The 72,089-nt window shown below is 40.4% G+C and overlaps 1 protein-coding gene across 1 annotated transcript; it reads right to left on the bottom strand.

The window, feature by feature from the left end:
- Positions 1-15,102: 15,102 nt before the first annotated feature.
- LOC114668429 (tripartite motif-containing protein 5-like) lies at positions 15,103-47,603 on the bottom strand. The gene is made up of 7 exons (XM_051925581.1): positions 46,797-47,603; positions 35,733-35,828; positions 35,000-35,233; positions 34,739-34,898; positions 33,985-34,044; positions 15,627-15,977; positions 15,103-15,544 (listed from the first exon to the last, which is right to left on the bottom strand). Exons 1-7 carry the CDS (start codon positions 47,382-47,384, stop codon positions 15,156-15,158), a joined length of 1,878 nt encoding a protein of 625 aa, XP_051781541.1. The 5' UTR covers positions 47,385-47,603; the 3' UTR covers positions 15,103-15,155.
- Positions 47,604-72,089: the final 24,486 nt, after the last annotated feature.

The following is a 72,089-nucleotide window of genomic DNA, read 5'->3' as shown; positions in this document are numbered from 1 at the left end:
CTCACATTTTGTAGTGCTTCTGAAACACATTTCTAACAGCTAAAAGCACATTATACACTGTATGGTCAGAAGATTGTGGACATCTGAGCATCACACCTACAATATTTGAGTTTGTCAGTCACCCCATTCCAAAACCTCTGGGAGTATGGGGTACCAGACCCCCTGATAAGGGCTGTTCAATCCCTGTACAACCGGTGTCAGAGCTTGGTCCGCATTGCCGGCAGTAAGTCGAACCCTTTCCCAGTGAGAGTTGGACTCCGCCAGGGCTGCCCTTTGTCACCGATTCTGTTCATAACTTTTATGGACAGAATTTCTAGGTGCAGCCAGGGTGTTGAGGGGGTCTGGTTTGGTGGACTCAGGATTGGGTCACTGCTTTTTGCAGATGATGTTGTCCTGTTGCTTCATCAGGCCGTGATCTTCAGCTCTCTCTGGATCGGTTCACAGCTGAGTGTGAAGCGGCTGGGATGGGAATCAGCACCTCCAAATCCGAGACCATGGTCCTCAGCCGGAAAAGGGTGGAGTGCCCTCTCAGGGTTGGGAGCGAGATCCTGCCCCAAGTGGAGGAGTTCAAGTATCTCGGGGTCTTGTTCATGAGTGAGGGAAGAATGGAGCGTAGATCGACAGGCGGATCGGTGCGGCGTCCGCAGTGATGCGGGCTCTGCATCGGTCTGTCGTGGTGAAAAAGGAGCTGAGCCGTAAGGCAAAGCTCTCAATTTACCAGTCGATCTATATTCCTACCCTAACCTATGGTCACGAGCTATGGGTAGTGACCGAAAGAACGAGATCGCGAATATAAGCGGCTGAAATGAGTTTCCTCCGCAGGGTGTCTGGGCACTCCCTTAAAAATAGGGTGAGAAGCTCAGTCATCCGGGAGGGTCTCAGAGTAGAGCATCGAGAGGAGTCAGATGAGGTGGCTCGGGCATCTGATCAGGATGCGTCCTGGACGCCTCCCTGGTGAGGTGTTCCGGGCACGTCTAACCGGGAGGAGGCCCCGGGGAAGACCCAGGACACGCTGGAGAGACTATGTCTCCCAGCTGGCCTGGGCACCTTGGGATTCTCCCGGAAGAGCTAGAAGAAGTGGCCGGGGAGAGGGAAGTCTGGGTATCTCGGCTCAAGCTGCTGCCCCCGCGACCCGACCTCGGATAAGCGGAAGAGGATGAATGGATGGATGGATCCTGCATGGGACATCAAGTGTCATCCCGTCCATTGGATCACCACTAAAACTGGACCCAACAGGATTTAATTAAGAATTCAACAGGATTTCTTAAATTATAGCACCTTTTTATGTATTGGGCATAACCTATTCCTTAAATAATTACATTTTTTTACTATCAAAACTGATTTTCTAATTTAAAATTTGAAGCTGAAAATTACCAGATTGATTATATTTTGGTATAAATGTAGTTTCCATAACAAATTCCTCAGATTGTATTTCTGAAGATGTGTCTTCCTCTGAAGCCTGCACTTCCCACATTTGCAAATTATCATAGCCATAACTGCTATGGAGTGATATGTGGCATGGTGGTCAATGTGGCTGTAGTCATAGCATCACTCCTACAGACACTGTTAAGAAGCTCCCTTCACTGCAGTGTCTTTGTCCTAAGTGCCTAAATGTACAATCCTTCGAGAATCCAACCTACAGATGCATCCTCCTCCTTGCACATCACATTTCCAGTTCAGACAAGGCATGTTGTTATTTAATTGTATGTTACCCACTGTAGCCTACATTTTAACCTACATTAGTTGACTGTCATTAATAAAAGTAGACAATATTCAGTGTAAATTGATCAGGGTGATATTTCCATCTATTTGGTCTGATGATTACAATTTATTTAAAAATTTATAAATGATACATTCTAAGGACAATGTGCAATTTAGCACATCTAAATAAATAACCCTTTCAGATTCATATTTAGAAGTTTCTTTCATTCTGTTCTTTGCTGTTTAAAAGCCTAATCTGTACACATTTTCAGTTTAATTAAAGACTTCTCTGCTGGTAACGGCTTCAAAGTTCACTCATGTGTATCACACAGTTAAGCACAACCTGAGCTCCAGAAGTGCTGATTGTGCACAAAAGCTGAACCAGGATTTGATGTTTCTGTTGTTTAATATTTAATTGTTTGTGGAATTATTAGTGTTTTTCGTATGTTGTCTTGCAACATAACAGTCCAAAATCTCCATATTGGTTTTCCCCAATATTATAGCAACCCTCGTGTGTGTTTGGTGGTTATTTGACATTGCTTCTTTTACACAAAACTGCTTAATAAACTAATTGAAATAATTTAATATTCAAAACTGTTATTTATTATTAGAAAATACAGTATTCACTTAGTTATTTGTAATTCATAGGATAAATTGTGATTGATTTGCAGCTGATTTTGATTAAAAAGTTTAATTGTTTGATTAATAACAATTCAATTTTAATTGAACAACAGCCCTCCTCATTTTATCAAAGATGATGGTTTCTTGCTATGGATCTTCAGGGGGCTCTGATGGGACTGAAATTACATTTGTGGTGAAGCAGTCCAATAACAGGCATAACAACAGTGAGGAGTGAACTTCATGAATATATCAGAGCTGGAGAGGAGAAAAGTCTTAAGTCATAACTGGTGAGCCTATAGCTGGACATATGGGCCCCATGAAATCAACATTAACATTGAGTATAAACAGCTGGATAAAAAATGGGAAGAAGGAGCAAGACAAAAAAGATGGGAGAAAAGATCCAATCCACAATCCTAACAACATGACTTCATTAAAACCACTAACAAGGCCTGAACAAAGTTTATCACCTCCTTGGAAGTTTCAGACTTTAAGGCTGACCATATGACTTTGATTTACAGGACATCCTTTTAAAACATTAAACAAGTAAAAATGACAAACCAGCACATAGTCTTCATGACATAAGAGGTCATTTTCACAGAAGTCCATCACATAAGAAGTTAAACAGCCACCTCCACTGTCTGCTCTTATCGTATTCTAATTCATGTTAATTAAATGAGATGAATGTGATGGTGCCCTAGCTCTGGATACAGCTGGGTTACATTTATTCAATTGATTCATGGCTTCAGAAAATATTGTCTCAAAGCTGGAAAGATTTACGAAAATCAAGATGTTTCACTTAATTCCAAATTATGCTCTAAAATTCTTAATTGTTATATAGCAAGTCTGTCCCTCACCATCCACTGGGTAGCTTTGTATCAGTCTTATTTATACCTTTCACATTGAAAGTCTACATTAGGACCTGGAAGCTAATGAACTGTCAGTCCAGTGCTTTTTAAAGTCTTATCCAGCAGGTGGCAGTAGTTATTCCTGTCACAATTATAAGCCTTGTGTCTGCCATTACATACTGGGCTTAATACCTCAGTGGAGAATTCTTACATTTCTCTGACCCATCTTCAGTAAACTTGTGATAAACTAGAAAAATAATTCACAGTTGTTTCTGAGTTGTGCCAAATGGTGCATGGAAAGGTTAAGACTATCCTTGGTGATTCACAAATGTGTGTCATAGTCAGTTGTGGCTAAGAACTTGAAGCTTCTCTGTATGGATGCAATGAACATTACTAGCCCACATCTCTAGAGTGTTGCTCATGTCTCAGAATTTTAAAACACTCAGTCCAATCCTATCAGCCCCAAGTGATGAGTATCTACAGGTCACTGAACTGTAGGCCTTACAGCTGTCCTCAACAGCAGTGAAGATCAGATAAACAAGGCAGTGACTTTAATGTTTAACATGGCAGCAGGCAAAATGAACAATGCACACTGCCTCCCAGTGGCCACTTCAGTGTCATTGCTTTCTGGACATTTTTGGTAATTTTCTTTTGTTAGGTCACTTACGACCAGTGAAGTAAGAAGGAGACTGGACACATTTCACTGGATTTAATGACCATCTCTCTTCCTGGTGTCTTATGCAAGAGGTTGAGACGAGTCTTCAGTCATGGTGAAGCTTATGATGGAACTTCGGTGGGGAGGATGAGGAGTAAATATATGCGAAGGTTCTCTCTCCTCACATTCTGGAAATAATGAAGCTGCTGTTTTGCTTGACGGTTAGCATCAGGTGTCCAATTCCATGTGGAGCTTCAAAACATCAAGTTGACTGGGGAAGAGCTGGACAGGTCAGAAATGTAGGATTGCTACATGGTGAAGTGTAGAGGACTTACAAGTCGGTTGTCTCTTTTATACTCTATGACATATATGTCACACACAGTAGGCAGGGTGTTAAGATTTTTTCAATTTGAAAATGAAAAACTTGGAATCACCTGTAAAATTGAATAAAAAAGGAGAGGTGAGATATGATGCAATTACAGAGGTTCTCTCTTCTCACACTGTGTACCCTTCACAGACACCCGACTCCCATCACTCTGAAACTGTGATGAAGACTGGTAAGTGAGATTCACAGGAGAGCTAGCAGGTGATAACATCTCATGTGCGTGTGTGCTTTTTTTGGACATTAATATCCCAGGTTACAGGAACACACTATTAGCTCAGCTGTCCACTCTGTGGCAGGTCAGGTCAGCAATAAGTGGATTGTCTGAGTGCATGAGGGGACTGCTGTGTGGTGCTTGTAGTGTCAACCTGTTACTCTCACTTGTGTGTCTTCTGACCTTTATCACTTGATTATTCTGTAGAACAACAACAACAACATTTATTTATATAGCACATTTTCATATAAATGATGTAGCTGAAAGTGCTTTACAAGATGTAGAAAGAACATTTTAAAAATATATAAAAATACAATTAGGCACTTACTAGTTAACAAAGAATAAAGTAAAGTCTGATTGCCCGGAGGACTGAAAAAACAAACAAAAAAAAAAGAACTCTAGAGGGCTGGAGAAAAAAACAAAATCTACAGGGATTCCAAGGTCACCCAGCCCCCACTGGGCAAATTATTCTTTAACTCTTTTTTGTTTAATGTGTTCTTTTTATTGCCACATGGAAACAGTCTGAAATAAAAAAGTTTGTTCTGCTTGATATGTATAGATAAATAAATGTGAATCTTCCAAATTTGGTGGATGCTGTCTCAGCAGATCTGTCCCAGTAGCACTAGGACTCAAAGGTGGACTATCCCAACAGTACAGTATGACAAACACACGCCACAGACTCTCACAAGTATAGAATTGTGCTCTTCCTATGAAGAAACATACCTAGGATTTCATTCCGCTCTATGCATTGGCCTCATTGCCATAAAATTAGGATTTGAATTTACCTCATTACTCAATTACCATGCATTGCAGGATGTTTTCGGTAGTTTTAAGGTAATTTGCTCCTCGCTCTAGAGTACATTGTCTTCTGCTTTTTAAAATGTTATGACATCATTGGGATTGGTTCTAAAGGGGTGAACCCACCAGCTGGATTGCTTTTGCACTCATATATGACTATCAGTTTGTATGTGACTCCTTTGTGGCTTTGCTTCGGTGGCTGCCCCACCTATGTTCAGTTGTGTTTCGATTTCATTCCTTGCTTTGGACCAAATATTAATAAAAATATAGAGACTATGTGGCAGACAGATGTCTGTTGTCAAGTCCAAGGTGAGCTACAAAGTGTGGTTGAATAACAGACAAGCACAAGTGGAATCCTGACAGTGACAGAGCCACAGCAATTTGTCCTTATGTCACTTTAAAGAATTCCTGCAGGTTGATCTCATTTTCTCCATTAAACCATCATCTGTTAATGTCTTACTGTAATGGCTCATTTCCAAATATATATTCATTTTATTTAAACATCTGAATTTGTAAACTATGACTGACTTTCATAAGATATGGCTGCCATATCTGATGCTGTGTCAACTAAAAAACGATGGTATCTCAAACACTAGAAGTAGAAAAGATGTGTAAAATATTACTTTAAAATAAGAACCTGTACTAAATAAAACAATGAGAAAAAAGGTGCCATCTGTGACAAGATGGACACACTTCCTGAGGCCTGTGGACAATGAAAGGTGTCTCTGACTCCATTATCAACACGGTCCCCAGAAAGAAGGAGACATATAAGTTAAATCAGTCAGATTTAAGGTCCAGCAACACAGAAGAAGTGGAAAGAGTAAAGGGAAACCTCACATTGCACTTAGGTTGTCTGCACTTTACTGTTGACAATATTCTGTACTATTGTCACTTTCAGTCTAGTTGATCCAACAGTCAAAACCCTATGAGCTGTAAGTAAATGGAAGTAATGGGCCTAAATAGGCATTCCTACATCACTGAGTAGGGCTGGGCAATGTGGACTAAAAATCATATCTGAAGTTTTTAGCTGAATGGCGATATACAATATATATATATATATATATATATATATATATATATATATATATATATATACACACACACACTTTTTTTTTTCTTCCCATAAAGTAATAACAAAAAGACAGTTCTGAGTCAAAGCCACATGTCTCAAATGTCACACAGGCACTTTTATTAACATACAGCTTTAGATGTACATGAGAAATGGCTCAAAAATAAACTATCAGCATTTATTAAATCATAATGGTCCTTGAATAAAAAGATTATGTTCTTTTCCTGCATAACAAAAGACTCACAGCTGTGCAATTAAGAAAATGTAAACAGAAAAGATACAGAGCAAAAATAACAGAAGGCCGACTTGCTCTTTAAAAAGTGGGTTTCCTCTGAAGTAGTGTTCTTTCTTTACCAAAGTGCTTCCTCCTGTGTGGTCCTGTGCAAACATTTAGAACTTTGTGCAAATTACAAAACATGTAACAACTGACAAAACAGAACAAGTGACAACTTTCTTACACAGGGAAATGGCCCGGGTGATGCAGGCATCATCCATACCATGTCCTGTAACACACAAAATAAAAACTTTTAAAATCACTTTCATTTTTATGTAAAGACTAGCCAACCCGCAGCGTAACATATGCCGCATAATTATGTATTGATGGGTGAACACTTGCTGAACGACACAGTTGTCCAGATGGGGTGGGTTTGTGGATACCACTGTGAGTGAATGAAAAGGTGGACCTCTGGAGAGAGCAACATACAATTGTCCGTGACTGAAAGCGGGATCGTCTGTGATGATGGAGGCCACGCTGGTGAAAGTTACTTCGTCGGTAGGGATAAGTTTCAGCACTTGTTTATTAAGGTGTAGCGAGTCTTCGTTGTTGACGCTTAATATAGCTTGCGTACTGAGTTGTTCCGGAGTCACAGTTGAGAAACACTTTTTTAATGTCTTTTAAGCACAGGGAAAAAAATTAACATGTGAAACATCCGTAATGTAATAAGCCACCAAGAAAAGTAACATTGCAACAATGCACGCTACGATCCGATCGCTGTAAACGGAAGTGAAAACAAAATCGAGGCCGATGCATTCTTTAACTGCCTTGTAGTGCAATGGTAGTGCTGCTGTTTTGCAGTAAGGAGACTGTGGAAGATTTTGGGTTCGCTTCCCGGTTTCTCCCTGTGTGGATAGCGCTTTGAATACTGAAAACACCGGTATATCAATGTAATGAAGTATTATTATTCTTATGCGTCCAGCGGTCTCTCTCTCGCGCAGCTGTATGCGTGTGTGTGTCGCTCGCTCTCGCTCGCTCGCTGCACGTGTTCCTGCAGGCATACCAGTAAGTGAATGAAAAGATGGAACTCTGGAGAGAGCAACATACAACTGTCCGTGACTGAAAGCTGGTTTTGGCAGATACATGCACATCTTTTTGAAAGTTTGGCCCTGTGCCTTATCAATTGACATCGCAAAGGCAAATCTAACAGGAAATTGTCTTCGTGTTAAAGTAAAAGGCAAATTATCCGCGACAAACAAACTGTTTTACACACTGCATACCAACCCGCGGCGTAGTATACGCCGCATAATCACGCGCTTTTTTAATGTTTTTTAAGCAAAAGGAAAATATGAACATTTGCAAAATCTGTAACGCCGCTTTCAGTAAGTACAGTGCACACGCGTTTAATTTGTCAGCCACTTTTTGCCAGCCGTCTTTTCTGGTTTGGGCTGCTTTTGCAGTGTTACCGCTTGTGCATATTAAATCTTGAAATCCTTCGAGTAACTAATTAACTAACTAACACCCACCCACCCAGCTTGTGAGAAAAAAATGTGCCCGTTCTTTCATCATTTTGTTGCAGCCTATCAAAGACTTGCTGATCATGTTTTCTAGACTCAATATACAGTGGAACCTCGGTTCACGACCATAATTCGCTCCAAACCTCTGGTCATAAACCGATTTGGTCGTGAACCGAAGCAATTTCCCCGATTGGATTGTATGTAAATACAATTAATCCATTCCAGACCGTACGAACTGTATGTAAATATATTTTTTTAAAGATTTTTAAGCACAAATATAGTTAATTATTACACCATAGAATGCACAGTGTAATAGTAAAAACATTGAATAACACTGACACAAACACCCACCCTCCCTCTCTCTCTCTCTCTCTCTGTCTCTCAGCAGCACCCGAGCCTCCCCAGCCCCCCCCTCTCTCTCTTTCTCTCAGCAGCACGTGAGCCCTCTCTCTCTCTGTAACATTACAGCAGTTGTATAAACACTTTTTTTTAAAATGAGTTTTAAGCACAGGGGGAAAAAAAAGGAACATTTTAACAAATCCGAACTTTATTTAAAAGCCAACCAAGATAGTAACATTGCAGGAGTTCACCATTTTTAATCAGGCGACTGACAGTAGTGGAGTCAGGCACAGAGAAGGTCAGCTGCTGAGAAAGCGTCTCGACTGTTGCAGGGCGGTGAAGCAGGTGAGACGGTAATGAAAGACAGGCACAGGGCTTATTGTTTTTTAAAGACTGCTTCCTTCATTGTGTTTTAAACTCAGTTTTAAAGGATTGCGCGGCTCTCTCAGTCACGCTGCCTGCGTGTGTGCCTCTGTTTCCCTGTCGCGCTGCCTGTAGGTGCCTCTGTCTCTCTCTGGCGCTGCCTCTGTGTGAACCAAGGTTCCACTGACGTTGACTAATGAAAAGTCAACGTGGCTCAGAGGTCCATGTGTAGTGTTGCACAGACGAACATAAATGATGCCGTTTTTTCTGAGGCAGGCGTCCGAGGTGGTGGGCGTGGCTCTGCGAGTTGTCATCGTATCCAATGGTCATAGAGTTGGTGGGCATGGCTCCTTCCTACTTGTCGGCGGCTTAGTGAATCCACGCCCCTTCCTGCGTGCTTTCAAGGGTGTCTTGTTTTGGTGTGCGTGCTTTCATGGGTGTCTTCCCCTTCTGGCGGCGACTTTGTGAATTATATATATAGATGCAGATCACTCAAAGGCAAATTAACATTCATCAGTGTTTAGTAGGGATGTATAAGATTCAACTACGTGTGAAAACTGTGTTGTGTAACCTAGAAATAAAGGTATTAAATCATTTTGGTAAATCCACCAGCAAATGAGTGAAACAGATGTTTTTAGACCTTTTCAATCTCAAACACTTTTGAATTTAAAATGCATCCCTGTCTTTTCTTAAGCGGAGTGGTGGATCTGGTGGTAAGGGTTTGATGTCGGTCGCTGGTTTGAATTGCGCAACCACTGGAACACTTCTTTGGGTGTAAGAGTTAAATTTAACTCCTGCTCTATGAATGCACCTGGCATGTGTGAGTATCATATTCTTCTGAGCTTATGCTTAAAAGCTGATTCTGTTATTTTATTATTCACTATGGTAAATGCATTCCTTGTTATTTTATTGGACCCCTTATTAGAAAAATGTCATGTTTCTGGCATAACCTTTCTTCTATAATAATGATTTCTGTTTTTGTACCCAACTGGATCATAATATATATATAGGCCATTGTTCTTTTCTCTTCTTCTTGAAATTCACACAGCTCCTCAAAATAAAAATGAAAATTATACATTCAATAAGTCAAGTACATCCTAAACAAACAGGACTATCAATCAAATTGTGGCAATCTAAGGTATCAACATCTGCCACGTCCTGTTAGCAACTAGGTGTAACCAATCATGTTAAAAGTTTTCTTAATTTGTAATAAATTCCTTTTAAAGAATAGTGACCTAATCAATGAATTGTATAAATATAGTGCCGAGGACATTTTTTTCCTTTATAGCAATGTGACTAACATGTGGCTAACATGTAATACACTTGTTACCTCTTTGGAGATTTAGATAAAGAATAATGATTTACGCTTTCTCCTGCCTGTGTTTTTATTGCTTAAATCGGGGCATTCCAGTGGGGGGTGTCTGTCTGTATTCATAAATTTCTTTGACATGGGTACTTGAGCAAGACCCTTAGCCACAATTGTTTCATCCTGGGTATGACGTTAACCTGCATCCAGCCCTGCAAGCAGTCCTCCAACTTGCAAGGAAAACTTGGGGGTTGGTGTCAGAATTGGCACTCCAACCGCCGTAAAAACCTTCACGCAGCTCCACACAGAGTTGTGTGGTGCTGAGGCATCAACCATTGCGCATCATGTGTGATGAGTGTGTATCCACATGCTGTACACAATGCACGCTCCCATTCCTTTTCCTGTCTCTTCTCAGCTGGGGATCTCATTCAATGTCATAATCCTCAGTCTAACACACGCACACACACCTCCAATAGGGCTGATAGTTTACATAACAGAGTTTCACTTTCATAAGTGGTAGCTGTAGGATTATTTAGCTCTGTAAGTTGTTCTATAAAATCTTTATATATATATATATATATATATATATATATATATAGTGAGAAGCAGCCCAGACACAGATGGACGAACATTGTATTTGCACCCAACACACGTTTATTATACAATATTTACAGTTCTTTATGTTGCACAAACCCAGTGCCTCCAGCACCAATCCCCCAAAGTCCAGGCCTCTCTCTCTAGTGCCAGCCTTCTTCAGGCCGCCTCTACTCCTCTTCAAGACGACTCTTGTCCACTTCTGCCCGATTCCAGTCACTGTCTGAAGGGAGGCGGCCCCTTTTATGTACACCCGGATGGGCTCTAGGTGCTTCCTGACACTCCTCCTCCGACACTCCCCTGTGTGGCGGAAGTGCCGGCTGCGCACCCAGAAGGATACCGGGTGACCCCGTTCTTCTTTCCCCCAGTACTTTCGGGTGTGGTGGAAGTGCTGAGGTCCAGGGCTCTCTAGGCACCAGGGCGCCCCCTGGCGGTGACCACAGGCCCCTACAGGGTTGGGCTTTCAAGCCCTGCACCCATGATCCCCAACACAACCAGGGCGGTCACCCCTTTGTGGTCTGGAGGATGCGCAAGCCTTCCTCCGGTCCTCTCAGGCATCCCGGCTGGGAACAACCCCCAGCGGCCTGCCACTATATTATATATATATATATATATATATATATATATATATATATATAGTGCATCAATACAAACTGTTGGCTTTACCACTGTAGAAATACTGCATACATACATCCCAAAAGACACTATATACCAGCAAGCCTTCAGATTCAGGACCCACTACTGGCACCCTGGGTTTGCCTTTTCTCACATTTTAAGAATACTGAAACTGTCCCTGTTCATGTGCCAGAAAAACTGTGGAAGAATTCACTGAGGAAGACAGGAGCTTCATCAATTAGTGAATAATTTTTATTAGCAACAGATGAGTAGCTGTGATTTCTCTGCTTGCAACCCAGAGAAAAGCCCCCCTTACAATCCCCAAACAGCTCCTTAATTTGTGAGCTTGTTTACTTCTTAAAGAGTAGTTTCTCTTTTATTTAGCATAAGTCATAGGTCAATTTATGGCTAATATGTCATATGGCTATTTTAACATAAAATCAGAAGTTCTTAAAAGAGACAGTTTGCACTACAACACAGAGTACGTTCTTGCTCAACAGCCCAGCGTATGACAGACTATATGATAACCCTTACAAGTAAGGGGATATGTAATTTTTATTCCACGCTCCAAACCGTCCAAACGGAGCTGACCATCTAATGTCCTCATTTCTAATCCTGTCCATCCTCGTCACACCCAGTGCAAATCTCAGCATCTCTAACTCTGCCACCTCCAGCTCTGTCTCCTGCTTTCTGGTCAGTGCCACCGTCTCCAACCCGTATAACATAGCTGGTCTCACTACCGTCCTGTAGACCTTCCCTTTCACTCTTGCTGATACCCGTCTGTCACAAATTACTCCTGACACTCTTCTCCACCCACTCCACCCTGCCTGCACTCTCTTCTTCACCTCTCTACCACAATCCCCATTACTCTGTACTGTTGATCCCATGTATTTAAAATCATCCACCTTTGGCAACTCTATTATAATTATTTAATATTATGTTATATTATATTATTAAGGTAGTGAAATTGTATGATGGCATCGATCAAAGTCAATAATCTGTCTTTAATGAGAAACAACTATTTGTAACATCCAAAGGCAGTTCCTGTGCCATACGACCATAGTTGTGTGTAATGCGTTCTTAACAAATTATATAATAATTTTACTCTTTTGTGTTAAGTGATATAAAATACTCTTTTTGAAAAGTAATCAATACTATTACAGTTACCTTGACCTGAAAAGTAATAATATCAGTCTGCACTGACTTTCTTTATCCCAATGCATTAGCAAACAGTATCTAGCAGGTACTAATCTTTTACTGCTACATTTTATATCATCACCATTCACAAAATATAGATGTCACTTCTCAGAGCAAGTCTGCTGTTGCACCTTCTCTGCTTGATTTGTATATTGTGGAGGTCTTGCAGCCTATGAAGTCACATCTGCAAGATACCACCTTCTTGAAGAATATCTCTAAAAGTATTTTTATTACACTTATAACAAGATTTAATATAAACTAAAAATAACTTTTGAAGAGATCAATGTATATGTATGCTCTGCATGAACCTTTTAAGGAATTACTGTACATTGGATTGATTATAAACTAAAAAAAAAATCATTGAATGTTTGCAGACACATTCAAGGCCATCTATGATGAGATTGCTACTTAAACCCATGAGGTACACAATTCATAATCCTGGATTATCGGAAAACTGCTACCAGTGTGGAATGCCTCTACAGATTTCTGAGAACCATGCATCTTTTCTTACGATACAATGTGCCAGTGTCTTCTAAGTGCTCTTGTCGAAAAACTGTTCAGTAATGGAAGTCTTGGGCTCAGCTCACACCCAGGAGAAACTGCCTTTCAGGCTTTTGATTTGAAAGATTGCTTCTTATGAGACAAAATAAAGGCTTCACATGTTTTCAAAGAATAAATATGAATACATAGGTCCCTAAATACAGTGGTGTGAAAAACTATTTGCCCCCTTCCTGATTTCTTATTCTTTTGCATGTTTGTCACACAAAATGTTTCTGATCATCAAACACATTTAACCATTAGTCAAATATAACAAAAGTAAACACAAAATGCAGTTTTTAAATGATGGTATTTATTATTTAGGGAGAAAAAAAATCCAAACCTACATGGCCCTGTGTGAAAAAGTAATTGCCCCCTTGTTAAAAAATAACCTAACTGTGGTGTATCACACCTGAGTTCAATTTCCGTAGCCACCCCCAGGCCTGATTACTGCCACACCTGTTTCAATCAAGAAATCACTTAAATAGGAGCTGCCTGACACAGAGAAGTAGACCAAAAGCACCTCAAAAGCTAGACATCATGCCAAGATCCAAAGAAATTCAGGAACAAATGAGAACAGAAGTAATTGAGATCTATCAGTCTGGTAAAGGTTATAAAGCCATTTCTAAAGCTTTGGGACTCCAGCGAACCACAGTGAGAGCCATTATCCACAAATGGCAAAAACATGGAACAGTGGTGAACCTTCCCAGGAGTGGCCAGCCGACCAAAATTACCCCAAGAGTGCAGAGATGACTCATCCGAGAGGTCACAAAAGACCCCAGGACAACGTCTAAAGAACTGCAGGCCTCACTTGCCTCAATTAAGGTCAGTGTTCATGACTCCACCATAAGAAAGAGACTGGGCAAAAACGACCTGCATGGCAGATTTCCAAGACGCAAACCACTGTTAAGCAAAAAGAACATTAGGGCTCGTCTCAATTTTGCTAAGAAACATCTCAATGATTGCCAAGACTTTTGGGAAAATACCTTGTGGACTGATGAGACAAAAGTTGAACTTTTTGGAAGGCAAATGTCCCGTTACATCTGGCGTAAAAGGAACACAGCATTTCAGAAAAAGAACATCATACCAACAGTAAAATATGGTGGTGGTAGTGTGATGGTCTGGGGTTGTTTTGCTGCTTCAGGACCTGGAAGGCTTGCTGTGATAGATGGAACCATGAATTCTACTGTCTACCAAAAAATCCTGAAGGAGAATGTCCGGCCATCTGTTTATCAACTCAAGCTGAAGCGATCTTGGGTGCTGCAACAGGACAATGACCCAAAACACACCAGCAAATCCACCTCTGAATGGCTGAAGAAAAACAAAATGAAGACTTTGGAGTGGCCTAGTCAAAGTCCTGACCTGAATCCAATTGAGATGCTATGGCATGACCTTAAAAAGGTGGTTCATGCTAGAAAACCCTCAAATAAAGCTGAATTACAACAATTTTGCAAAGATGAGTGGGCCAAAATTCCTCCAGAGCGCTGTAAAAGACTCATTGCAAGTTATCGCAAACGCTTGATTGCAGTTATTGCTGCTAAGGGTGGCCCAACCAGTTATTAGGTTCAGGGGGCAATTATTTTTTCACACAGGGCCATGTAGGTTTGGATTTTTTTTTCTTCCTAAATAATAAAAACCACCATTTACAAACTGCATTTTGTGTTTACTTGTGTTATATTTGACTAATGGTTAAATGTGTTTGATGATCAGAAACATTTTGTGTGACAAACATGCAAAAGAATAAGAAATCAGGAAGGGGGCAAATAGTTTTTCACACCACTGTATTTTGGGGAGACTCAAGCTAATACTGTCTGCTTCGTTTTTACTTCAATTGACTAGGTAAATCTTCATTTGATTGCAAAAATATGAGAGAGCATGCACATAAAACTTTTAATATTTTACAATTTCATAATATAAGAGTTTTAATTTTAATTTGCAGTGAATATATTAAACACAGATAATTGTTATTGTGTGCTTGTCTGTGAATGCTCAATCAGTTCCAGATGTGTTCACGAATGTGCTATATTATTTTAAAGGATTTGCTTGCTTAATTTTTTGAACACCCATGCTAAATAAAAAGTATTACTCTTGTAAATGTTGTATTACTCTTTTTAGGTAACATGTAATATTTAATATATTACTATTTAAAAGTAACTTACCCAATACTACATACGAAACACAGATACATTCACCAGACCAGCTTTCCAATCTGTATCTCTATACACTTGCCGTTCAGAGTCACATGCTCCACCTTACAGATCACATCTTCTGGGTCATTCTTACTGCGTGGGGTGAAAGTGCTTTCAGACACCAGATTGTAGCTCTGTTGTCCTCTTTTAGGAACAGAAGGTGAACTACTGATATTGCCATTATAATAGCCCCTTGACTGCCAGGTTACTTTGATGTCTTTGGGGAAAAAATCCTGGATGGAGCAGGTTAGTTTGTATTGCCTACCATTTCCAGCATAATTAGTCACCTGCATACCTCCATACCCAGCATAATTAGTCATCTGCATACCTCCATTCCCAGAATTATTAGTCACCTGCATACGTGACACAATTGGCCGCTTCTGCAGACCTGGGGAGCACACAAACACAAATGGTGACGTCAGACTTCAATTTGTATAAGTATGCTATTGGGCTCTCCTCAAAAATCTTACCAGGAATCACTGAGGAGTTCTTCTCAATGGGCACCTCCTTCAGGGTCTTGTGCTCCACACTGCAGATGAACTCCATGTCCTCCAGGTCATTCAGGGATTGTGGGGTGAACACGGCTTGAGACATCAGCGAGTATTCATTATCTCTTAAGGTTGGCCCATAGTGACACACCGTGGCCTTCCAGTTCTCTGACTCAGCCATGTCAGTCCTCTGTGTTTCTTTGTGTCTTCTCATCCAGGTGACATTGATCTCTTTGGGGTAGAAGTCTGAAATGACGCAGGTCAGGGTGCAGGGCTGATTAAATTCAGTGAAGTAAATCTGCACATTAGAGAGCTGGGGAGGTCTGTCATCAGCTGAGAGAGAAGAACATGAGAACTTAGTGAGGAATGGCATTACAAAGGTTTTGTTGAAATAATTAGATACAAGATTTTGTTTTGTTATAGACATATTCATGTTTCTGATATAAATAATTAGAATTTTAAAAACAGATAAAAATGGTAAATTTTGAAACAGGAGACTCTCAATGCAGTCTGACAGATATATTAGAACAAAAATAACCAGCCACTAAGTAAACCATTCTCACCAACTAACTCCAGTCCGACAGACCTCTCAACAGACTTTCCCATAAGGGCCACGTGCTCCACCCTGCAGATGTATGTCATCTCCTCTGCTTTGCCGAGACTGCTAGGAGTGAATTGGACCTCAGAAGTCACCTCATAGGCGTTATTTCTCTTCTCCGGTCTGGTTGTGTTCACTGTTGCTCTCCATTCAGCTGACCCTGCAGTAACAGGTTGATGTCCACCCTCTTCTCTGACCCTCAGCCAGGTCACTGTGAGTTCACTAGGGAAGAACCTGGAAATGGTGCAGCTGAGAGTGCAAGGCTCACCCACCTTTGAACCCTCGACCATTTCAATGTCAGACAGCAGGGGACGCTCACTGATAACTGAAACACAGACACGATCATTCAGTGAGAGAGAAATCACAAGCATCAACTAGACATCAGAAAGTATCTTCATCATATGATATAAACTAAATGGGGTGGCTCAATGGTCTCCATATCTCACAGCAACACTCCTACTTGTCATGGCAACTTAGATAAATGCCTGAAGCCATTACATGGACATCAGCACTTTGTGAACACAGGAGTTATCAAGATGACACAATCAATGTATTGAAACAGAAAACTCCATAGAGCATAAGACCAATAAGTCACATATTCTAAACTTAGTCACTTAATTCTATATTATATACATATAATAGATGTGTTTCCAGGTTTTGCCCAGGAAACCTCCAAAAAAAAATGGGCATCAGTGTTGTCAGTTAATCAGATGTATCAGAAGTATTAATAATGGACTACTTTTCTGTATACAGTGTTTGTCATTTTTTAAGCAGGAGATAATATTATTAGTTCATTGAAACTCCTTACTCTTAAACATGCTACCCATCAGTAAAACATTCCTGCACTAGATCAATTCTTGCTTTTTATAGTAAATGGCTTTGGCTTTCATTCATGATCATTGGAAAAAAAAAAACAGTTTTAGAGGAAACTATTCTTTTTAATTCAAAGAGGTAATTATTAGGGATAATGACAATTTTGGGCATAAATATAACTCCTCCTGTAGCACAACTTTAAAAATAGTGTCCACAATCAGATTTGAATGTAATGATTTGATCTGCAATCTTGTACAATCACACAGTTTTGGAGGGTTTAGATCAAAAGTAATATACATTGAATCATGCTTTTATTTACCAAATTATTACACACAACAATGACATTTAAATGCTGCACAATAATATGGTGTATGCAATGAATTTAAAGCTTTAATGGGTTAAGAGTGATTGTAACACCAAGGATATCTGATAGGAATTCAAAGATTTTTGTCCAAAATAATGCTAATTTAGTAAACTCCCAAAACATCTGGCCCAGTAAGGCTGAAGTTCGATGGCAATGCTTGCAGGTTGGATCTTGCTCTGGATACATTTTGGACAATTTTAAGCAAGATAAATATGATCAATGAAATATTTTAAGTTGACTTATTGAATGCTTCACACATATGGAGCTGGTGTGTATTATATGCATGGCTGCTTTCCAATCCTTTTCTGAGTGTATGTTGACCAACAAAATCAATGAAATCCAGAAATTGACAACACTAAACTTTAAAACTGCAATTACCACAATAGCACAATCTTTATCCCCCAGCTGTTTATTAACACTACAGGTACATGCTTAAAATGAACAAAACTCTACATGTCCCATGAACGATGCTTAATGGAGTTTTGTTTGACACATTTTAATAACCTCTACAGCTCTGCTGACAAAAAGAAAATGTTTTGGCCAGGGTTGTTTCCCAGTCCTATGTATTTTGTCTTTTTCATTCATTTTTCACTTTGCATTATTTAGCATGATGTATTTCTGTTAATACCATTATGTTCCTTTGCCATTTAGTCAATATGTTTAATGTATAGTTTTTGCTGTATTTAAAAACATTGGCATACTCTTTCTTTAAAAGTCTATGTTCCCTGTGTTTTGTGGGTGGTTCTCCAAGAGGCAGGGCCACCTGTCAATTTCCATTGAGGAAATGCTCTCAGCTCTATAAAGGCTCATAAAATTTGCAGTCCCTAAGCAGTAAATTGTATGTGCTGGTGGTTGGTGACTTTGTAATATTAATTTTTGCACATAGGTAACCATGCATGATGTGGTGTGGACTGAGAAAGTCATGTGTGGACAAAGCCAACAACGTACTCTCTAACACCTGCATCATCATCTTTTGATGGATCCTTATTTCAGCTTTGAACAAATGCCATGTATTTTTGTTATCTTCTAAATTTTAATCAAGACAAATGCTTCTGAAAATATTCTTATGGTGTGTTTACCTTGATCTGAAAGTAATTAATTAAATTAGCTTGGTGCCAAAAGATCCAGTGATCAATAACATTAAAAATAAAGAGTTTTTATTCGGAATAGAACACTACTTATAAAACAAATTAGGGTTGTTCGGTTGTTCTTGAATAAGGTAGGGCCTTTTTGTAACTGTAAGGCTTTGGGAATGCATTACTTAACACAATAATCCTTCAGAAAATGATCATGTAATTTAAGACTTAAAAACTGTTCTGTACTTTCAGTTAACATTGATAAAAAAGTGTTTTAATCAGTAGATAAGACTCCTGAGGATCCAGAATCAAAAACTAAAATTTCCCTAATTTTGAAAGCTGAATATCTCTAAGTACTATTCCATATGGACATAATTGCATCAATGATAAACAGCAAAGGGCTTGACCAAAGGTCAAAGAAAAGAAACAGCCACCCATTAAACAGCAAGCTACTTACAGTTAAAAATTATAGAAAAATCAATCAGGAATAACTGGGAGAGAAACTAAGAACTACACAGCAGTGTTTTGTCTTGGTAGAGTAATATATATTGCTCTACTTTCCCCTATTGTATTATTAATATGTAGCCTTAGAATGCCTAATCTCACAGACTTACCACTGTTTTTAAGGTACTAGCAAAATAGTAGTGTGTTAAAGAGGTTATGAAAAAGAAAAGCAAACATTTTAAAAATAACGTAACATGACTGTCAATGTAATTGTGTTGTCATTGTTATGAGTGTTGCTATACACACACACACATAAACATATATATACATATATACATATCTACATACACACACACACATATACATATATACATATACACATACATAGATACACATTAACACACATACATATATATACACACATACATACATACATACATACACACACACACACACATATTATATACTAGCAAAATACCCGCGCTTCGCAGTGGAGAAGTAGTGTGTTAAAGAGGTTATGTAAACATATATCTACACATACATATACATATATATACAGTGGTGTGAAAAACTATTTGCCCCCTTCCTGATTTCTTATTCTTTTGCATGTTTGTCACACAAAATGTTTCTGATCATCAAACACATTTAACCATTAGTCAAATATAACACAAGTAAACACAAAATGCAGTTTGTAAATGGTGGTTTTTATTATTTAGGGAGAAAAAAAATCCAAACCTACATGGCCCTGTGTGAAAAAGTAATTGCCCCCTGAACCTAATAACTGGTTGGGCCACCCTTAGCAGCAATAACTGCAATCAAGCGTTTGCGATAACTTGCAATGAGTCTTGTACAGCGCTCTGGAGGAATTTTGGCCCACTCATCTTTGCAAAATTGTTGTAATTCAGCTTTATTTGAGGGTTTTCTAGCATGAACCGCCTTTTTAAGGTCATGCCATAGCATCTCAATTGGATTCAGGTCAGGACTTTGACTAGGCAACTCCAAAGTCTTCATTTTGTTTTTCTTCAGCCATTCAGAGGTGGATTTGCTGGTGTGTTTTGGGTCATTGTCCTGTTGCAGCACCCAAGATCGCTTCAGCTTGAGTTGACGAACAGATGGCCGGACATTCTCCTTCAGGATTTTTTGGTAGACAGTAGAATTCATGGTTCCATCTATCACAGCAAGCCTTCCAGGTCCTGAAGCAGCAAAACAACCCCAGACCATCACACTACCACCACCATATTTTACTGTTGGTATGATGTTCTTTTTCTGAAATGCTGTGTTCCTTTTACGCCAGATGTAACGGGACATTTGCCTTCCAAAAAGTTCAACTTTTGTCTCATCAGTCCACAAGGTATTTTCCCAAAAGTCTTGGCAATCATTGAGATGTTTCTTAGCAAAATTGAGACGAGCCCTAATGTTCTTTTTGCTTAACAGTGGTTTGCGTCTTGGACATCTGCCATGCAGGCCGTTTTTGCCCAGTCTCTTTCTTATGGTGGAGTCGTGAACACTGACCTTAATTGAGGCAAGTGAGGCCTGCAGTTCTTTAGACATTGTCCTGGGGTCTTTTGTGACCTCTCGGATGAGTCATCTCTGCACTCTTGGGGTAATTTTGGTCGGCCGGCCACTCCTGGGAAGGTTCACCACTGTTCCATGTTTTTGCCATTTGTGGATAATGGCTCTCACTGTGGTTCGCTGGAGTCCCAAAGCTTTAGAAATGGCTTTATAACCTTTACCAGACTGATAGATCTCAATTACTTCTGTTCTCATTTGTTCCTGAATTTCTTTGGATCTTGGCATGATGTCTAGCTTTTCAGGTGCTTTTGGTCTACTTCTCTGTGTCAGGCAGCTCCTATTTAAGTGATTTCTTGATTGAAACAGGTGTGGCAGTAATCAGGCCTGGGGGTGGCTACGGAAATTGAACTCAGGTGTGATACACCACAGTTAGGTTATTTTTTAACAAGGGGGCAATTACTTTTTCACACAGGGCCATGTAGGTTTGGATTTTTTTTCTCCCTAAATAATAAAAACCATCAATTAAAAACTACATTTTGTGTTTACTTGTGTTATATTTGACTAATGGTTAAATGTGTTTGATGATCAGTGTTTGATGTGTGACAAACATGCAAAAGAATAAGAAATCAGGAAGGGGGCAAATAGTTTTTCACACCACTGTACATACATATACAAATTTACACATCTACATATATATATATATATATATATATATATATATATATATATACATATGCACATATATATACACATATATATATACATATGCACATATATATGTACACACATATTATATATATATACACACATATTATATATATACACACATATTATATATATATATATATATATATTATATACATATACATATATACACATATCTACATATACATATATACAGTATACATATATACATATATATATATATATACACATATACACATCCACATATATATACATATATATATATATATATATATATATATATATACACATATCAGCATATATATACACATACCTATACACACATACATAAACAGACACATATACATCCATCCATCCTCTTCATATATACATATATAGCAAAATACCCGCACTTCGCAGCGGAGAAGTAGTGTGTTAAAGAGGTTATGAAAAAGAAAAGGAAACACTTTCAAAATAATGTAACATGATTGTCAATGTAATTGTGTAGTCATTGTTATGAGTGTTGCTGTCATATATATATATATATATATATATATATATATATATATATATATATATATATATATATATATATATATATATATATATAGCAAAATACCCGTGCTTCGCAGCGGAGAAGTAGTATGTTAAAGAGGTTATGTAAACATATATATACATATACATATATACATATATACACATATCTACATATACACATATCTTTGGTTTCCTCCCACAGTCCAAAGACATGCAGGTTAGGTGCATTGGCGATTCTAAATTGTCCCTGGTGTGTGGGTGTGTGCGCCCTGCGGTGGGCTGGCACCTTGCCCGGGGTTTGTTTCCTGCCTTGTGCTCTGTGTTGGCAGGGATTGGCTCATGTATTTAGGATATAGCGGGTTGGATAATGGATGGATGGACATTTGTATGCATAGCCCTATTTGCCCGTTTTTTGTTTTTTTTCTTTCTTCAGTAATATTTCAGTAAACCCGGAGCTTGTCAGTTCAAATCCTGGTACTGACACCACTGTGTGACCCTGAGGAAGTCACTTCACCTGCCTGTGCTGCAAAAAACAAAAGTAATGTAACAAATTGTACCTCAGATGTTGTAAGTTGGTGGAATAAAGGAATAAGTAAAATAGATAAATATGTATTATACACATAGGAACTATTCATTTATTTTCAGTTAAGTCATCTGCAGCAAACTTTTATAAATGAGGGTTTCTCCTTTTTAGATAGTGCAAACTGTTTCTTCTTCATTGACGTTTTCTCTTGGAGAGCTTTTTTCATTTCATTGAAAATGAAAGCAACAGCTGCCAAAATATGTAGCTTTCTTATTAATTTTTCAACATTGTGTAAAATAAATGTATAAAGTAACATAAAAGGTTTAAATACTGGTTATTCTTTTACACTAAAATATTACTAAAGAGATACAAAAAAAGTAAAATGGATATGTTCTTTTTCTTTAAGGAGATTAAATATTACTGAAGAAAGAAAAAAAAAATTAAACAGCCAAATGGGGCTATGCATACGAACTTAAAAGGTTTAAATAAAACAGAAATATATATTTTATTTTTACTTGCTTAACTTGTGGAGGGTGTATCCTGTAGCAAAGCCCTAACTTTTTTCATGAAAGCCCGTTTCAGTCAATAAGTATTAAAAAACGTGTAAAGATATTGACAATAAGCTATGCAAACCCACCAAGACATGCAATCGTTTAAATCAAGGTGCGAGTCGAAAAACACCATCTGATACTATTAGTTAACGATTAACACATTTCTATATGTATTGTAAGCATACAATACAACTGATAATATGTTGCGCTTATTTATCTGGTGTACCGACATTTTTGCGCGTTTAACGGCTGAAATCTAACGTGGTTTGTGCCCTTCAGAATGAAAACAGTTAGCATTTACCTTTTTAATAAAAAGCAAGCTTTTAAGCCTGAGAAATCACTCCGTAAATCCACACGTTTAATTCTTGATCACTTCAAACAACTGAACTATCCAGAACATTTCAGGCATACATCCAGCATTCAAACTATGTATAAAAAGCACAACTGTTAAAGGAATTCAGCATTTCTTAATTGAAAATGTTCCTTTAATCCTCAACATGTCTCAATGAGTCGTTCTGGTGGTTTTACTTGACATTTTGATATTCTGGTTAATTGTGTTTGCAGTTGAGATGTTCTTTCCTGATTTATACTTGTTTTCTCGTTAATATTTGTTTCGCTGGTGTTAGTGTTCTGATTAGAGGTTATTGGTCCTTTGATGTCTCGATGGTTTCTTCTTAGAACAGCTCCTATTACGCAATTCCATCACATACTGGTCTATTGTTTCTCCGCTTTTTTGGAAACATGTAAAAAAAACTTGTGCCGCTCAAACGTCACATTGCGCTTTGGGTTGCAATACGTTTCGAATTTTTCAACTATTTTGTTCAATTTCATATTGTCTCCATCTTCTTCAAACTGAAAATTGTTATACACCTCTAGCGCCTCTTCACCAATTACATGTAGAAGCATAGATGCTTTCATTTTTTCAATTTTCCTATCTGCTTCAATCGCAGCAAGATACAACTTGAATATCTGTTTAAATCTTTTCCAATTTTCAGCTACATTTCCCTTTAACTGGAGATTTGGTGGGGGCTGTAATCCTAACATATTTTTTTTTCTCTTTTGCTAGAACGTCTTAGCGCTTTCTGATCACGTTTTCGGGTTACTCACAGACACGCGACTCGTTCAAAAGCTGAACCTCTTTTTCACATTCCTCTTCCAATCCGCCACTTCTGACACCATGTAGTGATCTTGTTAGGTTCGTAGTTTAATCAATACACAGGATTGAAAGACATAATAACTTTTTAATAGACAGACTTTAGAGACATTTACTGTACAAGTTACTAATCGTTCTTTAGTTCACACCCATTCTCCTACTTGCATCGGCATTCACAGGCATTACTAATCATTCTGTAAGTATCCCTTAATAGACCTTACTAATCAACTATCATTACAAAATCCAACGTGGTTTGTGCCCTTCAGAATGAAAACAGTTAGCATTTACCTTTTTAATAAAAGGCGAGCTTTTAAGCCTAAGAAATCACTCCATAAATGCACACGTTTAATTGCACATGTGTTAATATGTATGCTTACACAGTATTAAAAGACACTCAAAAATTAACGTCATTTACCTTCGTTCCCTCGTTTGACTCGTGCTGTTAATCTCTTCCTTGTTTTTAGTTCACGTGATTACGTAGGAGGCGTGATGACGCGGTACGTGATGACGCCTCCTCCATTAGAGTATATGGACAAAAAACAGGTTCCAGTTATGACCATTACGTGTAGAATTTCAAAATGAAACCTGCCTAACTTTTGTAAGTAAGCTGTAAGGAATGAGCCTGCCAAATTTCAGCCTTCCACCTACACGGGAAGTTGGAGAATTAGTGATGAGTGAGTGAGTCAGTCAGTCAGTCAGTCAGTGAGGGCTTTGCCTTTTATTAATATGTATAGATTATAGTATATAACTTATCCCTACCTTCCCTTATATATCTATAACCTCAGGCAATTAGATGTAGTAAAAAGACAAGCAGAAGTTAAGTTACACATAAAATAATGTATTACTGATAATATTCATAAATAATAACAAAATGCAAAGTACATTTGAATATTGGCAACCATACAACCTGATTAAATGGCGATATTTAGTTCAGGCGGCACACAGACTTGTAGTTACTTAAATGTCTCTAGTTAAGGCATCATTGGTGCTCAGCTTTCAGCCACATGTCTGTTCAAAATGGCTGCTGAGCTGTGCTCTTCATTGTGTTGTCTTCATCATCACAGGTTAGCAAGAGAGAGATACTACTTCATCATGTGTTGGTTGGTAAGAGAGAGAGAATGTGGTTGAACAAGCAGATTTATAAATTCTTTGTCCAAGCCCTACAACCAATAGGACATCATGATACTTAAAAGCGTCTGACACAAGCCAATTCCAAACAGCCATACCTCAGACCAATGGGGGAATACAACATCTTAAAACCTGCCACCCCTAAGACCATATGTCTTTAAGTCTTTCTTGTGGGGGTTGAAAGACTTTAGCAGAGAAACACTTGCCAAACTGGTTTAAGGCACATCTACCCCCAACTCTGTCGTAAAATTCAAAGAAACTCAGTCGTAAGGGGGGAGGGGGGGTTAAACATTAAATAGCATTGCTTTGCCTAAATTACAAATAAAGACATACAAAATATTTATCAAGTTATATGTAAAATCTCACATCACAACAAGCAGACACATTTAATTTTATCAATAACTAAAACAATATAATACATTAACATTTCCTGCATTCATTTTTTAAAATTTATCATCATTTTCGTTAAATATTATTTGCATCTCACTGAATTATTTTATTCTGCATAACTTTCCCTATGTTTTCAGCAATGTTTACTTTGTTGCTTTATTTTATTTATTTATTTATTTTCATTTTATTATGTATTTTTCTACTGTACAACATTTTGCGATTATCAGAGCTGGGTGTAAAGAGGTAAAAAGCATTACAGTAGTCTAATTACAGTAATAAAACAGTGCAATGTATTGAAATTTCAATCTTTGGAATCACATTGGCTACTGGTTTAGCTAGAAGGCCTTTTTTGCATTATACATACATTTCTAAGCAAACAAAACTGTGTTACACTTAACATAACGTTCACAGATGAGAGTATGACTCCTTGTATTGCGCTGTTTTTACATAGGCTAAAAGAGGGCATTGAATGCTATGACACTGTCAGATTCGTACTGGCAGGGTGTGTGCATTTGTTATTTTATGACACGTGTAATGGACAGCTGGGTCCCATGCCTGGCAGGGACGCCCCTGCTGCATCTGTTCCGGGGGAGCAGCCATGAACAGTTCAATACCTCCCCCGGGGCGCTTGGTGGCAGCCTCCCTGGCAGACGATGATTCCCCAACCCGGCGCATGGCTCCATGGGAGATGGAGTCCTCCACAGCCTGGTTGGGGGCTCGGATGGCCGCTAGGGGGAGCTGCATGTAGTCAGCAGCTTGGCTGGTCGTATCTTCAGCCCCACCCGGAAGTGCAATTAGGACCAGGTGGTCAAGCACCTGGAATGCTTCCGGGTGGGATATAAAAAGGGCCAGCCACCATCACTCAGGGAGCCAGGGTCGGGAGGAGGAGGACTAAGCCTGAGGAGGAGTGGTGGGAAAGAAGAGAGAATTGTGTTGTGTTGGACTTGTGCTTTGTGGGACTGTGTATTGCCTGTGGGTCACAGGGAAGACGTGCACCCACGGGAGAAGAAAATAAAAGTCCTTGTGTGTTTTATACGTGCCTCTGTGTCCTTCTGTGTCGGGTCAGGCGCCTATATAGCGCCTTTGTTACACACGGTAGTTGATTTTAGTTCAGGACTACATTAACAATTACTGTAGTTCAAAGGAAAGGCTCTGACAATTGTCTGTGCTTATGTGACAGCGGTGGAGTCAGAATATTTGACCTCCTTGTAGACCTTGGGGTGAGTACTAGAATGTGCTCCTACTAGGGACTCTATTGTTTTACTGGGGGATTTTAACTCTCATGTGGGCAACAACAGTGTACCTGGAAGAGTGTGATGGGAAGGAACAGAATACCAGATCTATGCTAGTCAAAGTATGTCCATAGTGTACAACATGTTCGAGCACAAGGGTGTTAGCAGCAGAGCAACCTAGGTCATAGGTCAATGATCAGTTTTGTAATTGTGTTATTGATCTGTGGCCATTTGTCTTGGACAGTCAGAATCACCACCTGATTGTGAGGTAGTTAAGATTGCAAGGAAAATGCCAGACAAGTATAGTGAGGGTGTGTGGGGAACGTTTAGCAGACACCTATGTCCTGGAGATCTTCTGAACAAACTTCCATTCTGAAGGAAGGAGACATTGAACACGAATGGATCATGTTCCATGATCCCATTGCTGAGGTGGCTGTGCAGAGTCACCTCATTGGTGTTTATCATGGTGGTAACCCTCAAACCCAGTGGTGGATGCCAGCGGCAAAGGGAGCTGTAAGACTGAAGGAGGCAGCTTTTCATGCTTGGTTAGCTTGTGGGACTGTAAAGGCAGTTCAATAGGCACCAACAGGTCAAGCAGAGTGTGGTAAACGCAATTGTGGAAACAAAAACTCAGGTGTGGGATGAATTTTTTAAGGTCATGGAAAATTACTTTTGGATGGTCCCAAAGTAATTCTGGCAAACTGTTAGATGACTCAGGAGGAAGAAGCAGTCCTTTGCCCATGCAGGGGACATGGTCAGGTGGTGGAAGGCTCTAGGGGTGAAGGATGTTTACTCTTGAGTCCTTAAAGGCTGTGGATGTTGTTAGGCTGTCTTGGTTGACACACCTTTTTAACATTGTGTGGAGGTAGGGGACAGTATCTCTGAACTGGCAAACTGGGGTGGTTGTGGTGGTTCCCATTTTTAAGAAGACACCCTGGGAAGGCTTATGCCCAGGTTCAGAAAAGAAGGATTCAGTTGTCGGTTGAGCCTCAGATTCAGGAGGAACAATGTGAATTTTGTCCTGGGCATGGAACAAAGGACCAGCTTTTGACCCTCTTCAAAATTCTGGAGCGTTCATGGGAGTATGCTCAACCAGTCCATATGTGTTTTATGGAGTACAAAATACAACCATGGCCCCTGGGGGTCCTGTAGGGGGTGATTCGAGAGTATGGGGAACCAGGTCAGCTGTTAAGAGCTATTTGGTCCCTGGACAACCAGATCAAAGGTTTGGTCGCTGTCAGTAAGTCTTGACTCATTTCCAATAAGTGTGGGACTCTACCAGGGCTGCCCTTTGTCACTGATCCAGTGATTGTTATGAACTGAATTTCTAAGCACCAGTTCAAGGGCCTCAGTATGCGTCTCTGCTTTTTGCGGATGATGTGGTCCTGTTGGCTTCATCAGGAAGTGACCTTAGACAAACACTGAGATGATTTATAGCCGAGTATGAAGTGGCTGGGACAAGGATCAGCAACCCCAAGTCTGAGGTCACGATTCTGGGGAAAGGGTGCTGCTTCAAGGAGTTTAAGTATGTCAGTATCTGGTTCATGACTGAGGGACGGAGGGAGCAGGAGATTGACAGGTGGATTGGAGCAGCATCCACAGATATCCAGATGTTGTACCGGTCAGTAGTGGTGAAGAGGGAGCTGAGCTGAAAGGCGAAGCTCTTGATTACTGTTTGAGTTACATTTCTATTCTCACCTATGATCATAAGCTTTGGGTAGTGACCGAAAGAATTAGATCATGGATACAAGTGGCAGAAATGAGTTTCCTTTGCAGGGTGTCTGGGCTCAGCCTTAGAGATTAGATGAGGAGTGCAGATACTTGGGAAGAGCTCAAAACAGAACCACTGCTTCTCTGCATTGAAAGGAGCCGGTTGAGGTGGCTTCGGCATATGATTAGGATGTCTCCTAGACAACTACCTGGGGAGGTGTTTCGAGAATGTCTAACTGGCAGGAGACCTTGGGACAAACCCAGGACATGCTCAAGAGATTTATATCTCTTGGCAGGGCTGTGAATGCCTTGCTATCCCCCCAAGAGGACCTGGAGGAGGTTGGGGTGGAAAAGGGATGTCTTGGCATCACGGCTTAGGTTGCTGCCCTGTGACCCGGACCTGGATAAGCGGAAGAAAATGGAAGGATGGATGGAGAGATTATTACTGTTATTTCTTTCCTCGACAATGAACTGGATTAACAGGTTTGAGAATGACAATGCCATCCACCCATCCATCCAATTCCGCGTATCTGAGATCGGGTCGTGGGGGCAGCAGCTTGAGCAGAGATAGCTAGCCTTCCCTCTCCCCGGCCACTTCTTCTAGATCTTCTGAGGGAATCCCAAGGCATTCCCAGGCCAGCTGAGAGACATAGTCCCTCTAGCGTGTCCTGGGTCTTCCCCGGGGCCTCCTCCCGGTTAAACATGCCCGGAACACCTCACCAGGGAGGCATCCAGGAGGTATCCTGATCAGATGCCCAAGCCACCTCATCTGACTCCTCTCGATGCGGAGGAGCAGCGGCTCTACTCTGAGTCCCTCCCGGATGACTGAGCTTCTCACCCTATCTTTAAGGGAGAGCCCAGACACCCTGCGGAGGAAACTCATTTCGGCCGCTTGTATTCGCGATCTCGTTCTTTCGGTCACTACCCATAGCTCATGACCATAGGTGAGGGTAGGAACATAGATCGACTGGTAAACTGAGAGCTTTGCCTTACGGCTCAGCTCCTTTTTCACCACGACAGACCGATGCAGAGTCTGCCTCACTGTGGACGCTGCACCGATCCGCCTGTCGATCTCATGTTCCATTCTTCCCTCACTTGTGAACAAGACCCCGAGATACTTGAACTCCTCCACCTGGGGCAGGATCTTGCTCCTAACCCTGAGAGGGCACTCTACCCTTTTCCGCCTAAGGACCATGGTTTCGGATTTGGAGGTGCTGATTCCCATCCCAGCCATTTCACATTCAGCTTCGAACCGATCCAGAGAGAGTTGAAGATCATGGCCTGATGAAGCAAACAGGACAACATCATCTGCAAAAAGCAGTGACTCAATCCTGAGTCCACCAAACCGGACCCCCTCAACACCCTGGCTGCGCCTAGAAATTCTGTCCATAAAAGTTATGAACAGAATCGGTGACAAAGGGCAGCCCTGGCGGAGTCCAACTCTCACTGGAAACGGGTTCGACTTACTGCCGGCAATACGGACCAAGCTCTGACACCGATCGTACAGGGACTGAACAGCCCTTTTCGGGGGTCTGGTACCCCATACTCTCGGTGTAACCCCCACAGGATTCCCATAGGGACACGGTCGAAAGCCTTTTCCAAGTCCACAAAACACATGTTCTTCTTAAAGAGGGGGACCACCACCCCGGTCTGCCAATCCAGAGGCACTGTCCCTGATGTACATGCAATGTTGTTGAGGCATGTCAACCAAGACAGCCCTACAACATCCAGAGCCTTGAGGAACTCCAGGCGTATCTCATCCACCACTGGGGCCCTGCCACTAAGGAGTTTTTTGACCACCTCGGTGACCTCAGTCCCAGAGATGGGGGAGGCCACCTCCGAGTCCCTAGGTTCTGCTTCCTCATTGGAAGGCATGTTAGTGGGATTGAGGAGGTCTTCGAAGTACTCCCCCCACCGGCTCACAACGTCCCGAGTCGAGGTCAGCAGCGCACCATCCCCACCATATACAGTGTTGACACTGCACTGCTTCTGCCTACTGAGATGCTGGATGGTGGATCAGAATCTCCTCGAAGCCATCCTCCATGGCCTCCCCAACCTCTTCCCACGCCCGAGTTTTTGCCTCAGCAACCATTGAAGCTACATTCCGCTTGGCCTGCCGGTACCCATCAGCTGCCTCCAGAGTCCCACAAAACAAAAGGGTCCTGTAGGACTCCTTCAGCTTGACGGCATCCCTCACCGCTGGTGTCCACCAACGGGTTCGGGGATTGCCGCCACGAAAGGCACCGACCACCTTATGGCCACAGCTCCGGTCAGCCGCCTCAACAATACAGGCACGGAACATGGCCCATTCAGACTCAATGTCCCCCACCTCCCTCGGGATGTGGTCGAAGTTCTGCCAGACGTGGGAGTTGAAGCTACTTCTGACAGGGGACTCTGCCAGACGTTCCCAGCAGACCCTCAAAACAAGTTTGGGCCTACCAGGCCTGACTGGCATCCTACCCCACCATCGAAGCCAACTCACCACCAAGTGGTGATCAGTTGACAGCTCCACCCCTCTCTTCACCCGAGTGTCCAAGACATATGGCTGAAGGTCCTACGACACGACCACAAAGTCGATCATCGAACTGAGGCCTAGGGTGCACATATGAACACACCTATGCTTGAACATGGCGTTCGTTATGGACAATCCATGACGAGTACAGAAGTCCAATAACAAAACACAGCTCGGGTTCAGATCGGGGGGGGGGGCATTCCTCCCAATCACGCCCTTCCAGGTCTCACTGTCATTGCCCACGTGAGTATTGAAGTCTGCCAATAGAACGAGGGAGTCCCCATAAGGTATGCCCTACAGCACTCCCTCCACGGACTCCAAAAAGGGTGGGTACATATGTCCAAACAACAGTTAGGACCCGTCCCCCCTCCTGAAGGCGGAGGGAGTCTACCCTCTCGTCCACCAGGGTAAACCCCAATGAACAGGTTCCTAGTCGGGGGGCAATAAGTATGCCCACACCCGCTCGCCGCCTCTCACCGGGGGCAACTCCAGAGTGGTAGAGAGTCCAGCCCCTCTCAAAGAGATTGGTTCCAGAGTCCAAGCTGTGCGTCGAGGTGAGCCCGACTATATCTAGCTGGAACCTCTCAACCTCGCGCACTAGCTCAGGCTCCTTCCCCTTCAGAGAGGTGACATTCCATGTCCCAAGAGCCAGCTTCTGTAGCCAAGGATCGGCCACCACCCAACTCACACTGCACCTGACCTTCTTGGCCCCTCCCATAGGTGGTGAGCCCATGGGAAAGAATGACAATGACTATGTGTAATTATTTCTGTTGCTGTTTGACCGAATCTCATTTTAGAATGCCCAGTTTCGTGTTAGGTAATTTTTGTTGCTATCATTATTTTAGTAATGTCATTTTGGCACATTATTGTTTAGAATTTAGATTTCCTCCGACTCTTCACTAAGATTTTTGAGTGAGGCTTTGGTCTGCGTCTTTAAAGGTTATCCATTTTACACTTTCTAAAAGCAGACACTTTCTTTCTACACTGAAATTCTCCAAAAGTCAATTTGCAAAAATTTTTTTAATAGTCATGAAGAGCAAAGGGGATTTGGATATGACCCTCATTTATTTTTTGTATTCGAGTACAAAGTGACATGGTGCGTCTTTCAGCCTTTTCAATTCAAGGGGATCTCTAGAAGTATGACTTTTCATTACAATGCAGAAGTTGATTTACGAATTCACAGTCTCAAGGAGGATCATATTGGGACGCAGAAGACGAAACTATTGTGTGGGACACAACAGAAATGTGATCATACTACTTAGTTAATTGAGATAAATTTAACTGGGATTGTTATGATCTTGATGAGACCAAATGGAAAGTTACAACCAGGAATAAGCAAAAAATAGATGTGGATCATAAAATGACATGAGCAAAAAGTGCAGAAAGAACAATCCAGAAACACTAATTAAGGCTAAAAGTCAAAATATGTTGCCAAAAATGTAATATTTTACATTTAAAGACTTAAGTGTTCAATATTGACAAGAAAGGTATAAAGAAATTTGACAATGAGTTCCAATACAAGGGCAATGATGAGAATACACTCACTTGACTGGCAATGAATATTGCAATCATAAACTACATGGCTAAAACTATAAAAAGAAAGAAACAAAATAGCAATGAACATCTAAAGTTTAGAATGAAAAAAATCTGCCATGCCAGTAATTATTAAATAATTCACATTAAACAAAATTTACAAATGTACAAAAAATCAACAAATGACAAGTGGGGATTCTAAAACAATGATCACAATACAATTTATAATAATAAAAATTGAAAATTCCAGTCAGTGAGGAGCCAAAATTAAAGATGCAGAAAGGGACTGTGGCAAAATCTGGAAGAAGTCCAGTTTTGAAAGTTCCTAAAGTCTTACTGTCTACCACACTACTTATTCCAAGTGTCTATCGTTCTCTGTGTAAAGAAAAACTTCCTAATGTTTGTGCGAAATTTACCCTTAACAAGTTTCCAACTGTGTCCCCGTGTTCTGGATGAACTCATTTTAAAAATAACAGTCTTGATCCACTGGATTAATTCCCTTCATACTTTTAAAAACTTCATGTCACCTCTTAATCTTCTTTTGCTTAAATTGTATAGGCTCAGCTCTTTTAATCTTTCCTCATAATTCAATCCCTGTAGTCCTGAAGTCAGCCTTATCGCTCTTCTCTGGACCTTTTTTAGTGCTACTATGTCCTTTATGTAGCCTGGAGACCAAAACAGCACCCAGTACTCCAGATGAGAACTCACCAGTGTGTTATAAAGCTTGAGCAGAACCTCCTGTGACTTGTACTTCACACATCAAGGTACTATATAACCTGACATTCTGTTTGCCTTCTTAATGGCTTCTGAACACTGTCAGGAAGTTGATAGTTTAGAGTCAACTATGACTCCTATAATCCTTCTCATAAGGTGTACTCTTAACCAGCTTGTTACTTATATTCCTATCTAAATCATTTATATATATTTAAAAATAACAGCGGCTGTGGTACTGACCCCTGTGGAACACCACTCTTAACATTGGCCAGTTCTGATGAGCTTCCTCACACAATCAACCTCTGTTTCCTGTGTCTGAGCCAATTCTGCACCCATCTACAAACATCACCCTGAACTCCCACTTGTTTTAGTTTGATGTCCAACCTCTAAGAGTGACATGTCTGTCTGCTTCATGTACTGTATGGAGGTTGCTGACCTGGAAGAAGAAAAACTTTGAGGCCATCTTGAATCTGCCCAGTGGTTCAGCTTTTATAAAGGCTAAATCAGCAGCATGGTTGGTCATCTCAAGGCCTAAATCTGAACAAGACGCTCTACTTTAGAATTCTGCAACTTGACTAAAATATCTGTGAGGGTTGTGCACACTCAACATCAAGTCGTCACCTCAGTAAGCACTGTTTTCTTCTTAGAACCCCAATTTTTTTCACTTCTCATGCCTCGTTTTTTAATAACCTGGTACAGCACATGCTGGGGTTAAGAGAGCAGCAGTGCCAATTAGTCACCTCTAATCAAAATTTCAGAAAAACACATAAATTTGCTAGCACTGGTCCAATTAGTGTTTAAGTCATTAAAATTATGGAATTTTCACCCTAAATATCTATACTACAGAACAGCAAAAGTAGACTTACATTTTAAAACTTGATCTCCAATTTTCAGATTCTGTATGGCATAATCTGGAGTGCTGACTTCTAAAGAAAGAAAGAGAAACATATCATGTCTCTACTTGAGTGCCCATGACAAGCAGGACAGCTTCTGATTCACTCCCTTGGAAGTTTTCACATTTTATTGTTATACATCATTAGGTAACAGTGACAAAAGACACTGACAGAGAGGTGCGAAGAGATTTAAGGTGATTTTCATAGGCTTTGGTAATTCTATTGTTAAGGGAGTATGGCATAGAGAAAGCCATACTGCTAAAAAAGAGCATGTGACGTATCAGCCAGAATTTACTAGAATGCACATGGGAAGACTAAGAGGTCAGCTGAAACAAGGTTCTATGGTGTAATGAGACCAAAATGGCTTTTTGGTCATTAGACTAAACACCAAGTTTGACATATGCCAAACACTGCACACCATCAAAAACACGCCATCCCCACAGTGGAGCATGTTGGTGGCTGCATCATGCTGTGAGGATACTTCTCTGCAGCAGGACCTGGAAGGCTTATGAGCGTAGAAGGTAATGTGAAAACAGAAACATACAGTGAAGCCCTGGAGAAAAACCTGATGTAGTCTACAAAAAAATCTGTACCTTGGGAGAAGATTTGTTTTACAGCAAGACGACAACCCCAAGCATAAAGCAAAATCTACACAGATATGGCTTAAACTTTCAATACGTTCTATAGGCACTGGACGAAGGAGGTCACATCAGGATGTACAACCCACCTGTCTGACTGGTTTTCACAAGTTCTAAGCTGCTGACCTTCTCCAAGCTCTCCTTCAGATCAGTCAGGTCCTTCCTTAGTGTCTCAGGAAGAAAATCTTCAATAAAAGTGATGTTGGGTGAATCACCATGTTCAAGAGTGAAACCGGAAAATGGGAACTTCTGCATAAGAGTAGAATAAAGAGGAGAACATGAGAGACAAAGACTTGTGTGTGAGTGTGTGTCAGCAGTCCTGTTTGTATCCTTCAAATCAGCCTGCTCACCTTTAGGAAGTGAATGTGGTCATCTAACTGTGAGAGCTCAGACAGCTCAGCATCTCTCCTCCTCAGGTCCTCTATCTCCTTCTCCAGTCGCTCAATGAGCTCTTGAGCCTTTGTCACTTCCCTCTTCTCATGATCTTTAATCACTCCAGTGACCTCTGATTGTAGCTTCTCTAGAGAGTGCAGTAGAGATGTAAAAATCTCCTGGTGTTCCTGTATTTCTTTCACTGCAGAGCACTGAGAGAACATGGAAAGTCAATTCAGTAACATGTTTTAAACTGAAATCATAATAATGATGATGTTATGTGGCTTGTGTCATTATTTTTTCAAAGATTTGTTTAATTTCTTAAAGCTCCTTCCACTTCACATCCTGTTATGAGGAGCTACTGTGTACAGGTATTCTGTACTTGATAGGGAGGAGGAGCTGCTATAGGTCACTGTGATTGATTTGGGAGAAGCCCAAAGAGACACATGGAAAGTATTCAGTCATGACAAACAACATGGCAGAAACTGTTGGTCAGCTTTGACATGGTGAGCTTTTGGAGTTCAGAAACTCATTGAGCACTCAAATTTATTATTGTGAGTTGGTTTGACATTGGAGAAATGATGTCCTTATTTCCCAGATTGTTATTGAACAAAAAGCTGGTTTAATTTGCTCCTTATTTTAATGAACATATGGCACTCATTCAATTCATGTCACTTCGTCTGTTTCACTGTGACTAAACACACAACTCACCTGAATCCTCACTATGGCCTCCTTTGTCTCCTCCACTTTCTTCTCTTTCGCTTGAATTTTCTTCTTCATTTTTGCCATTCTATTCTCTACATGACACTGAGTGGAAAGAAAATGGCAGGGAGACATCAGAGAAGTGGGCAGAGAAGAAATCCTGTAAATTTCCAGCCTCTACAGTTGTGCTTGAAAGTTTGTGAACCCTTTAGAATTTTCTATATTTCTGCATAAATATGACCTAAAACATCATCACCTTTTCACTCAAGTCCTAAAAGTAGATAAAGAGAAACCAATTAAACAACTGAGACAAAAATATTATACTTGGTCATTTATTTATTATGTGAACCTCTAGAATTAGCAGTTAGTTTGAAGGTGAAATTAGAGTCAGGTGTTTTCAATCAATGGGATGACAATCAGGTGTGAGTGGGCACCCTGTGTTATTTAAAGAACAGGGATCTATCAAAGTCTGCTCTTCACAACATGTTTGTGGTAGTGTATCATGGCACGAACAAAGGAGATTTCTGAGGAGGCTGGAAAAGGTTACAAAACCATCTCTAAAGAGTTTGGACTCCACCAATCCACAGTCAGACAGATTGTGTACAGATGGAGGAAATTCAAGACCATTGTTACCCTCCCCAGGAGTGGTCGACCAACAAAGATCACTCCAAGAGCAAGGCGTGTAACAGTGAGCGAGGTCACAAAGGACCCCAGGGTAACTTCTAAGCAACTGAAGGCCTCTCTCACATTGGCTAATGTTCATGTTCATGAGTCCACCATCAGGAGAACACTGAACAACAATGGTGTGCATGGCAGGGTTGCAAGGAGAAGCCACTGCTCTCCAAAAAAAATATTGCTGCTCGTCTGCAGTTTGCTAAAGATCACGTGGACAAACCAGAAGGCTATTGGAAGAATGTTTTGTGGACGGATGAGACCAAAATAGAACTTTTTGGTTTAAATGAAAAGCGTTTTGTTTGGAGAAAGGAAAACACTGCATTCCAGCATAAGAACCTTATCCCATCTGTGAAACATGGTGGTGGTAGTATCATGGTTTGGGCCTGTTTTGCTGCATCTGGGCCAGGACAGCTTGCCTTCATTAATAGAACAATGAATTCTGAATTATATCAGAGAATTCTAAAGGAAAATGTCAGGGCATCTGTCCATGAACTGAATCTCAAGAAAAGGTGGGTCATGCAGCAAGACAACGACCCTAAGCACACAAGTCGTTCTACCAAAGAATGGTTAAAGAAGAAAAAAGTTAATGTTTTGGAACGGCCAAGTCAAAATCCTGACCTTAATCCAATCGAAATGTTGCGGAAGGACCTGAAGTGAGCAGTTAATGTGAGGAAACCCACCAACATCCCAGAGTTGAAGCTGTTCTGTACGGAGGAATGGGCTAAAATTCCTCCAAGCCGGTGTGCAGGACTGATCAACAGTTACCGGAAACGTTTAGTTGCAGTTAATGCTGAAATGGGGGGTCACACCAGATACTGAAAGCAAAGGTTCACATACTTTTGCCACTCACAAATATGTAATATTCGATCATTTTCCTTAATAAATAAATTACCAAGTATAATATTTTTGTCTCATTTGTTTAACTGGTTTCTCTTTATCTACTTTTAGGACTTAAGTGAAAATCTGATGATGTTTTATGTCATATTTATGCAGAAATACAGAAAATTCTAAAGGGTTCACAAACTTTCAAGCACCACTGTAGATGAAGTAAAAATTAAATTTGTTTCTGAAGATTTTAAAATTTGGGTGTCAGATGTGTTTCAGGACCTCAACCCTCTGAAAACTATTAAACCCCAAGGCCTAATGGGATTTTACTAGTGAAAGAAATGAAAAGCATTATTTATAAAATATTACAGCAATCTCTTCACATTAGAGAAGCAAACGATGACTAAAATGTTAAAAATGTAACTTCAGTCCACAAGGAGACAGATAATACAAGGACCACTGAACCAAATCCACTTCTAACCAATGCAAAACTAACAAATTATAATCATAAAATAAATTAAGATCACTAGTATGAAAATAATATACAAAATAAGAAAGAGTAGGCTGTGTTTCCCACATAACTCATTTCTAGCAGCAGGGTTGTCAGTTTGGTGTTACAGTTATATTTGTGTGGGTTAATTCAGAGATGTGTCTAAAACAATTGCTTAACACTAGAATTACCAAAGCCTTCTAAAAAACTTGTAAACCTGGCCCACCTTAAATCTGTTCACACCTCTCCATTCAGCATCTTTTGTGTTGTAAATGTGTTGATAAGCCCAAACTGCAAGCAGCATGCAATTAACCCCCCCCCCCCCCCCCCCCCCCCAACACACACACACCCATCACTGCAGAAAGGGCAAAAACCTCTCCCAGCACAAGCCTTCTTTATCAGGGAGTGAGGTACCTTGGGCTGTATAGGCTAAATATTATATTGTTACTTGGAACACATACATTTCATGTGTGTTCTTGTCTACAAAGATCTATGAAAGTGTAGGATGATAGGAAATGCAAGAAATGTTGAACACATAGCTAAAAGACAATCTTTTTTTCATGTTTTACTACTAACAACAAAATTTTGACATGAAGTGTATAAAGTGTGAGGACTGAAGTCCAAATATCAAATAAGCACTTTCACAAAAGGTACAAATATAATAGAACAAGTGCGCTTTTATTCAAGACTATAACCAAAGAAAAAGAAATCAGGTTAGTGTACTTCGTTGTCACGACTTTTTTGGTAGTACTGCTGACTCCAATTCAAAAGGTTGCAGGTTTGAGCCTTCCCACATCTCAAAATAAATGTTTTGAGTAGTGAGCTGCTCTTATATTGTTACTCTTATACAATAAAAACATACATGTTGAACCCTCATCCTCATCTGAGATTCACCTCTATTATAGCATGTTTTTATTTGAAAACAGCAGTTTCAGATCAGGGTGAGTGTGAACGCAACTGAGAGAATAAAACAGAATAAAAAAAAAAAGCTAACCTTTAAAAGTATCATAAATTTACACCGGCTGTTACAGACACAAATCAAATGTAGACAGACAGATAGATACTTTATTAATCCCAAGGGGAAATTCACATACTCCAGCAGCAGCATACTGATAAAAAACAATATTAAATTAAAGAGTGATAAAAATGCAGGTATAACAGACAATAACTTTGTATAATGTTAACATTTACCCCCCCTAGTGGAACTGAACAGTCGCATAATGTGGGGGAGGAACGATCTCCTTAGTCTGTCAGTGGAGCAGGACAGTGACAGCAGTCTGTCGCTGAAGCTGCTCCTCTGTCTGGAGATGAAACTGTTCAGTGGATGCAGTGGATTCTTCACGATTGACAGGAGCCTGCTCAGCGATCCCTGGGACCTTTGGGACTGGGGTGATGCAAGATGTTTTCCAAAGCCTCAGGACTCTCCCCTGTTCAGGCTCACGTTGAAGATGCGCTGTAGAGGACTCCCTAGCTCCAACGCACAGGCCTTCAGCAGTCATGGCGATACTCCATCTGGACCCACTGCTTTGCTGGCATGAAGTCTCCTCAGCCTCCGCTTACCTGGGCTGCTGTAATTGTGGGTGGGGGGAAACTCTCGCCTATGCTGGTATCAGCAGAAGGATTGGTGGAGGGCGCAGTACTCCGAGGTGAGAGTGGGTTAGGGTGGTCAAACCTGTTAAAGAAGTTGTTCATTTGGTTTGCTCTCTCCACGTCTCTCTCGAAGGTGGCACCCTGCTTTGAGCTGCAGCCAGTGATGATCTTCATCCCATCCCATATTTCCTTCATGCTGTTATTCTGCAACTTCTGCTCCAGCTTTCTCCTGTACTGCTCCTTTGCCGCCCTGAGCTGGACTCGGAGTTTCTTCTGCACGCGCTTGAGCTCATGCTGATCACTGCCTTTAAAAGCCCTTTTCTTCTGGTTCAAAATGCCCTTGATGTCACTTGTAATCCATGGGTTGTTGTTAGCATAGCAGCGTACTGTTCTTACTGGAACTACAATGTCCATACTGAAGTTGATGTAGTCAGTACTGCAGTCAACAACCTCCTCAATATTCTCACTATGTGATCCCTGCAGGATATACCAGTCTGTAGTTCCAAGGCAGTCTCTCAGAGCCTGCTCTGCCTCAGGGCACAACTTCCTGAATGAGCGTGTGGTTGTAGGTATCTCCCTCACTCTTGGTTTGTAGTGAGGCTGAAGCAGAACCAGGTTATGATCTGCTTTCCCAAGTGCAGGCAGCGGGTTGGCGCTGTATGCGTTTTTAACGTTTGCATACAGTAGGTCAATAGTCCTATTTACCCGATTGTTACAAACCACATACTGGGAGAAGGCAAGGAAATGTTTTGTCCAGCGTCACATGGTTAAAATTGAAAAGTATGTTTTTATTGTATGATAGTAACAAAAAGAGCAGCTCACTAATCAAAACGTTTATTTTGGGATGCAGGAAGGCTTGAACCGGAGACCTTTTGAATAGGAGTCAGCATCTTACTGCTGTAATACCAAAAAAGTTGTGACAACGAAGTACACTAACCCGATTTCTTTTTCTTCAGTTATAGTCTTAAATAAAAGCGCACTTGTTCTGTTATATTTGTACCTTTTGTGAAAGTGCTTATGTGATATTTGGACTTCAGTTTTCCACATTATACACTTCATATCAAAATCTTGTTGTTAGTACTAAAACATGAAAAAAAAGATTTTCTTTTAGTTATGTGTTCAACGTTTCTTGCATTTCTTGTCATCCTACACTTACATAGATCTTTGTAGACACGGAACACACATGAAATGCATGTGTTCCAAATAACAATCTATTATTTAGCCTATACAGCTCTAGGTACCTCACTCCCAGATAAATAAGGCTTGTGCTGGGAGAGCTTTTTGCCGTTTCTGCAGTGATGGAGGGAGTAGGGGATGGGATAGCAGACTGCTTGCTCCTTGGACTTATCAACACATTTACAACACAAAAGACGCTAAATGGAGAGGTGTGAACGGATTAAAGGTGGGCCGGGTTTACGAGTTTTTTCATAGGCTTTGGTAATTCTAGTGTTAATGGCTATTACTTTTGCTACTTTACATTAAAAATCATTTAAAAAATAAAAAATGGATAATATTTATCATATTATTAATGAGTTCAAAAATAAATAACAACTAGCACAAATAAAATAAACAGACTTGAAAAATAATAAGTAAAAAATGGAAACTTTCTATTAAAAACAGTTTATTTGAAAAAATAAAGTTGAAACGAAATTTTAAAAAGACCCCTACAGAGTAAAAAAAAATAGATTAAATACACACGCTTTTCTATTACACAGAAATTTGAAGCTTCAGATTATCACATAAAGTATTTTGTTGCTGGTGTCACTCACCTGAGAAATCAAATCTGAAACTGCTGAGAAGTACTGCCCAATTACCTTTGTTTTACTGGCACAAAGCACTTTAAAATTGTAGCTGTAATGATGTACAAAAACTGAGCAACTGTGCTAAATGCAGCTGCATCTTTAAAAGACACTCAATGCTTGCAGCAGAGCACATTTTTACTTTTTAAGCTTACTTTACTGATACTTGGTGAAAGGGTAGTGTGAAAACAGGAAGCCTATTGCTAATGGGGAAGCCTTCTGTATATCTGTGGCAAAATAAATTAAGTGGGCCATGTTATGAACACACGCCCTGCATAATATACAGTACTCTGCAAAAGTATCAGAACAGCAAGGCCAATGACTTTTTTGGTTTTTTGCTGTGCAGTGAAGAAATTTGTGTGTGAGATCAAAAGATGAAGAAGAGAAGAGAGATCAGAGTTTCAGTTTTTATTCCCTGGCATTTCCATCTTGATATGTTAAACAACATAGAACAAGACACATTTTATATCACATCACTCAGTTTTTCAAGTGAGCAAAAGTAAAATGACAAGTGACAGGTGTTTCTTGATCCCCAAGGATGTCATATAAGATGGATCCTTTAATCCTGAAATAGCCCTGGGTATCTACTCTCAGTTTAAGCTTTGCTTTCACCTGTGACAACCTCATTTGTAGTTAAAATGGGTAGCCCAACATGAAGACCAGAGATAGGTCTATGGGAGAAAAGCATACCATTGTGAAGCTGAAAAAAAGGGGAAAATCCATCAGAGGGATTTCAAAAACATTGGGCACAGCTAGTACCACAATTTGGAATGTCCTGAAAAAGAAGGAAACCACTGGTATACTGGGCAACAGGTGTCTAACTGGTCATCCAAGTAAGATAACAACAACTGATGACAGACAAATGGCGAGAGAAGTAAAGAAAAAACATAAAACAACAGTGTAACAGAATGAACAACCTCCAAAGAGCAGGGGTGGAAACATCACAGTCCACTGTTTGATGGAGACTTAGAGAACAACAATTTAGAGGCCATACTGCAAGATGCAAACTATTCATCAGCAGGAAAAATCAGAAAGGCAGATTGGAGTTTGCAAAAAAAAAAAAAAACACAGATGAGCCACTACAGTACTGGAACAAAGTTTTATGGACTTATGAGACAAAGATTAATCTCTACCAAAGCAATGAAAATGCCAAAGAATGGAGAAAGAAGGGATCTGCTCATGATCCTAAACAAGCTCAACTGTGAAGCATGGTGGAGGTTGTGCCATGGCTTGGCCTGCATGGCTGCTTCTGGAACAGGCTCAATCATCTTTATTGATGATGTAACTCATGATGGTAGTGGTAGAATGAACTCAGACGTCTACAGAAACATGTCGTCTGCCAATTTACAGAGAAACTAATAGGGAGTAATTTTGTTATGCAGCAAGACAATGTTCCAAAACACATGACCACCTCAACTAAATATTAAGTATTTTTGACTTTAATTTAGTTTATAACATGCTCTTCCAAATCTTTTGCTCACTTGAAAAACTGGGTGGTTTGATACAAAATGTGCATCCCTGACATTTGAATGGGCATTGCGTAAGGAAATTTAAGATGAAACTATGAAATAAAGTTGTGGCAGAGTTCTGTTTAAAAAAATAAAAATCATGTAGAATGCAATAAATCTGAAATTGTGTATAAAATATGTCACCTAATCTGCCTGGCAAACAGACAGCTATCCCATCCACTAACAGAAGTCAGCTGCTATTTTTTTTTTTTATGGTAAACACTGTATATAAGCTTATGAGGGACAAATTCTGCTAAACAAATCTGTGCGACTGTTTTAAAAAGCAGCAAACAAAGAAACCAGACAGTCATTTTCCAACCCACTATATCCTAACACAGGGTCATGGGGGTCTGCTGGAGCCAATCCTGGCCAACATAGGCACAAGGCAGGAACAAACCCAGTACACACTGAAGTGTGCTCTGGCGGTGTGCACAATGTAAAGATAAATTCCAGTGCAGGATAAAAACCAGATAGGTAGAAACTCTAGGATGAGATTGTTCAGAATGGACATTGGAGATGCAGCACTCCAGACGCATGACATTTGGTCCACCATTCAGGCTGCACTGGATGTGCCACTACGAGTGCAAAGTCATACAAGCTGAAAAAAGTGACTAGCCACATTTTTTTTCAAAACTTGAATTGTATATCATGTTTCTTTAATTTATCAGATCCCTGCAGTACAGATTTTGTTTCTCGACAAACAGACAGATAGATATGTATTTGTCCCCTGGGGGAAATTTGGCCATAACTCAGTTAACCTGAGGAACTGGAAGTGACCTGATGTTCCAGCTACTGTTTTATTTTCTCATGGCAAGGCATACAATTCCTCATAAAATTAAATTGTTTTTAAAATCTTTTTTTTTTTCCTGGTCCATTACATTTAGAGTGTCAAAGCAAAATGTGGCAAGGTCTTGAAAACAAAGCACATATTAAGTCATCATGAAATTTTTCAGCTCAATGCAACTGAAAATAGTAATCCTTTTAGAATGTTATACTAATTATATTTTTTAACAAAACTGGGTTTCACTTACTGCAATGCGATCCAAGCTTAATAAAATCTGCTGTTTCAGTTCATTATTGTGTTAATTAATATAATAAAAGAAAAAGCATAATATATCTGTTTATATAGTATGACAGATGTACTAATTTGACTGGCATTCCAACCAGGATGGAGAGTAGTCTCTTACCTAGCCAAGAGGCCATTATTGAAGGACATCCAGGTGCAGTGGTAGTGCTGCTGTTTTGCAGTAAGGAGACTGTGGAAGATTGTGGGTTCGCTTCCCGGTTCCTCCCTGTGTGGATAGCGCTATGAGTACTGAGAAAAGCGCTATATAAATGTAATGAATTATTAATGAATGAATTATTAATGTGCACACTGGCCAGAATGGCTCCAAAATATATTGGAAGGATGAGGTAAATTACCTACCAGGAACAGTTCATCTCCCAGTATGAAGTGCTCCTCTGGTATGGTCCACTCTGGACAATCGCAGGGTTACATGGGCCTTGTAGTTCAGTAGGGCAGCCCTGTTGGAGTACCTGCATGCCGGCAAAGAATTGTGGTAGGAGAGGACTCCCCTGTTTCAAGGAAGTTCAGCCTAACCCGGAAGTGCTTCCCAGGTGCAATGTTGTAGCACTGGAAGTACTCCCCAATCCTGCACAAAAGATGCCACTTCACCTCACTATGGGAGCTGAAGTCAGAAGGAGGTAGATGAAGCCTAAGTGAAGGGAGTGAAGGAAAGGATGAGAAAGACAGACAGAGAGATAGAGAATGGTTGTTTATTGACAGTGAGAAAAAACCTGTAAAGGTATTACTGTGAATAAAATATCTTTTGAACCCAGTGCTCGTGTGTGTGCAGTTGTGCTTGAGGTGTGGAGCTCTGAGGCACACCCTACAGATCATAATAGTAATGTGTAAGAATGCAGGACAGACACAGAGAAACCACGAATGACTAGTGATGATTAGTGATGAGAACTTTAATCATTTATGCAAATGAAAAATGTATTGTTTCACTTAACACTGGAATATTGCCTTACTGTAGCATGACTAGGCACCTTACGGCCCACAAGTAATACCCCCCTAAACAACTAATTCACACACACACACACACACACACACACACACAGAGACACCAGTTCAAGTCACAGTTCCCCATTTCATGTACATTTTGAATGATTGCTGCTCATACTTTAATATATATCTGCACTTTTTAAAACCATAGAAAGTAACTGAGAATTTGAAATGAGTGTATATTTTTGATCAAATATGACTTCCTATGCAAAGGTCTTCCTTATGTGATCTCTCTATAAGATCTAGGACTCTGTAATAATGCTTCAACTGGGTACTCCTTTACTTAAGGGTCAACTTGATGAAAGAAAGATGAAAGCCGTAGAGGACCTTCATCCAGAGGACTTGAGCTAATGGTTTAATCTCAAAAACAAGAAGTCCAGTTGATGCCAGTTTTTATTTATTTATTTTTTTTATTTTCTATTTTTTATTTGATATGTCTGTTTGAGACCATGAATAGGTTTAAAATCACTGCTTACATTACCTGCTGTCGATCTTATTCAAGTTCATGTGGAATATTTAGAAAAACATCAAGTAATGATAACACTGACTACAAATCTCTGATGATGCCCTCTGGAATAACAAATGCCTCGGCTCTACATCAGTTCTTTGTCAATATCAGTTTTAGGAGTCTGACAAGGTGATTTGCTGTAGTTTGCTGTGTGCTGTGGCAGGCAGAGTGGCACAGTGGTTAAGGTTTGGACTTCAAACCCTGAGTTTGTAAGTTTGATTCCCACCACTGACATTATGTGATCCTGACCAAATAATTTCACCCGTCTGTGCTCCAATTGGGAAAAAAACTAAAAGAAATTAAACCAATTGTATCTCAAATATTGTAATTCACTTAGATAAAAAACATCAGCCAAATAAATAAATCTAAATGGTTTACCTACAGTAGATATGCTGAATTCAACACCTTTCCTGAACTTGTCAAAAAGCACTCAAATGAAAACCTTTTTAGAGAGATTAAAAGAAAAAAAAATCTTCCAGCCCTGTTCGTAGACATTCAGGTCCTACCTCTTATTTTATTTTATTTATTTATTTATTTTTTAAATTAAATTTTACTGTAATCATTCCGTACAGTTGGAGGTAATTAAGCTGGACATTGTCACGGGAGCAGGACAGTTAATGTTCACATTTCATGAATTCTTGTTGCATTATATTCCGCATGTCAAAAACTATTATAATGCCAGCAACACAGTTGACTAAGCTTAGACTGAATGAGTAGTGGTGGTGCTGTTTGGAAGAAGCCATCTATCCATTTATTGAATTCACTGCTGGAAGACATCAAAGCCAGTGCTCAAAGTGTGCTGGCACAAATCATTACACACTACCAGCATCTTTCACTAATCTTCAGAGCACAATACTCAATTGCTTTTAACTGCCTTGGCACTATCAATGTCTTGCCATTTTTTAGCATAGTGTTGAGTAACGGATCCTCCTTGAGAATCTTCACTTCCACCCAAGTATTGATGTATCCCAGCATTCAACTGTCATTGCATCGGAACAGAAAGAGTACCGCCAGTAAATTGTTTCCACTTCAAGCACTGGATGAAGCCCTAACCACTGAACCACTGCACCTCCTAGTTTGTATTTTGATTATTTAATTAATAAAGAGGAGTGGTGCAGTGGGTAGTGCTGCTGCCTCAAAGGTAGGAGACCCGGGTTCGCTTCCCGGGTGCTCCCTGCATGGAGTTTGCATGTTCTCTCCGTGTCTCGATGGGTTTCCTCCGGGTACTGCAGTTTCCTCCTACAGTCCAAAGACATGCAGGTTAGGTGCATTGGCAATTCTAAATTGTCCCTAGTGTGTGCTTGGTGTCTGTCTGTGTGTGCACCCTGTGGTGGGCTGGCACCCTGCCCGGGGTTTGTTTCCTGCCTTGTGCCCTGTGTTGTCTGGGATTGGCTCCAGTAGACCCCCGTGACCCAGTAGTTAGGATATAGTGGGTTGGATAATGGATGGATGGAATTAATAATGAATTAGACATTAAATGTAGGTAAGTAGGATTTTTTACCAAAGAAGTTAATTACCCACAAATCTTTAAGAACTAACATTCATTTTGCTAAGGAAAAGGAGCCGAAGTTTTTGCAGTTAACCCTTCCCACTCCTAATTTGCTACTCACCTGTCTCTCAGTTCTCTCTTCTTCAGGGGTCACCGTGTCATGATTTTTATGTTCCGTCACTGCACACATTAGGCAGACGCAGGTCTCATCGGTCCGACAGAAGATTTTCAGAACTTCTTGGTGTTTCGTGCACAGTTTCTCTTCAAGATTTCCAGTCGGCTCCTTCAACATGTGTCTTTTGAACGCTTCAGATTCCAGGTGGGGCCGCAGGTGTGTCTCACAGTAGGAGGCCATGCACGTCAGGCAGGTCTTTACTGCTCTCAGTTGTTTCCCTGTACACGCATCACAGGGCACATCGTCAGGTCCAGCGTACTGCTGAGATGGAGAGACCGCGACTTCCATGTCTTGTAATTTCTCTATTATATCTTTTAACATTACATTTCTGTTAATTTCTGGCCTCACATTAAATGTTCGCCTGCACTGAGGACAGTTGTAAGCCCCCTCTTTGTCCGCCTTGTCCCAGTAGTCGTTGATGCAATCCAGACAGTAGTTGTGTCCACACGTAAGACTGACCGGCTCCTTCAGGACCTCCAGACATACCGGGCACAAGTACTGATCAGCGGACAGAGAAGGTTTAGTTGCTGCCATCGTGAGAAACGATGCAATCTGACACGCGGGCCTCTACTCCCAAAAAATTAAAGTGAAAGTAACTGCACTTCCGTAGCTTAAAATAATTCATGCACACTCGCTGTTATGCCGTATGCACTTTATTACATGTCAATGTGCTTTCTTTCCTGATGCTTTGAGAGTATCACGCCATAGAAGAAAAAAAAGAACAGAAAAATTGATGACACTATGCTAACTGCTGGCAGAGAGTACTGGACTGCCGTGATGAGCCGCTCGATCCTGACCTGTCGAGACCTTGTCTGTCGAGCTTTTGCAGCGCCGCTTCCAGGCTAGTTTCAAATGCTCCTGTCACGTGATCTTGAGCCGCGCTAGCTATATGACGCCACTGACACCACACACTCAGAAACCGATTTGGTCCGCCAGGCAGTTTCGGATCTTCCCCGGCTCAAAAATAAAAGCAGAGACCCCTTCACCATATCCGCAGAGTACCGACATGAGCTTGAACTGTGCGGGTCTCTGCAAAAATAGACATTTAACATATTTATGTAACGTTTATTACAGTATTTCCTCTGTATTCAGCCCCTGAAATGAGAAGTCAAGCAAAATTACACCTTTTAAGCCCCTCAAATAAAAAATTGGTTATAGCAAAGCATCAATATTATAACGGTCATGTTTCTGAAGCTTCTCTTTTCATGGTCAGTTGTCCACTTGTCCTGCAGTTCCACGGCAGACTTTGTCTGTCTTCCTTATAATTCCAGACTGGCTTCATGATGTGAAAACTCAGGGCTCTGTCGGGCAGAGGCGTAGCTAGGGTTTTCAGCGCCCGGGGACAACTGAAGATTTCGCGCCCCCTCCTGTTTGCCAAAATGCAATAGGGAAGGGAAAGAAATTTTTTAAAAATGTATTTAAAATAATTGTATTTTAAGAAAAAAATTTCATATTTTTTATTTGAAATAGTTTAAATTTTTTTAATATTTTAATTTTTTAAAGCACTTTTATGCGTATATTTTCAAGGTTTTGCTAAATTTATAAACATAGAACGAAGTAAAATAATTAAGACAACAATGGTAGTTCGAAAATATAATTATTCTAAAATATTATTCAAATATAACATTGCAAAAATTTAAACATTACATTGGATATAATAATATAATAACCTGAAAATGAAGTTAGTATAAAGTAAAAAAAATAGTTTGATGTATAATGCTTTAAATGTAATTATTAACTTCAAAGAGAAATTTCCTAGCCTTTGCTGCTTCAAATTTATCAATTAGTTCATCAAAGTGTATGCTGTCGGTAACCTCCCGCTCCACACTCAGCAAAGCCAAGGCTGACAATCTTTCCTGTTCCATGGATGATCTCAGGTAGGACAAGATAAGTTTTAATTTACTGAAAGATCTTTCACAACTGGCGATGGAGGTTCCAACAGTCAGTAAAATCTGAAGACCAGCTCTCAGATTTGGAAATACATCTTCCTCATACTGTACAATAAAGCGAAGCAGGTCCCCTGGTGTCGAAAGCTTGACATCAGCTCTTGTCTTGAGTAGCATTTGGCAGTCCATTATTTCAGTATACATCTCCAAGCCATCCAAGTCTGTATCGTAAAAGTTTCCCATGAAAATGCAACTCTGTTTCAAGTTATTTTTTTTTATTATTTTGCTTGTAGACATTAATAATAATAATACATTTTATTTATACAAGGCACCTTTCAGAGAACTCAAGGACACCGAACAAACAAACAAACAAACAAACAAACAAACAATAAATTAAATAAATAAATAAAAGACACAATTATAAATAACTTAAAATATCAGAAAAATCTAAAAATTAAAACCAAACAAAACCACTGTAATCATAAGGAAAAAGAAAAAGCCATTTTAAACAGATGCGTTTTAAGTTTGCATTTGAAAAATGAATATGATTTGATGTTTCGGAGCTCCGCAGGTAATGAATTCCAGACCTTGGGAGCAGAACAGCTGAAAGCTCTGATCCCCATGGTGGTTAGACGGGTGAGAGGGATGGTCAGATGGGTGGAGGAAGAGGATCTAAGGTTACGGGATGGAATGGCAACATGAAGAAGGTCAGACAGATATGGAGGGGCGAGGTTATGGATGACCTTAAATGTTAATAGCAGAATCTTAAAATCAGTACGAAACTTGATCGGGAGCCAATGAAGCTGCTGCAAGACCGGAGTAATATGGTGAATAGATGGGGTTCGAGTAATGATGCGTGCTGCAGAATTCTGGACAAACTGGAGCTTATGAAGAGATTTATTAGGGAGACCAAAGAGGAGTGAATTGCAGTAGTCCAGCCGAGAAGTGACAAGACTATGAAGAAGAATGGCAGTGGTATGGGGAGTGAGGGAGGGGCGAATGCGATTAATATTACGTAGATGGAAGTAAGCAGACCAGGTGATTTTATTACTGTGACATTGGAAAGATAGAGTACTGTCGAGGATGACACCCAGACTCTTGACCTGAGATGATGGGGAAACAACAGAGTTATCAATAATAAGAGAAAGATTATTGGTTTTGGATAATGATGATTTTGAACCAATGAGGAGAACCTCAGTTTTATCACTGTTTAATTTAAGAAAATTCGAAGAAAACCAGGATTTCATTTCAGAAATGCAGTCAATAAGTGAGGGTGGTGGAAAAGAAGAGGTGGGATTACCAGCAAGGTAGAGCTGGGTGTCATCAGCATAACAGTGAAAATTAATGTTATATTTGCGAAAAATATTGCCAAGGGGAAGAAGGTAAATAATAAAAAGAAGAGGCCCCAGGACAGAGCCCTGGGGCACACCTGAAGTAATAGCGGTGGGTTGGGATGTGAAGGTTTTAAGCTGAATGAACTGAGTGCGGCATGAGAGGTAGGATCTAAACCAATCAAGTGGAGTGTGAGTACATTTATATCTAAAAGAAAGCCAAAACTAGAGTCCAGTTTCCATTTCTGTGTGTATTTTGTCAATCATACTTTTCATCAGTCGTAGCATTTCATTTTCTGCTGTGAGCCCTACATCCTCTGCAATTATGCCAGGCATTTTCTTCTTCTTTCTCTGTCGTCTCTCAACTTGGACATCACAAGTATTACACAGTTCCTTTGCTTCTTCAAGAGATTTCATACATATGGCATCACTGTTTTGTAGGAAATACTCTTGTAAAGCTTGAATATCTTGAGCAGCATTGTGGAAATTCATGGTGTGGTCCTGAAATCTTTTCTGAACCCGGTCAATCTTGTCAAGTACAGTATTCCAGAACCGAAGAAGAACAAAAAACTCAAATGTTAAGATCTGATGCAACAACTGAATTGCATCACTTCTTGTTTATTTACTTTTTAGTGCATTTAAGAATGGAAATCATTTCATTCTAAAATTTCGTAACATCAATTTGGCACCCCTTGGATGTTGCGCCCGGGGACAGATGTCCCCTCTCCCACCCCACGCCACTGCTGTCGAGTCATAGGATCTGTTGTTGTGTCATAGTGCAGAATTTGCAGGATGAACCACATTTACCACAACCTCCTCTCTTTAAATTTGTCTGTTCCTGCCCAGTTTCATTTCTTCTATAGAGCTATTCCAGTTTCAGTTCTTAATTTCTTTTGACCTCCATGTGATGTCATTGATTGTTCACACCTGTTATTTATATTTGCTTAATCCAAAACTGAATTTGTATGTCTACAAAAATCTTAATTGCTCTGTTAACTTAGGTCTTTCTTTAATGGCATTCAAATATGTTATTGTATTGCTGTATTCTATGCAAAAGGAATATTTGGAACTCTGAAAGATGCTGTTTTCTATTGACACAAAGACTTTTTAAAAAGAGGCTTGTTTCAACTTTCAAATTATAGCACTTTCCACTTTCTATGGTTCCTGTGTAAGAGCCAGTCTTAGAAAGTTAAAGCTTCATATTGGTGTTTGCTTCATCATAGCCATAGGTCAGTGTTTCCCAACCTCGGTCCTGGGGGCACACTGTGGCTGCAGGTTTTTGTTCCAACCAGATTCCTAATCGGAGACAACACCTGATAACACTGATGTCATTTAATTAGCTGGTATTATTTTTCTTTTATTCTACATTCAGAAAAGCACAGCAGCATGATTTTTACATTTATAAGACATTTAGAAATATTTCTGCTTTTGCTAGAGATTTAAATGCTTAACTCTCTTTTGTTGACTTGTTCTCTGTTCAGTTTCCCCCTGCATTTGTATCTTATTAATGACAATTAAAAATGAGCAGAGCAGACACGCAGGCAGACAACACTGAAAAAGCAAAGGCTGCAGCTACTTTAGACCTACTAATTAGTAAATCATGGATTAATTAAACAATTAGAACACCTAGAAAAGTAGAATGAAAATGAAGATGAAAATACTGTTAAAAAGAAAAAAAAATACATTATTCTCATATAACTGCTTGGTACATTTTAATATATATATATATATATATATATATATATATATATATATATATATATATATATACAGTATATCTATATATATATATATATATATATATTGTCACACACGTGTGTTTAAGAGACAGCTAAAGGGCTTAAATACAGGTGATTCCATGCCAGACCAGGGGGTGGCGGAGTGCACTAATTTTCCCTCTCGATCTTTTGCAGACCATGCTAGGGAAATCCCGCCCGGCTCTGGAGCAGCCACTGACATCACTTCTGGTTCCGGTATTGATGACATCACTTCCACTACTGGCCTTTAAAGCTGCCATCTTGCTTCATAGAAATCAGTTCTGTTTTGGACTCTGTTGAATGAGCATGGCTCTGTATTTCGATCAGTTTTGCAGCCGTAAACGATTAAATGGGTGGCTGCCCCAAACCTTCTCGATGTCTTGGGGTCATTTTTGTGACAGTGGCGTAGTCGGCAGGATGGAGAAAACCCTGAAGAGAACGGGACTGGACCTGAATCATGTCCAGGTGGGAGAGTACCTGGGCCGAGCTTTCGGGTGGGGAGTGCGTCTCAGATTTCGGAAAGAACCGGTGCAGACTCCGCTCCCTTTGTCTATCTCTGGGGCACCTAAATTGAATAGGGAGAGTGTCAATGGGACACACGGACATGGGCTGGTCTCTATGGGGGAAACGATGGGGACTTATTATGCTCTCTCAGAGGAGAGAGCTGTCCTTCCCACCGGGGCTAAGGTCCCAGAGGAAATTGGACTTTCCCCAGACCAGCAGGTGAGGAATCTACAAAACTACAAAACTACAGAACAACTTGACGTTCTCTGGGAAGAGGTGGCAGGCTGGTTAAGGCCCGCTGAATGCACCACCTTCCAAATAGTGAAAAAAGTGGCATGTTTTCTGTTTATAAATAGCCTGCCAGAGCATTTCACCCAGCCGGTCTGGGGAGAATTTTCAAACATAAAGGAGCTCATTGAGCTCATTGAAACGACCAGGGCAGCCTCGCAATTTGGGAGGGCTGAACAGTCCTTAAGTGGAAGCCGTAGAGATTACGTCCCTCTTACACTGCCCTCTCGACATACACCGGAGTTTGCACCGGAGTCCCCGATTCCGCGGGCGCGGTCCTCGCTCGGAGGCGAGGCGGAATGTAAATGGAGAGAGGGGGAGGGATTGTGTGCACTTTCAAACCCCATGGTCTTGGCTCATAAGGGAGAGGTCATTGTAAATGGTTACAAGGTAGAGGCCCTATTTGATTCCGGCAGCAACCTTTCTATGGTTGATTGCCGATACGTACTACCGCGACAGTGGTTAAAAACAAAGACCAGAATTACCTGTGTACACGGAGATGTCCGTGCCTATGACTCCGCCCCTTGTTTCATCTGCCATGGAGGAATACTCAAAAAACTCGTTGTAGCGGTACTTCCAAATCCACCGTGTGCGGTGATTCTCGGGCGGGACTGGTCTGACATTAAAAGCGGTGAAGTACTGATCTCGCCTTATTCGAAATTGGGCCTAGTAACAGACGGGAATCCACCATCTCAGGTTGTCTCCACACCGTGTACGCAGCCGGTAGAGAGAGATATGGGAAACCACGAGGAGGATGGGGAGCTTCCTGGGCCGTCACGGACTAATACGTCATCAGTCCGCACCTCACCAGAGCGGGAGGACTCTCCGCCCCTTGAGGTCAGCCCAGACCCTCTCTCAGATCTGAGCTTTCAATTCAGACAAACACCGGAATCATTTAAAAGGGAACAGTGGAATGACGATTCCCTTAAGTTTGCTAAGAATATAGTAGTCCTCGTTAATGGCCAACGCACCAGTCAGCCCATGCCACAAGGCCCCAGTTTGTGTTAGAGAATGACTTATTATATAGGGTCAGTGAACACGAGGGGGGGTGCGGAAGTTGTTGCTGATTCCACGAACTTTCCAGTGGCAAGTTTGTGAGTTAGCACACGCCCATCTCCTAGGAGGCCACTTGGGCACCGAAAAAACTTTAGAGCGTATTAAGCTCCGCTTCTATTGGCCGGGAATTAACGAGGAGGTTCGCCGCTTCTGTATTTCGTGCCCGGAATGTTAGCTGCGGCAAATTCCTAGGAGGGATCGTGCTCCTCTCGTTCCCCTTCCCTTAATTGATGTTCCCTTTGAAAGAATAGGGGTCGACATAGTAGGACCCCTGGAACCCTCGGCCCGAGGACATAGATATATACTAGTCCTCGTAGATTATGCGACCCGATATCCAGAAGCTGTTCTGTTGCGCTCAGCTAATTCTAAAGCTATTGCACGGGAACTAATGGGAGTCTTTGCGCGAGTTGGGGTCCCTAAAGAAGTCCTTATGGATCAGGGGACACCATTTACCTCGGAGACGTTCAAGGAAACGGCCAAGTTACTCAAAATAAAGCACTTGAGAACAGCGGTGTATCATCCTCAAACTGCTGGCTTAGTAGAGAGATTTAATCAGACTCTCAAACAGATGCTTCGCAAGGTGGTCAGCGGGGATGGGAGGAATTGGGATCAACTCCTCCCCCTCTTGCTCTTTGCCTACCGGGAAGTCCCTCAAGCCTCAACGGGGTTCTCACCCTTTGAATTATTATATGGACGACAACCCTGGGGCATATTGGACATTTTCAAAGAAGGTTGGGAAGGAGAGGCCCTTCCCTCGACTAATATTTTGGAATATATTGCGCAGTTACGCGATAGATTTGAGAAAATTCGGCTCATATTAAAAAGTCACATGAAAGAGGCACAAGCAGCACAGGCCCACTATTATGACCGTGGCACGACACTCCGGGAGTTCCAGCCGGGGGATTGAGTCATGGTATTGGTTCCCACCTCCCACTCTAAACTACTTGCCCACTGGCAAGGGCCATACGAAGTTAAAGAGAGAAAGGGACTCATCGACTATTGGTGAAACAACCCAATCGTTGACCGAGGGAGCAGATATATCACGTGAATCTGCTGAAACCGTGGAAGGAAAGGGACCCTGATCCCACCTCCGGCCAGCCCTGCTCCTTCTTTGCTCAAAGTAACACACTTAACTTCGGGTCTAATTTGAATAATCGACAGAGGCGAGAGCTAGAGACAGTTATCTCGTCCGTCCCGGAGGTGGTCGACGAAATTCCAGGAAGGACCTCTCTGGTTGCCCATGATATTGTGACTGAACCCGGGGTCATAGTCCGAGAACGCCCGTATCGTCTTCCCGAGGCAAAGAAAGGGGAAGTGGAACTGGAAATCAAGCGCATACTGGATCTAGGAGTCATAGAGGAGAGTCATAGTCCCTGGTCCAGCCCAATTGTCTTGGCTCCTAAGCCTGACGGAAGTTGGAGGTTTTGCAATGATTTCCGTCGGCTTAATCAGGTCTCACTATTTGATGCTTATCCAATGCCTTAAGTGGACGACCTCCTTGAAAGGCTTGGACAGGCACAATACCTGACCACACTTGACATGACCAAAGGGTACTGGCAGGTTCCTTTAACGGACTCCGCAAAGGGTAAAACCGCGTTTAGTACCCCTAGTGGGCACTGGCAGTATCGTGTCCTTCCATTCGGGTTACATGGGGCTCCTGCAACTTTCCAGAGTCTGGTGGACAAAGTGCTCCACCCCCATAACACGTATAGTGATGCGTACCTGGATGACGTCGTCATCTATTCCAGCACCTGGAAGGAACACCTACAGCACGTCGGAGCCGTACTGCAGACGCTGGGGGAATCCGGTCTTCGAATCAATCCAAAGAAATGTTTCTTTGGATTGGAGGAAGCCAAGTATTTGGGCTACTTGGTGGGTCGTGGTACGGTGAAGCCGCAGTGCTCTAAAATAGAAGCCATTTTGACATGGCCCTGTCCACGAACCAAGCGGCAGGTCCAGGCATTTCTCAGATTGGCGGGGTACTACCGTCGGTTTGTACCACGTTTTTCGGAGAGAGCCATGCCCTTGACTAATTTAACAAAAAAGAGGGCTCCTAACACTGTGGTATGGACAGATATGACTGAGGCAGCCTTCAGTGACTTGAAAAGGGCCCTGATGTCGGCACCTGTTTTAAAGGCGCCTGACTTTTCATGGCCTTTTATCCTCCAGACGGACGCTTCGGACACAGGCCTAGGGGCAGTGCTGAGCCAAAATGTCGATGGTGCTGAACACCCCATCATGTTCCTGAGCCGGAAACTGTTGGATCGGGAGACCAGATATGCGGCAGTGGAGAGAGAGGCTCTTGCGATTAAGTGGGCAATCACACAGTTGAGCTACTACCTCTTGGGTCGGGAGTTTACACTAGTCACGGATCATGCACCTTTACAGTGGATGGCCCTGCACAAGTAGTCTAACCCGCGAGTCACGGGTTCTCTACACGCCAATGCCGATGCTCTCTTCCGCGTTCACGACCTCTCGGTGCAGAACGCCCGATCCGATGGGTCTGGGCTATGGGGTGGCCCTATCACACACGTGTGTTTAGGAGACAGCTAAAGGGCTTAAATACAGGTGATTCCATGCCAGACCAGGGGGTGCGGAGTGCACTAATTTTCCCTCTCGATCTATTGCAGATCATTCTAGGGAAATCCCGCCCAGCTCTGGGGCAGCCACTGATGTCACTTCTGGTTCCGGTATTGATGACATCACTTCCACTACTGGCCTTTAAAGCTGCCATCTTGCTTCATAGAAATCAGTTCTGTTTTGGACTCTGTTGAATGAGCATGGCTCTGTATTTCGATCAGTTTTTGCAGCCGTAAATGATTAAATGGGTGGCTGCCCCAAACCTTCTTGATGTCTTGTGGTAGATTTTTTGACTATATATATATATATATATATATCTTTATATATAAAATGGAGAGTTACTATCCGTGTGGCTGTGTTTGTGTGTTTGTGGAGGGACGGAGAGTTAAGGCGGGTGTTGGAGTCACGTGATCATCTCCCCTCCCATTCACCTCATTTCATTAACTTCATTTCGCTCCGAGCTGAGCTCCGCAGCTGATGCGGTCTTGCAGTCCTTTCTCCTTTACTTATTTACTGTTTAGTAGACGCGGTACTTACTGAATAGTATTTTTTCCTTTAGTTTTTCTTAGTGTTTAGTAGTTACTTTCTACTTCGTTTTTGTACTTTAGTGTTTAATAATAAATAATAATAATTCATTACATTTATATAGCGCTTTTCTCAGTACTCAAAGCGCTAAAAGAGTGAGTGATACTTAGCTGATAGCAGTGCAGAAGCAGCACAGCACAACGGAGCCGGTAGGACAGGCGGGTGTGGTAGCGTAGGTGAGCGGCGATAGCAAGCAGCAGAAAGCACAGCAGCAGGAGGAGGAAGCAGGATTTGGATGTTCCAATACACAGCCATAAACAGTAACGCTTGGTAATTTCAGGCGTGATCGCCCCAGAGCCATAAGCCATAAACCAGGTTAGTATGAACATCAGATCAGTTCCCGGTCGTAGAGTACTGTAAGATGAAACGGGAGCAGATCAGCATAGCGAATATAATCACGGAGACAGATCATTCCGAGGTGCTAGATCGCCAGGTACAAAGAAATGTTTGTCGGTCTCTTCCCGTGATCCACAGACTCAGCTGTTCCCAGTAAAGTGGAGTCCATAAAATCTGTAAATATTAAGCAAAATCCATGCAATTCAAGTCAGCTGTATCCACGAACTATACGTACAATAAACGGAATAAAACAAGCGTAAGAAAGTGCAGAATTAAGGCGAATTTTGTGAAAAGTGTTGTTAACGCGGCAACAACAAGCGTGCACCAGCGTCCCCTCACCTGCTATAATAAAGCAGTTATAATAAAGAGGTTTAGTAGACTTTAACTTTATCTCATTTAGTGTTCTTCCCGGCATTGTTGCCGTTTTTTTGTGTTAGTGTCTGCTTAGTGTTTGTGTTTAGTGTTATGGAAGGAGTGGTCGTCCTGCGGTGGGTTGGCACTCTGCCCAGGATTGGTTCCCTGCCTTGTGCCCTGTGTTCAGATTCAGCGGGTTGGAAAATGGATGGATGGATGGAAGGAGTGATCTTACCACTGTCAGATTTTGCAATGAATGAGTTGGTAAATAATGATTATTTATCAATAGATCACATGAGCAAATTCAACGAAATTTTAGCTGCGCATACATTTTTCCAACCTCAAGAGGTTTTGCTAATGTGGACTCCTGACATACCTATAATGCCCATTCCACAAAATGCAAAACATATTCAAATATTACCTTCGCAGTTACTGAACGAGTGACTCACTGGGTGTGTACCTATTATGATGGTGCTGTAATTCATGTCTATGACACTTCAAACGCTGATAAAAAATTCAACCTCATCGAAAAGCAGCTTTGTTTCCATCATGCTTTGTTTCCTTACAAACCTCCCATAGTTTATGAAGATGCACAGCAACAATTAAATCATACAGATTCTGGTGTATTCTCAATTGCATTTGCTGTGTGTATTTCTTTAGGTATTGACCCAAGTGATCAAGTTTTTACTATTTCTTCAATGCGAAATCACTTACAAATAATTTTTGTTACTCGACAATTGCTTCCATTCCCTGTCGAAAGTAGCCGATGGGCGACACCAGTTACAAGTATTCAGTGCGTTCAAAGACCTGTACGAAGTACGGCCACTAACACAGTCACTCATAAATGGGGAGATGACTCAGTGCAGGAAATGGGTATTGAAACTACCTTGGAAGACATGCAATCAACGAGGCGATTAAACAGATCTCAAGAGACGTCTTCTAGGTTGGAAAAAAGCGCTTGGCTGCCAAAACCATATAAGTACATATATATACACATATATATATATATATATATATATATATATATATATATATATATATATATATATATATATATATAGTGGTGGATTGCCGGCTTCCTATTCCGGCCCTAACCCCCAGGCCGCCAGGAGGAGCTCTTCCAACAGCATGGACGTGCCCCAAGTTCCAGCAGGGCCTCTTGGACTATGTAGTTTTTATACACCAGCCCTGCTGGATACCTTGGGGACCACTGGGAGTTGCTGTCGGGAAGCCCGTGGACTCATATGTGCCCTATAACCTGGAAGTACGTCCTGGTCACGTGAGCAGAAGAGATGACGTGCTTCCAGATTGAAGAAAAGGACTGTTTACCCTGACCTGGAAGGAATAAGGAATTGTGGACTGTTGGGCAGGAACACCTCCGGGTCAGGGTGTATAAAGGACTCTGGGAAAGCCCAGTACACTGAGCTGAGCTGAGCTGGGAGGTAGGGTGGCTAAGTGTCTGGGAGAGGAGGATTGGTATTGTGATTATTGTAGTGATTTATATGAGTAGTGTGGAGTGGAGGGTGCTTGGTGCACTGTATAATAAGAAAATAAATAATTGTTATACTTTTACCTGGTGTCTGGAGTGGTACCTGAGGGTTCAAGAGGTGGACAAAAGCCTCTACTGCTACTATATATATATATATATATATATATATATATATATATATATATATATATATATATATATATATATATATATACAGCTGGGTCCCATGCCCGGCAGGGACGCCCCTACTACATCTGTTCCGGGGGAGCTACCATGGACAGCTCAATACCTCCCCCAGGATGCTTGGTGGCAGCCTCCCTGGCAGACGATGATTCCCCAACCGGGCGCATGGCTCCATGGGGGATGGAGTCCTCCACAGCCTGGTTGGGGGCTCGGATGGCCGCCAGGGGGAGCTGCATGGACATTGCGGCCCGGCTGGTCAATTCCTCAGCCCCACCCGGAAATGCAGTTAGGCTCAGGTGATTAAGCACCTGGAATACTTCCGGGTAGGGTATAAAAAAGGCCAGCCACCACCACTCGAGAGAGTGCCAGAGTCGGGAGGAGGAGGACTAAGCCTGAGGAGGAGTGGTGGTGCTGCCAGAAGGATTGTTGCTGTGGTGAGAATTGTGCTTGTTTGGGACTGTGTATTGCCTGTGGGTCACGGGGAAGACGTGCGCCCACGGGTGAAGAAAATAAAATGTGTGTGTTTAAGACATACGGTGTCTGTCTGTCTGTGCCTGGGGCCTGGTCTTTTACAATATATATATAAATAAAAAGGTAAATGTTCGTTTGTTCAAAACCTTAAATCTCCGAAAGTTCTTCACCGATTGCTTTGAAATTTTGACACAACATGGCATTCGAATATGCGCGTGTTTTTATATACATATTATATAGATGTCACACCTGTGACAGGTAAAAACATGCTTTTTTTGAAAACACAGCGCCATCTGTTGGACGTAAAAGCAACACACGCTATACTAAATATTTTATGATTCTATTTCAATGTTTCGATCAAATACATTTGTAAATACGTGAATAAAGGCAGTGACATGGCAGTTTTTGGCGTGCAACCAGAAAGAAGTGATAGGAATGCGGTCATACATATCGATGAAATCGCACAGTATTAGGCTGGAAGATACATAAGCAGCAATGTATGAGGGGCCAAACAGGCCATAAATCATATATTTCTGTGTGTAATCTATTGGTTTACGTATCAACACTATTGGTTTATGAATATTTACTATCGGTTTGCGTGCATACTTAATTTCTTTGCGTGCAAACAATACTGGTTTCATTCATATGAACTATATTGGTTTGTGTCCGTATATTATCAGTTTGTGCGTGAACTATATCCGTTTGTATAGGCTATGCATAGCACTGGTTTGCATATGAACTATATTGATTCGCGTGTGTATATCAGTGGTTCCAGTACATTTGTTATTGGTTTGTGAGTGAACTGCATTAGTTTTTGGTTGTATGTTATCGGTTTGCATATGAACTATATTGGCTTGCGTTCTGTGCCAGTCTAACGATGGATTTGTGTATGCACTATATTGGTTTCATGTGGGTAACATATTAATTTTGCGCTTGAACTCTATTGGTTGTATGTGTGTTCCATGTCGGCTTCTCGTACGAAACATACTGGTTATGCGTGCGCACCCTATTGCAACTCTGTGTATGAACTATATCAGTTCTGTGTGCGAACTACATCGGTTGTTCACGTGATCTGTCAGAGGAAATGGGCGGGGCAAGAAACAGGAACTCAGGGGCCGGTAGAGTCATGGAGAGTAAAGACAAGTGTCTAGGAGACAGATCTGGGTTTACTTTAAACAGTGCAGTATTTTTTTCCGCACAATAGGTTTGGGAAAGGACTTGGTGGTAATTATTACTATTTAACAGAATCTGCCATTGAGTGTGTAATGAACACAAAGCTGAAGTTAAGTATGTATTTGGTAGTCTTTTTATTCGCTTCCAGCTGCATGCTCGCTTGCAACCCGCGACTGTACTTTTTCACACAGCTTTTGCAAACTAGTTACTTATTCTAAAGGCAAAATATTCTACATTTACGACTGACGCCTTTATCCAGTATAACATTTAGTTTCTACTGGTTACATTTCTTATGCCCAGCGATTCCGCACCGTGCCGCCTATTCAGGTGAAGTGACATGCTCATGGTCACACAGTGTCACTATCAGGACTTTAACTGAGAAATGTAGGATTTCATAGGTAGTTCATACAAAACATTGCAAAAGTGTGCGTTCTCAAAACAGTATGTTTCATACGCAAAACCAATATACTGCACACATAAATCCAGCATGTTACTTTCACGAAGCCGGCATAGTACGCACACATGAAACCGGTAGAAAACTGACAAGGACTCAATGTAGTGCATACACAAAACCAATAGCGTTCATATGCGAAACCGATATATTACCCACGTGAAACCAGTATAGTGCATATGAAAAACCAGTGCTATACGTAAGCAAACCAGTAGTATACGAACACAAACCAATATAGTTGATACGCAAACCAATTGCATACGCACGCAAACCAATGCAATACCCTCACAAACCGATAGCAAACGCACATGAACCAGTAATAAAGTTCAATTCAATATAGTTCATATGCAAACCAGTGCTATGCATATACAAACGGATATATGTTCACGCACAAACCGATAATATACGGACACGAACCAATATAGTTCACATGAATAAAACCAGTATTGTTTGCACACAAACCAATTAAGTATGCACGCAAACAGATAGTAATCATCCATAAACCAATAATGTTCACACGTAAACCAATACGTTATGTACAAAAATATATGATTTTTGGCCTGTTTGGCCCCTCATAGTCTTCAGCTGCATGTGAAAGCGCTTTCTCTACTTTGAACCGCATTCTCACTCCACTCCGCCGAACAACGCTGCATTCAAGGAAGAGAAATTTAATCATTCTGGCACATGAGAAAAACATCACAGAAAATCTAGACATGAATGAATTTATTTCAGAATTTGCTAAGAGTAACCGCAGACTGGTCTTGTAGATAATATCCAGGTTAAACACTGGAAACTGATGTCCTATAGCCTCCCATGACTACAATAAGCCACGTTTCTGTTCTTGCTCTCATATGTTGTATACATTTGACTTTATTGATATTTACCTTGTAGATGTAGTTCTATATTTGTTCACAAAAAGTATACAAGTTCCATTGCCTTTGTTAATTTTATTGAACAATACAGGTGATTTATGCCACAATTTTTGCTTTTATATGTTATATAAAACTATGTTATTATTATTTGACCCCCCTACAAAAATGGGGATGGATGGATATTTTTTGACCCCCCAGACAAGCCAAATGCCCACCCACACATGATGTTCTGGTCACACCTCTGTTTGACCATCTACTCGCCGTGGGTTTTGTCGACTGTGTCCTAATCTATATATATATATGTTTTGGCCAAAATCTGAAATCGGCTAAAGTGGGAAGTGATCGGCAAAATTGGGAAATGGCCAATGTCACTGTAAATTGTACCAGCCAATGTCCAATCTTTCCTTGATTTTCGGGATTTGGCCAGCCAGTTTGAGAAATAGCATGGGACAATCGGCCAAAGTTAGAAGAAAAAAGGCACGAGCGGATTGCAAAATGGCCGGCCAAAGTAGCATATACACTGGTCATCTCTAGCAATCAGACATTGGCTATATACAGTATCACACAAAAGTGAGTAAATTTTTGTAAATATTTTATTATATCTTTTAATGGGACAACACTGAAGATAGGGCCACAGGGCAGTATTCCAACATGATAACGACCCCAAATACATCTCCAAGACGACCACTGACTTGCTAAAGAAATTGAGGGTAAAGGTGCTGGACTGGCCAAGCATGTCTCCAGACCTAAACCGTATTGAGCATCTGTGGGTCATCCTCAAATGGAAGGTGGAGGAGAGCAAGGTCTCTAACATCCACCAGCTCCCTGATGTCGTCATGGAGGAGTGGAAGATGATTCCAGTGGCAACCTGTGAACCTGTGAAGCTCTAGTGAACTCCATGCCCAAGAGAGTTTAAGGTAATGCTGGAAAATAATGGTGGCCGGCCACACAAAATATTGACACTTTGGGCACAATTTGGACATTTTTCACTTAGGGGTGTACTCACTTTTGTTGCCAGGGGTTTAGACATTAATGGCTGTGTGTTGAGTTATTTTTAGGGGACAGCACATTTACACTCTTATACAAGCTGTACATGGACTACTTTACATTGTATCAAAGTGTCATATCTTCAGTGTTGTCCCATGAAAAGATATAATTAAATATTTACAAAAATGTGAGGGGTGTACTTACTTTTGTGAGATACTGTATATACACACAGTATATATCCTGTATACAGTATGTCCAGAATACAAATGCATACTGTTGTGTATGATGAAGGACATTCAAAAAGTTTCCACACTTTTATAATTTCATGGAAACGGTGAAGACAAGAACTTTTTTGGTTGATGGTATTAAAAAGTTGGTACAACGCTGGGAAAATTGCATCGCAAAGAAAGGTGACTATGTGTAAAAGTGATGTAATTTGTTTTTGAAATTCTTTAGAAATAGAGTTAAAAGAGTGCGAAAACTTGAACATCCCTTGAATTTTGCAAGGGATAGTATAAGAAAAATTAAAAATGACCAGGAGAATAATAGAGAATGGGCAAAGGGTCAAAAACAAGAGTCAAAACAATTGAGAGTCAAAACCGACAACTAGACATCAGAGTCAAAGAACAAGAGCAGAGATTCAGAAACCAAGAAGAGCAATATACTGTATAATATTCTTTTTTTTCCACAACAAAACTAGGGTTTATCCATCAAATTTTAATAACCTGGTATTTCAGAGGACAATCTTTAAGCTATCACTCTGAATATTTCTCGAACGAGTGTATAGCAGCAAATTCTGGAAACCTTTACCAAGGCAAGAGAAAAACAGCAATACAAAAGGCTCTAAAATAGTGGAGCTAATTGGGAAAACAAAACGGCATCATAGAAAAACGTAATCAAATTATATGTTTCTTATTTATATTGGAAATCTTTGCACATGAAATCCCCAGCTTCTATATAAATATTGAAAAGAATTTAATCAGGAAAGTCTAAATTAATGTATACAAATTCAAGATCACAAGACTGTTGGACTAATTTGTGTCAAAATGTGTACGCCTCCCTCCTTTGATCAGAGAAGACCATAGGCTGGGTAACATTTGGGTTCTCTGTCTAGATTTAAATAATAAGAATAAAAATGACTGATAATGCATAATTAAACAACTAATAAATGAACAGAACAATATTATATTGAACAATGGAAAACAATGAATAATAACAAAAAAAGAACAAAGAAAATAAAAAGAAGTTAAAACAGAAACAGGGGAAGAACCCTGACTTAGCCAGAACACCTTCTGTATGAAATGGACAATTAAATGAGACATAATCAGAAGGCCTGGTCAGTGGACTGAGTAAGTGGCAGGATGACACACACATCATGTCACTTACAGACACTGAGAGGAATTCTTGGAAGATGACTTCAGAAGGTGTGTCACTCAAATGCTGTAATGTGTGAGATGATCCTTTCTTGTGTTTTTAACTGACACTTGTGTCTCTTGACAGGCTTTATTCTACTGGGATTGGTGAGAATGTGAAGAAAAACCTGAAGTCACTAGAGGAGGAATTGGATTTGACTGGACGACAGATAGATATCAGTTTAACTGTGGGACTGGATAGTGTGATACGGTGATCAACTGAAAACAATGAATGGTGTCCCCTGTCCACACCCTCCAAATTCTCTCTTTATTCTTTTATAACTTTTTATGACCTTGTCAACTCTCCTCCACATATAACAAACTCTTCATTTCTTCTTCTCAACTGGAGTGTTTCTTCTTTAAAATTGCGTTTATTTGTCCACTCTGTCACTTAACTTATCACCATACTCCACAAGTTAAGACTGGAAAGCCCTGAGTTAAACCAGTTGGACGAATATAGTGGGGAAGGTCCACAAATTTCCCCATTGGGTCAGAAGGCCATGTGAGGGGAACAGCAAGAGCAAAGATGATTGTACAGTCCAGTTTTAGTGTGTTTGTTGAGGCCTGTTCTGGCATTGGGGACAAATCTTGGGCATGGCATTGGTGTATAACAGAACAAGGTGTAGGTCATTTGAGCAGAAACATCACAGAACCTCTGCTCATCTTCATGATTTGGCGTTGTTTCAACCCATGTCTGCTCTGTTCCTTGTTTACTGACCTGTTTGCTCAAAATTTCTGACTTCTGTGTTTGAGCCATGTGCTGATTTGGACTTTCATGACACTTTAACACAAACAAGTATCTTCTGCTCTTTTTTTCATTCCTCCACTCATGTTGTCTTTAATGAGCAGAAGCTTGAATAAGTGAGACATTAAAGAAAATATATATATAGAAAACTAACAAAATGAGGAGAACTCAAGCCCTAGTGGTGTAGAAAATTTGAGGGACTGGCAGCCAATCCAGGTTTGGGTTCTACCTTGAACCTCATGTTGACTGGCTCCAGTGCCCAGCTACCTTGAAGTGGAATGAATTGGCTTAGAAAATGGAGGCATAGAAGAGAATAAACACAATAGGGAATTGACAAAGAAACGGCAAGTGCAAAAAAGCAACTGTGTGGAGTGGAAACCACTGAGGGCCTGTGTGTCTGTATGTCTGTCCGCTTTTCCCCGAGAGAATTACTTTATGGATTTTTTTTTCTTCTATAATTTGCTTGCTGAGGCAGCGGGCCGAGGGGAGTGGAGAGCTGGGTGGGGCCTTCCTCACTCACGTTCCAGCCTCTGTTCGAATCGCTCAATCACTGGCCATGTTTTGGAGAGGACCTTGCCTCCGTTTAGCTAGCAATGCCTGTTTGTTCATTGATTTTTAAAATTTGTCCTGTTTCACTACTATGCAGGCAGATCCGCAGGAGATGGCTAGTAAGTAATGAAATGAAAACAAAAGAAGTAAATATGCAACAATTACAGAAACTGTCTATTCAGACATGGGACTAATAAAGAGCTTATCTGAGATTGTAGATCTTCTGAGCTTGAGGACTTCTGGCATGAAGAGGTAGGTGCAGGTGAACAGACACCAGAAGTGACACCAGTGGTTGTAAGGCTATCAATCTTCTGGTCTACAGAGGCAGGAAGAAGAGAAGTGAAATTATTACACAGAGCCAATTCCTGGATCAGCGGGTTATTACCATTACCAGAGACCTTAAGCTGTCCTTTAAGCACAGACATTTGACGATAATAATCTTATCATACTTAAGGTCCTTTTACTGTGTGCTTAATTACTCCACAATCCATCTTACAGCCACTCTAAAGGAAAGGAGGAAAAAAAAAGTTAAGTCAGATCTAATCGAGAACAATTATTTGTACTGATTGCTTATATCCCTACTTGAAAAATACACACAGCTGGCATGTTACTACAACAACACAAAAGAGCTGTGGACAATTGTTCAGAGGCTGATAGGACTGCCTTCTCAATGGACTCATCAGATCTGATGGAACAAATATATGCAACATGTCTTAAAAGGTTCAAAAACATCTCACGTGTCCTTACAGGTATGGTATTTCCTAACGACCAATCGAAATCCTTCTTATTGGTTTTACATCGGCCTTCCTGTCAGGAAAAAGAAAGCATTCCACTAAGCTGGGCGTCCTTTCAGCGAGGCTCTCATCATCCTTAATTAGTTCCTTATTATCAGGCTGTAGATTTATGTTTCTTTCTATCAATATGGCCTTTCAAAGCTGCTGAATGTACTTCGTTCTCATAACTCCCACTTGCTATCTGTCAAGTTAAAATAAAATGAAGCTAAAGTTAAAAAAACAACGAACACCCGGTTTTTTGTTTGACTATGCATATACAGTATATATACAGATGTGATTAATGTAATGTTAACAAAGTTCAGACTCACTGATATGTCACTTTCTTTATCAAAAGCCATGCCACTTTTAGTTTTCTTTTTGGCATTTCCTTTAAAGAAAAGATGTAACATTGGTGTGAGAGCTACAAAGAAAATGTTATGAGTTAAACACAAAGAAGTATGCAATTAACTTACCTTTTTAGATTTTTGCAGTGCAGATGATTACCACTCTTCTACCACTTTCTCATCTTCTACTTTCACTGAAGTACATGAAGCATGCATGATATCTGTCTTTATTTTCCTTCATTACACCATTACTTGGTTTAAAGATTTCTTTTTTAAAAAAACAAAAAAAGCTTACCAATGGTGTTAAATGAGCAGTGGTCATCTCTTCTGCAGAGATCTGTTTGCAGAATCCACAATTTAGCTTCCTTCTTGTAATGATAAAGGAGGTAGTCACAGTCAGAGACAGAAAGAAAGGTGAGTTAAACAATGAGGTGACATCACACAGCAGCACTGGCATTGGAGCCATTTCTCCAGGGGGAAAGGGACTGCAACATTTTTTTTGGGTAGAGAGAGACAGAGAGAGAGACCATAATGTACATTTAAAAAGAAAATCAAACAAAAATGACCCTTTATTGTACTTGAGGCAGTGTGTGGTGAATTAGAGTCCAGACCATGGCTCCTTAGATATAAGTTTTTGCTCACTAGATAAACAATGGAGAGCCAATCAAAACATTGAAAGATAACATCCCACCAGTACCAATGACATATTTGTGCCCTCTAGTGGTCAAAAAATGTTTCTCTTTAACAACCTCACTATTCCTCTGTGCACTATAAGTGCTATAAAATAATACCCATTCTGACAGGTGCTGAATGTAAGAGAGAGAGAAAGAATGAGAAGTTATACATACAGGTATATACATTGAAATAATTATTTTGAATTGTCATGTAATTTATATACATTTTTGGACGCTATATTAAAAAATGAAAAACACTTTTTTCTATCACTTAACATTTTCTCACAACCACATTTTCTATTTGTTTATTGTTTCACGCTATAATGAATCAAATATCCATATTTTTTCATAATAATTTGTTTGAATTTAATATTCTCAGATTATTGTCATCTATGTTTAAAGCCAAACAGTTCTTTTTTTTGTAGATAATAGACTGTAGCTGGGCTTGACCCCAGTGATGAGTCCTCACAGCTGTCAACATGTCAGCCCAGTCCACCTCAGTGTGACTCTATCTGTCACTAAGTGCTCTTGTAAATTATCAGTGCATTGCTTCTTCTTTTGTTGTACTGTTAATTCATATTTATGGTCTCTAAAGGTCATGTGAACAGTCTTGAATTTTTTTGTTACTTTTGTAGATGGTTTGTAGTTTTTTAAAAATAAATGTCTTCATTTTCACTTTCCTAAATCATTCAGGGATTGACATATTTCTTTTCTCTCTGATGCACAGCTGTCTTTTCTAAATCCACACAAAGGCTTCTGTTTCCCTTAAGCCTTGATGCACAGTTCTACAGTAAATATTAAATAGAAATTTTTATATCTTTACTTTAGCTACTGGTTGGTTTCTAGATCATGAAGTGCATACAACGTTTTGAACTGGCTTGATTGAAACATGAAAACTCAAATAAATATGACACGGGAAAAGATGGGCCTTCACACAAAACAGGAGTCTCTGTGTGCACAAAGTTTTAATGTGATCAAAGAGAAAGTTGAGCTGGCAACTCATCCCACTGCCTATAATGCACATAAGAAACCCGGACAATTGTTAATAGTTTTTATTTACCTTTTGTTCTTTGAGGTTCTAGACATAATATGCCTGCAAATCTCTTGTTTACTTAACTTAACTTGAGACAATGGGGGTCTATAATTGTTTCACGAATGAAATTACTGAACATACTCAAGGTTACACCTTTAAGCATTTCCACCACGATATAATTATTTATTTAGAAAATGTTTTATTCGTAAAAAACATATAGAAAATTCAGTATAAAATCATGAACCATCACATTAACAAACAATACAGAAGACAATGATAAAACAAAGAGTGTTTGAAACAGCATGCTGCATGAGGTATGACTGATAAGTATACATTAAAGAAAAGTTTTTAAATTGTGATTTTTAAAGCCACTATATTAATAAAAGTAAAATCAGAAATATGCCAATTATTTACTTTTTGATTTTCATTAATCATTAATTTTCTTCTTTTTTTTTTGCATTGCCCTTGTGTGTTGTATCATCATTATTTATTTTACATTTTATCTTCATATATTTATTTATTGCATTCTGTGTTGTCCTTGAATGTTGCACCAATACCATCCAGACAAATTCCTAGTACATATTAGTGTACCTGGCCAGTGAAGCAAATTCTGATTCTGATTCTGGATGCTTAGTGTTTTGTTTAAGGACCAGAAGACTGCCTGTTTTAGTAACAACAATAAAACCAATTACTCTTCTTAACTGTGCAACATGGCTTATCTCGGATGTGATGTGTAATACCAGATCTGTAAAATGCAGCAATATATAGACAGAATTAAAACAAAAATACATAAATATTTATATATGGGTTTAAATGCACACTTGCTTTGACTTGTCAAACGAGACGTTTAAGTGACAGAGTAAAATATCAATAACAGCATAAATTAGTGTAGGAAATAATTTTCAAGTTACTACCTGACCATCATTTTCATAAAGTGATTGAAATCTAGAGATATGTTATATCCAGGGCCGGATTTATATGAAAAGAGGCCCTAGGCTATTCCACTTATGAGGCCCTTTCACCTTCCATTTTTAAGTTATTTTTTTTTTTACTGTTATTTTGTCTCATTGAAAAAAATAGCAATTATGAATAATGAATTATATATATATATATATAATCATGAAAATATAAAATAAAGCACGTAATATACATTTTAAAATATACAAATTAAAACATATGTTAAGAACTTACCTAGAATTCCGCGAAATGAAGATATTGTCACAAAATATTTTTCAATAGTCTATAAACACTTCACTAAAGTATTGAACCTACTGAACTCAAAAGGCGAGAATCAAATGATCGTGTACACAATCCTAAAATAAGAATCTTTTCTAATAACATTAACACGTGTTTCATATTATTGAAGTAACACGAATATAACCGAACGTCGGGATATCAATAGGTCTGTTCGTTTGTCTGTTCCAATCTACACCAATCTGCACTTTATTTATGCAAGAACAAACCAGAGCTTAGTAGCATAAGGCACGTCAATATTTGCCATAGCAATCAGTGAACGTATGAACTATACTTTGGTGCAATCTAGTATATAAAAACGAACAGACCCAATGAGCCAAACGCATTGATCTTAACCAATACATTTTTATGTTTGTTTATTAGTCATATGCGTAGAATTTCTCCTTATTTTCGGTTCAGTGTTTTAGTGTTCACTGTTTTTAGAATAGTGTAATTTTAATTCTGCTAACAATTTGAATGTAGGCCCCTCTTGATCTTGAGGCCCTAGGCTGAAGCCTAGTTAGCCTATAGGAAAATCCGGCCCTGGTTATATCATACAGGGAGATTCACTTAAAAGAGGCCCTGAATATTCTGTTGTAACTCCCGTTAGTATAAAGCAATTTGAAGCAAACAAATCCGCTCTATACCTTGACGTATCAATTACCGATAGCATTACATGCGATGCTGGAAGCAGTTTCCACTTTCTGTCAGACACATCTCGACATGGCACTCCATGTTCCTGAATGTATCAGCAAGCGTCTCGGGGGAAATAGCAGCAATTTCATGTTGGATGCTTTCCTTCAAATCTTCCACAGTGCTTGTTCCGATTGATAGAGCAGACCCCAAAGGAAGAAGTCTGGTGGTGTCAGATCCGGAGACCGTGGTGGCCAAAGCCCCTTTGAAATTATCCTGTTGCCGAAAAAGTACTCAGTTTCTGCCATGCTCCTTGTCGATGTCTGACATGTTGCTCCATCTTGCTGGAAGTAAGCTTCCGTTAATTCACGATCATCCAGTTGATTCTGACATTGCTTAAACGAATTGGTAACCCAATAGGCTTGCACCATGAAGACGTGCTACTTTATACTGTACACCACCATCCTGATGAGAAGTCAAGTGACAGAGTGAAGGGGTACAGGCGGTAAGCACCCAGAAGTTGCAAATGGAGGTTAAACATCACGACGGCTGTCCGGCACCTACCTCATCGGCTTGTTTGAAGCTCCATATACGGAGGAGCACGTTGCACATTGTTTCATTCAGATTGCTTAGCCCTAGCGAGAGTTATTACAGAATATTTGGGGCCTCTTTCGAGTAAATCTCCCTGTAGCTTTTAAAAAAAATTAGGGGTAGTTAACAAAATGCACAAAGTAACATTTTACCTTATATTCCATCCATCCATCCATTTTCCAACCCGCTGAATCCGAACACAGGGTCACGGGGGTCTGCTGGAGCCAATCCCAGCCAACACAGGGCACAAGGCAGGGAACCAATCCTGGGCAGGGTGCCAACCCACCGCAGTTTACCTTATATTGATGAAAGTTATTATTTTGTCTCTTTAAGAGAAGAAAAAAATTACATCATGTGTTTCATCCAAACTCTCCCTCCCCTTATTTTGATTTTTAAACATTTCTGCTTACTTGCATTGAAATCAGCATAGCAGAGGTGCTTACCTGGCAATTCAGACCAACTTTGATTCCATTTCACTATTTCAAAACCACAAAAAGTAATAAAAAAGGCAGCTTTAAGAGTTTGGAAACCATCTTTAGTGTTCATTTATCAACATTAGCATATCAGCGGATACTGGTGATTTCATTTTCAGGTTTCATCATTATCATAGATTTTTTCATAATTTTTTAAGAATTGATTTCAAAACATAGGAAGACAATAGCAAATTAAAATAAAAGATTTTCATATATAACTTTGAACCAACCCAGGAGCTATAAAAAAGAGAGTAGGTAAAATATGCAGGTTACTGAAAAGTCGCAGAGGCTCACTAATCTGGATGAGCATTTGACTCATGAGTTCACTGTCAGCCATGTCTTAATTATGGAAACATTGTCATTCCATTTACTCATCGTATGTGCGGGTACCCCATTGATCTGTACAACTGACAGTTCTAGCAGAAAAAGGAGGACTTCCAGACAGAGAAAGTAACCAGTTTAGGGTTCTTCCATTG

This window comes from Erpetoichthys calabaricus, chromosome 1 (genome assembly GCF_900747795.2).
Source record: "Erpetoichthys calabaricus chromosome 1, fErpCal1.3, whole genome shotgun sequence".
Classification (NCBI taxonomy): Eukaryota; Metazoa; Chordata; class Cladistia; order Polypteriformes; family Polypteridae; genus Erpetoichthys; species Erpetoichthys calabaricus.
This window is presented reverse-complemented; position numbering and strand designations above follow the sequence as displayed.

Bases quoted from the DNA above. Each gene is read 5' to 3' on its own strand.
- LOC114668429 (XM_051925581.1), bottom strand. From the start codon at position 47,384: ATGGCAGCAACTAAACCTTCTCTGTCCGCTGATCAGTACTTGTGCCCG. The intron at 35,829-46,796 runs GTGAGTAGCAAA...CTTTCCACTCAG, and splicing joins AAGAGAGAACTGAGAGACAG to TGTCATGTAGAGAATAGAAT. The intron at 15,545-15,626 runs GTAAGATTTTTG...TGTGCTCCCCAG, and splicing joins GAACTCCTCAGTGATTCCTG to GTCTGCAGAAGCGGCCAATT.